The following is a 72,089-nucleotide window of genomic DNA, read 5'->3' as shown; positions in this document are numbered from 1 at the left end:
GCTGTGCAGCCGGTGCCCACCCGGCATCTGCCCGGCTGATTGTGCCGATTTGCGGCATTAGCGAGTGCCACCTCGCTTTATTCTTAATTTAAGCGCCGGTGCCCACCCGGCATTGCCCCGTACTTGGATGTTTTAAATTACCACGAGGGAGCCCACTCCTCGGGTACTGAGAGCCCGCCTGCCTGCCTGGTACGAGCCGCTGCGCTGCCCGCGGTGACCCGGAAGTCTTTGGCCGACCGGCCAATCGCTGCGCGGCCCCCTCGAGGCCGACCGGAAGTCCCGCCCCCGGAGCCGAGCAGCGAGGAGCGAGGAGAGAAGCAGCCGGCCGTCCCCGAGGCTCCCGAGCGAAGGGAGAGCCCCGGCAGAGGAAGAGCTGGCCAGGAGCAGTGTCGGAGCGTCCCCGCCGTCCCGGTGAGTGAGAGGCATCTGCATTGTGTGCAGAGCGGCCCCGGTTGGCAGCGGGCCGCTCCGCAGGAGAGAAGGGGCCATTCTTAGGTGATTGGAGCCCGAGGCTCCGTGGGGCATTTTCCTTAATCCTGAGTCCCCCGTGAGGGACTCCAACGCGCCCATTTGTGCTGTGGAGCCCCGAGGCTCCTGGGGGCCATTTGTTCCACGAGCCCAGCGAGGCTCATTGCTCACAAGTGTGCTTTAGAGCCCCAGAAAGGCTCAGGGGCATTGCGTGTTTCGAGCCCAGCGAGGCTCCAACGATGGCCAGTCTTGTGTAGAGCCCTGAGAGGGCTCAGGGGGCATTTCTTCAGTGCGAGAGCCGCGAAGGCTCCCAGAGGGGACAACCAGCTGTCCAGAGCCTGCGAGGCTCCCCCATTGCCTTTGGTCCCGTTGTTGTTCCTGAGCCTGCGAGGCTCCAACGTTGGCATCCTTGGTATCTACAACTGTCCAGCACTTAGTGGACAGTTGCTACGTTTAGGCTGGGTGTACTTTTTGGCTTATTACAGCCTGCCCTGACTTTGGGACACAGGGACTGCCACAGGTTGTGGCTCATGGGAAGGTTTGCGCAATTGCTTGTGCTCGCACCGCTGAATGTGTTCTGAAGCATCATGTGTCTTTCCTTGCAGACACCGCTGAATGTAGGTTCTGCATCATGTGTTTTCTTGTGCTCGCACCTCTGAATGTGTTTGGATACATCATGTGTTCTCTTTCCCTACACCGCTGAATGTGTTCTGAAGCATCATGTGTCTTTCCTTGCATACACCGCTGAATGTAGGTTCTGCATCATGTGTTTTCTTGTGCTCGCACCTCTGAATGTGTTTGGATACATCATGTGTCTTCCTTCCCTACACCGCTGAATGTTAATGCATCATGTGTAATGTTCCTATGCTTATACCCCTAGATGTTGGTGATTCCTAGGTGGTTGCTTTTCTCCTAGTACAGGTGTTGCTAGTTGAGGTCTTTTGTTTCCTGCGCAATAGTTGCCTAAGGTGGTTAGGGTTGCGTAGGAGGTTCTTAAGCTTTACCAGTAATTACTGGTTGTGTGCTAATTTGTGATACACGTTCAATTTGATTCTAAAAGTATTCTATGTACTAATTACTATTCCTAAAAAGTGATGATTCCTGACAGTGGTCCAGGTGGCCCTGTCTTGTAAATATCCCCCTTGTAAATTCTGTCCGTGCCTGTTGGCACAGTGTAACCAAATGTGTGTTTTATCTAATGTGTTTTTGATATAATACAAAGGCTATTTTTATATAACCTTGTGTGGAGTTTCCTTTGTGGTGGGCCTTGGGTGTTGTTGCTGGGTGCGCGCGCAAACACTTAACCTACATAGCCTCCAAGTTTAGCCTTGACTGCTCGCGCCACGTTACCTAGAGGGCGAGAGAGGGGTTATCTTGGTGTGTGACTCCCTTGCCCTGACACTTAGAAATGGCGATCCCTGACTGACCTCGACGCGAGTCTTGGCCGGCCAGGGTCCCGTTTCTAACATTGGTGGCAGCGGTGGGATCCGGATTTGTATTTGCGTTGTACTGCAGTGGCAACAGGCCACACTTCAAAGCTCTGCATTTTAGATAATTACATGTTGGGGATTATTGTCCTTTGAAGTTCTAGTATTTCTTTTTCCAAAGAGTGTCCAGTACATTTGTCCCCTGCCCTGCTCCCAGAGTTTGGTACCTGTGTCACGTGTGGTCAGGTTGAGAAATCAGGGGTGGTAAAAACTGCCTTACCGGTCCGAGGGGAGGGTGTGCGTGGATGAATGGTGTGTTGCCTGGACAGATTAGTGTGAGTTCTCTTTAGTAGGGAGCTTGCTGAAATACTTTGAACCGTGTGCTCTTGCTTCAGCTCTGGCAGTTAAGTCCCCTGTGTTGCACGTGTCTGTGAGCATCCTGTCAAGATGGAATCTCCTTTTAACCTCTGTGGTCTGTTTAAGTACAGTTTGCATGAGTTGGTGCATTTTTGTAAGGAGAGAGACATCCCAGTGAGTGAGTCAGACACCCAGTCCAAGCTTAGGGATAACATGATCCTGTGGCAGAAGAGTGACTGGGAGCGTGAGCACAGTGAGAGGGATAGGGCCCGGGCCGCACACCATGAGGGTGGTGGGTCTGAGGGGAGCCCTGAAGAGTCTGATGTGGAGAGTGAGGATGACAGTGGATGGGCGCCAGCAGAGAGCGAGTACCCCCTAGATAGGGAGTCCCTTGCAGGGTCCAGTGTCAGATGTAGCACCCCATCCCTTTCCCTGTCCCCAGAGGAGTGGGTGGATAGGAGAGAAGAGAGGGAGCACCAGTTGGCCATGGAGAAGCTCAGGTTAGAGCATGCCAGAGAGATGGCGCAGCTGGGTGTGAATGAGAGGACTGCAGAGGCTGAGAGGGCCTTGGCCAGGGAGAAGATAGCCCTAGAAGGTAGGTTATCCCCTGACCGCAGTCATAGTTTTCTGGATTCCCCAGGGAGGGTTGGATCCAGTGGTGGCAGCAAGAGAGAGTTTGGTGCGGGAAGTGCCATGCCCCGTTTCCAAAGAGTGGTACCTTGTTCCCGAGAGGACACATACAGGTTGAAGTTCAGAGGCAGTAGGAGACTGCCTCACCAGGATTGGGGAGATTATGTGGATGATTGTCATGATACCCTGATTGATTGGTTAGAGGTTCATGGGGAACCTGATTTTGATGGACTACTCAACCTTGTTATCAGAGAGCAGTTGCTCAATTGTTTTGTGCCAGAGTTGCGCAAACACCTGTCAAGAGGTGACTACGTGAGTCCTTGGGACATCGCAAAGGAAGCAGACCGCTGGGAAGGCGCCAGTGGTTCTGACACGTCATGGGTGAGTGAACCCGAGAGTAGTGGGTTAGGTATCTTCCAGACCAGTGTGGTGGAAGAGGCTCAGAGTAGCCCAGCTAGGTCCCAGTGTAGCGAGAGGGGTGAAGGGGCTCACGTCTTGTCTCCGTGGAGTAAGAGTGAGTGGGGGACTGAGTGTTCCCAGGTGCCCGAAACCCAGTCTCAGAACCTGGATGGTTTCTTGAGGGAACACCAGGTTAGGGATCTAGGCTGTCCTGTTAGACCCCTTGAGGGGGATCCCCTAGTGTCTAGAGAACCTGGAGTATCTTTAAATAGTGTTCCAGTGGTTCTAGTGCCCGGCAGTGCCACTCCAGTTGGGGGGGCACGGAAGTCCGAAGTGAGGAGTGATTGGGGGAGTTCCCCAGTGGGAGAACCAGTGGGTCAGGGACTACCCAGTTGGGCGAAGTTCCCGTTTAGTGACCATGGTGACACCACTTCTGTTCTGGGGGATCTTCCCGCACTGTCAGGTGGACAGGAGACGGGAGATCTGCGCCAGACAGACAGTCACACAGCACATGAGTCATGTGTTAGCCTCAGGGGGATGGTGAGTGAGTCCCCAGAAGTCCTAGAGTGCCAGGCAATTATCCCACCTAGAGGTTTAGACCGAAGGTTGGGAGGCCAGGTTCAGGATCGGCCTGACCTGAAGGGTGGGACTTCTGTAACCAGAGTCCTAGCCAGTGCTTCTTCCAGGAGTACCTCTCCAGTTGGGAGGGTGCAGAACTCTGGAAGGGGGTGCAGAGGGTGGGAGAGCCCGCCTCTGACCCCGGTGCAACCTGAGGGGTTAAACCCTGGGTTGGAATGGCGTTCTAAGTGTACACCTCGCAGGAGGTGGAGGAACCCTAGAAGAAGAGGTAAGGGGAGGAGAGTCTTCCCTGAGACTCCTGGTCCACCTAAGGTTGTAGACCCTAGGCTGGAGAACCAGTGGCAGTCTAGCCCTGTCTTGCAGGCAGGAAGAGTGGAGAGTGGCTACTATGTGCCAGGGGTTACTACCCCCCACTCGGTGAGTAGGCAGGAACCAGTGGTACCTGGGTGGCCCAGGGCCTGGTCCTGGCCGCGGACAACTGAGGAGTACCAGTGGGGTAGCCCAGTTGTTCCAGATGGTGGTTTGAGAAGGAATCCCAGGGGTTCACAGTGGCGTGGAACAGGACGGTGTCCCGGCAGTGGCGGGCCCGTGTCCGTGTTCTTTCGCCCAAAGCAGGGAGGCCCATCACGGTGGTGATCGGTCTACCCTGCGTTTTGGCTGGAAGGGGGTTGTGTTGGACCCGGGCCTTTAAGGCTGGTTCACCCCTAAACTTTTTGCTTTTGATGGCGACCTGGTGTTCATGATTTCTGGCTTGGCGCACTTTTTCCCTGGGTCCCAGAGTGAAAGTGCGTGCGTGTAGTATGGCTGGCCTGCCCTCCCATAGGAATGCATGGGGAATGTGTGTGTCCCTAGTAGTTCCTGATGCGTGGGGAGTACAGGCTCGAGTTTAGTATGTGTAAACTCGTGAGAGTGAATGCTGCAAGATGGTGTCTGCGGCATGTGTGTGTCTAGTTGGGAAGTGCTACTTCTGGACTTTAAGATATGTGTGCAGTGAGGGTGCTGGAGCGTGATTGGCTGGAGCTGGCTGGCATGCCAGGCTCCAGGAAGTCTGAATGGGTCTGCCCGGTGGTGAGTGGGAGATTAGCATGAGTGAGGTGTGGGAGGAGTGTACCTGTGTCCTGGATGGGCTGGGTTTTCCCCACACAATGCTGGCTCCGCCCCCCTGTGGTGTGTCTAACGACCCTAGCCTCCCCAGTGAATGAAATGGGTGGTTGGGCCATCAAGAGTGCTCCAGAACCAGCTGCGACTGGTTTTCCCCCCACCCTGCACATTGTGACAAAGGATTTCAGTGTATAAAAATGGGGCTGTGTCCCCACTGAAATTGTTCTCTTCCAGGATTCTGAGGGGGGCTGATGCTGCTGCTGGGGCCAGGAGGAACCGCCACTTGGACTGCCTCCCTGCCTGGAGGGCCAGTGAGCTGGCCCCTGGCCCAGCTTTGCCCCCTACCTACCTAAGGACCTTGCTGAAGGACTTTGCCTGGACTTTGCAGGAACTCTGCCCTGCTGAGGGCACTTGGGAGCGCTGTGCTGGTGATCCCAGCACCTAGGAGCGCTTTGATTGCCATTAGCGCTTGAGAGCGCTGTGCCTTGTCCCCGAGCGCTGGGGAGCGCTCGCTGTGCAGCCGGTGCCCACCCGGCATCTGCCCGGCTGATTGTGCCGATTTGCGGCATTAGCGAGTGCCACCTCGCTTTATTCTTAATTTAAGCGCCGGTGCCCACCCGGCATTGCCCCGTACTTGGATGTTTTAAATTACCACGAGGGAGCCCACTCCTCGGGTACTGAGAGCCCGCCTGCCTGCCTGGTACGAGCCGCCGCGCTGCCCGCGGCGACCCGGAAGTCTTTGGCCGACCGGCCAATTGCTGCGCGGCCCCCTCGAGGCCGACCGGAAGTCCCGCCCCCGGAGCCGAGCAGCGAGGAGCGAGGAGAGAAGCAGCCGGCCGTCCCCGAGGCTCCCGAGCGAAGGGAGAGCCCCGGCAGAGGAAGAGCTGGCCAGGAGCAGTGTCGGAGCGTCCCCGCCGTCCCGGTGAGTGAGAGGCATCTGCATTGTGTGCAGAGCGGCCCCGGTTGGCAGCGGGCCGCTCCGCAGGAGAGAAGGGGCCATTCTTAGGTGATTGGAGCCACGAGGCTCCGTGGGGCATTTTCCTTAATCCTGAGTCCCCCGTGAGGGACTCCAACGCGCCCATTTGTGCTGTGGAGCCCCGAGGCTCCTGGGGGCCATTTGTTCCACGAGCCCAGCGAGGCTCATTGCTCACAAGTGTGCTTTAGAGCCCCAGAAAGGCTCAGGGGCATTGCGTGTTTCGAGCCCAGCGAGGCTCCAACGACGGCCAGTCTTGTGTAGAGCCCTGAGAGGGCTCAGGGGGCATTTCTTCAGTGCGAGAGCCGCAAAGGCTCCCAGAGGGGACAACAAGCTGTCCAGAGCCTGCGAGGCTCCCCCATTGCCTTTGGTCCCGTTGTTGTTCCTGAGCCTGCGAGGCTCCAACGTTGGCATCCTTGGTATCTACAACTGTCCAGCACTTAGTGGACAGTTGCTACGTTTAGGCTGGGTGTACTTTTTGGCTTATTACAGCCTGCCCTGACTTTGGGACACAGGGACTGCCACAGGTTGTGGCTCATGGGAAGGTTTGCGCAATTGCTTGTGCTCGCACCGCTGAATGTGTTCTGAAGCATCATGTGTCTTTCCTTGCAGACACCGCTGAATGTAGGTTCTGCATCATGTGTTTTCTTGTGCTCGCACCTCTGAATGTGTTTGGATACATCATGTGTTCTCTTTCCCTACACCGCTGAATGTGTTCTGAAGCATCATGTGTCTTTCCTTGCATACACCGCTGAATGTAGGTTCTGCATCATGTGTTTTCTTGTGCTCGCACCTCTGAATGTGTTTGGATACATCATGTGTCTTCCTTCCCTACACCGCTGAATGTTAATGCATCATGTGTAATGTTCCTATGCTTATACCCCTAGATGTTGGTGATTCCTAGGTGGTTGCTTTTCTCCTAGTACAGGTGTTGCTAGTTGAGGTCTTTTGTTTCCTGCGCAATAGTTGCCTAAGGTGGTTAGGGTTGCGTAGGAGGTTCTTAAGCTTTACCAGTAATTACTGGTTGTGTGCTAATTTGTGATACACGTTCAATTTGATTCTAAAAGTATTCTATGTACTAATTACTATTCCTAAAAAGTGATGATTCCTGACAGTGGTCCAGGTGGCCCTGTCTTGTAAATATCCCCCTTGTAAATTCTGTCCGTGCCTGTTGGCGCAGTGTAACCAAATGTGTGTTTTATCTAATGTGTTTTTGATATAATACAAAGGCTATTTTTATATAACCTTGTGTGGAGTTTCCTTTGTGGTGGGCCTTGGGTGTTGTTGCTGGGTGCGCGCGCAAACACTTAACCTACATAGCCTCCAAGTTTAGCCTTGACTGCTCGCGCCACGTTACCTAGAGGGCGAGAGAGGGGTTATCTTGGTGTGTGACTCCCTTGCCCTGACACTTAGAAATGGCGATCCCTGACTGACCTCGACGCGAGTCTTGGCCGGCCAGGGTCCCGTTTCTAACAGCAGCTATGCTGTAAAAACGGCCCCCAGGGGCCCCAAACCGGCCCCCCACCCATGTGGCACACTGGGGGATGGCCCGGTGCCCGCAACAGACAGTCCGGGCCTGTAGGTGTTGCCTGTCAAGACACCGCTGGCAATGACGCGGGTAAGGTGAGGCTGATAGCAGGTAACAGAAAGCCAGCAATGGGCATGTCCCCTTTTAAAAAACTCTGCAGCACCATCACAGAGGATGATGAGGGCGAGGGCGCAGGTGAGCACGCAATTAATTAATTAATTAATTAATTTTTTAGCTTGTAAAGCGCACTGCTACCCGTAGGTTTCCTGGCGCTGTATAACGCTGGGGAACCCATCCTGGCTTTCCCTGTGAGATGGTCCCTATTGGGCACCCCCAGGGTGAAACCAGGCATCCCAGGCGTTGATGGGGCCGTTTGTGGAGATTAAGCAAGCTATTGCCCAGAGTTGCTGAGTGGAACCCATGGTTAGAGTGGCACGAAGGCGAGATTTATCGAGCCCGCTGACATTGGCCCAACACCCTGCCGCGTCAGGAATTGAACCCTGGTCCCGGGCTGACCTCTGCTTCTGGGTCTGCCGCCTCTAACCAGTGAGCCACATTACTCCACGTAGCAAGAGACTGATTGTCCACGCATGCCCCTTTCATGCTTTACCCGGTGCATGCAGCCCCTGAAGAATTATAATAGTAAAAAATGGCACCAAATGCATGCCTGCTGTTGTTTTCCATGGGGGACGCATGGTAAGGACTGGCAGGCCCTACTTTGAGTACGTCGGTATAAAGCATAAAGTACCCCCTACTGTACATTATGAATATATTTCAAGTCACTGAGGAATGACCATATAGGGGAATGAGGCAGAGGGTCATGGATCTTCGAGATATCTTGCAATATCCTTATAATTTAGGGCAGGGAGTACTTTATTCCTTCTAATACATGGCCTCACCATCACACCTTCACAAATTGCTTATATCCTTGTTGTGTTGCTCTATCATGTACAGGAGATAGTATGTTAGTAAATATGAAAATGAGTATCTCTAGTGCAAAACTAAACTCACCAAAAAGCACTTAGATGTTTGTTGCAAAAAGATATTAGAATAAGCTCAGTACAGGTCAGATTTGTTTTCAACACGTTGTAAGCCAGAATACATAGAAATATGCATAAAGCGTGGGTAAAATACCATGTTGCCATACAAATTTATTTCTGCTTATTCATCTAGAAAAACAGAGCCGAAGAAGAAATACACAGTTAGTAACACGTTTTTCACAATTCCGAGCTGCGAAAATTGGTATGGTTCTTTGTCTCCGCTGGTAAATATCATGAAGTTTTACCTGGTGAAATTTGAGCGAAACAAAATAGCTGTAATATCGCACTACTTTTAACGACGATTTGGCACAAACTCCTGTTTGCAAATTAATGTGGAATACTAGATAGGGAATGTAGAACGAGGCCTTTAGATCTGATCTTGAAATCAGGGTTTATCTAATCGGGATACCTAGGTGCAGGAATGAATATTTCATCTGTCTCTCCCATTAGGATTTTCTGTGGATCCCTACCATGGAATTAACACAATCTTTGAACTAACAAGTATGCTTATTGTTTTATTTTTAGATTATCGACTTTTATGTTTATTATTATCAACGTAACTTTTTCTTTCATGCTATATCAGCTGCGTAACGATGACCTTGCTCAGTTATATTTTAGGCTGTGTCAAAGTGTCTTTTCTGGCGTAAAAAAACAAATAAATCTATTATTTAGTTAGTGCCTCCATTTCATAAAGGTGATCGATCGACAAGGACGTCTCAGAGGAAATCAAAATGTCTTTATTAATACTGTCAGTCTTTCTTCTATTGCCGTCATAGAACTAAGACCCCCAGGCAACAGCGTGCGCAGAGGCACCTTTGGGGGTTTATTTTAGGGCCTTAATGAAAAATAATATACGCCCATCTGTGGTCTGAAGAGACACTAGACGACATGTTTAGCACAGTGAAAAACACATCAGTGCATAAACATATTAATAAAACAAACAAAACCTGCATTATTAATTGAGGGGCATATTATCAACAAATGGCGATGAATATCGCAAAGCGCGCGTAGCGCATTTCCATTCATCGCCGGCTATCTCTGGATGTTATCACCCAGTTAGCGCGTTATTAACAACGCTAATCTCCGAGGCGATAATTAATCCAGTAATAGCGGAAAAATGCGGGTCTATCACTGGAAATCCAGCAATAACACTGCAATGATAGGGAATTCCTTGTTGATAGGCCATGGTGGGCTTAGCCTGACGATCCACCTCCCTTTATACATGTAGCTAAGTCTGAAGTTTAGCAGACGTTAGCTTACAGCGATAACAGCGGTTAGCGCTGCTTTTAATATCGCTATGGATGTCCTGGGCCGGCTTGTTAATACCGCGAAGTACATTTAGCGATCTTTTCAATGCTGTTTTGCAAAGGAACGCCTACTTTGCATCTCATCAGCGATGCAAGGCGAGGCGTGGGTAAAACCGCTGCTAATATGCGCTAATGCATGTTTGCGCCACCTTGTTAATAGGGCGATAATACTATCTTTGCTTTTTTGGCTTTTAAAGCCAAAAAAGCGGAGATATGGCCCTTGATAATATGCCCCCGAGTGTCCTCTACGGTGTGATCCCACCTGCTCCTGCGCTAGTATTGCTCCCAGTAATCTTCATTACACTGAGGCCTACTCTTCCTCACCCAAGTCCTTACATCTTGAGGCGGCCCAGCCCTCACAACATGTTCCTTTTAATAGCAGTAAACTTGATCAGACCTTTATTATTCCTACTTCTTGTAGGCATACCCTCACCCGACAGAGATAGGAAGTCCTGTAAAATATAACAAACATTTAAAAGTCAGTGCCACTACACCTGCTTGAAGCAGGCGTAAGGACTGACGCACCACGTTAAGTATGGGGGGCCCCTGTGCATTGCAGGTGTTGTGTCGCGCTTGCGACGTGACTCCAGCAATGCGCCGCCTGTACGCCACAAGATGCATCATGCATCTGCCCCTCCTTGCACCATGGTGCGCTGCATTGTAAATGCGATGCATCCGTGGTGGCGCAAGGGGGGGATTGCATTACGCATCTGTTCTGGTACATCCATGCTGATTTGCAGAGATGCGCCAGAAGTTGTAGTCAGTCAGTCATAAGCTTTTATTCGATATGCAAGATATCTTATAAGCACATTTATAATACAATCAATATAATGTATAAAAAATCATTGCCACAAGAAGTCAGTATAAGATATTAAAAGAGATAAAAGGACGTAGAAGCCCGTTGATAAATTAACTAAAATGAGAATTAAACAGCTACTGACAATCTCTTACATCGAATAAGCCAACACTGCTTTAAAAATTTAGCTGTTCCACACACAATAGGGGGGGAAGTGTCCGTGCTTAGGATACGCAAGGCTACTAAATGACTACGTGTGCCCATATTTCGGCAGAGTGGTTTCAGCCAGAAACTCCTAGGCCTTGCGTAATCCGGGCATTCAAATAAGACATGCGCAATGGTCTCAACCTTACTCGGGCAACATGCACAGTTGGGAGAAGTACGGGCCGCTAGTGACCATTTCGATACCAGAGCACCTAGCGGGAGGGAACCAACTCTAAATTTAAAATAAAGAGCTCGGTCAAAGGGGAGTGTGATCAAGTCCAGGTAGGGTTCAAAGGCCACAGTGTCTTTAATTTGTAGGAAGGCGGCAGTGGACCTGCAGTGGTTAGAGTTTGAAATTAGACGCTCCGCAGTCCATTTCCAATAAAGCGCCTTGACAACTTCTTTTGGGGGGGCTGAACGGGATGACCAGCAGTCTCCTAGTCCGATATCCTCCAAAAGCTTTTTGGTGTCACTTAACCATCTTATCTTAGCCCAACCCCCCTGGCTCATTATATCTCCCAGGGCGTCAGCATAGGATTTTAATTCTTCGCTCCTCCAAATCCGTGTCCACAACAGGAGCGGGCGTAGCTGGGCCTGGTCTTTGATGTTTTTACATCCCGTGTCCATCCACACTGGTACTGATGGTGTGCTCAGCGGAACAGAGATGAAAGATTTTAAAAGTTTGCTCTCCGCTGTCACTAGGGCATCCAATCGGCAGTGGCCCCACAGTTCTGCCCCATACAAGGCTGATGTCGCTACTTTGGCCTTGTAGATGTCGAGTATTGGGGTAAGTGATCTCCTAGTTGAGGCCCTGTATTCCCTCATGAGAGCTCCTCCTACTCTCCTATGATTAAGGACCATTTTATCAATATGGTTTGCCCAAGTCATCCTATCCGTAATCCGAATACCAAGGTAGTCGAATGCGGCTACTTTCTCTAGGGGGATAGAATTAAGTGTAGGTGGGCGGCCCAATTTTTTCGGTGGATTTACAACTAAGTATTTCGTTTTGTCCACATTTATTATTAACCCTTTTGCAGCACAGAACTCCTGGAATCGTGTTAATAATTTCTGCAGGCCTTGAGGGGTCTTCGAAATCAGGAGCGTGTCATCCGCAAAAAGCAGGGTTGGGATGCGGACACCTCCAAGACAGGGGGCGTCGGCTAGTTCTTGTTGGAGATGTTTTACCACCCCATTCAGATATAGTGAGAATAGGGTGGGCACCAAGACGCAGCCCTGTCTTACACCTCTGGACACTGGTATCTTCTCAGTGAGCTCTCCATTTTTACCCCAACGGACCTGTGCAAAGGTGTGGGCATGAAGGCTTATGAGAAGGGACAAGATGTAAGGTGGTAATCCCAACTCATGAAGCACCCTCCAAAGCTCTTCCCGGGGGACTAGGTCAAAGGCAGTCTTCAGGTCTATAAAGGCCAAGTAAAGACTACCCTTGCCTAGTTCCACCACCTTCCACCCCAAAAGGGACAGCCTAAACACCTGCTCTATTGTCCCCATACCAGCCCGGAAACCTGCCTGAAAGTCTGATAGGATTTTATTCTCCTCCACCCAATGGAGAATCCTACCAAGGATAGCTTTACCAGCTATCTTTTGGGTGGAGTCTATCAGACTTATGGGACGATAGTTGCCCGGGGTTTCCCTACACCCTTTTTTGTAAATAGGGACCACCACCGCCCCTTTCCAGGATTCTAGCACTACTCCTCCCCTCATAATATCATTTAGGAGGGCTGCTATGATCCTTCCCCATTCCGCTGGGTATGCCCTCATGAGGTCACCCGGAAGGCCGTCCGGGCCCGGTGCCTTGCGAGGTGCTACCCAGCCTATAACCCCCTCGATCTCTAAGGGAGTGAAGAGGTCATAGGCATGAGGTTCAATTGCTAGTGTGAGGTCCCTCCCCACGGACAGTTCCCCATCTGGAGGGAGGTATAGGGACCCAAAGTGTTTTACCCAGCTTTGTGGCGGGATGTTGCAGGGTCTCATGGCTGCGTCGGATTTACTCCGTTTACTTATAAGATTCCAAAAGGCCCCTAAATCCCTGATTTTACTAGCCTGGAGTAGGTCTTCCCAATATTTATCTTCCCACTCCCTCTTAGCCAATTTAAGGGACTTTTTATAGGCCTTCCTTGCTTCCTGGATCACACTTTGGGATTTGGATTTAACCGCCTCAACTAACTTTGCCTTGTGGCCCCTACATGCTTGGGTGTACCAACCATCAGCTGGTTTTTTAGTTTCTTTATTGCCCGACTTTTTAGGATACAAGGTAAACACCTTGGTTAAGGCTTCAATCAGGGCGACAAAGAACCCACTCGCTTTACCCACCCCTTCTAGGGAGGTTCCGAGGGATGTTACCGCACTGTTTAGATGAGATTGAATTTCCCCAACCTTTGCCTCAGATAAAACCAGTTTCGCCCATTTTATTCGTCTACCACAAGGGGAGACTTCCGATTCATCTGGTGGTACGGGTGTCAGGTTAATGTTGGCCCTCCTTAAGGGTTGCCACCACTGTTCCATTTTTAGGGAGAGTGAGTTGTGATCACTTTCTGTCGAAGGGACCACCTGCATGTCCCTTACATAAGACCATAAGCACACATCTATTAGAATATAATCTAGTCTAGAGGTGTGCCCTGGCTATTGTAGGTGTGGGCACCCCCCCTATCCGAGGAAGTCCTCCCATTCGCTGACCTTAGGTTAAATTCAAGACTCAGGGAGTATATCTGGAGCGCCACTTCTGTCCACCTTTTAATCGGTGGGATGTCCAGTGCCGGGATCCCCCGCCTAGCATCCTCCTCATCTTGGTCGAGGGAAACGTCCGAGCCCAAGGGCTCGAACGTGCAGTTCATATCACCTGCAACCAAAGTGCGTGTCTTATATGGGGTGTTGTTTAGCAGGGTCTCGAGGAGAGATATTACTGGAGACTTTCTCCCACCCTTTGTACCCCGGGCATACACATTATAGACGTTTAAAACAATTCTTCCCCTTTGATCTATAAGGGTGATATTTTGTATGTCCGGGGAACCTGTGGGAAAGTCCACTACTCTGCAGTTTAGAGAAGCCGCGACCCAGATGAGAAGGCCGCCCGAAGGTCGCCCTCTCCCAGATTCCGAGACTCGCGCAGGGGAGGAATAGGAGGAAAATCCCACCCTATGGACCGGCACCAAGCTCCATGTTTCCTGGAAAAGGCACAAGGAGTGCTCATCAACCCATGCAGTAAAATCCGGAAGAGCCAGTTTTCCTGCAATCCCTGCGACATTCCAGCTGAAAACCTTAAAGACTAGGTCCGTCACAGCTGGAGGGTCGCTGGGCGCCTGAATGCCCCTATCCATAGAGCTCCTCCTAAATATCCGAGGAGAACGGGGATCTTGTGGAGTGGCTATAGAGTGTCCCATCCCGCTTGCAAGGTTTGCTTGGGTAGGTGGTGCTCCTACTGGGGTCTTCTCTGCTCACTGTTTCCAGTCAGCAGGGGCCTATTGCCCACATTTGGTTCTCCCTATTGACCCCTACAACCCCAGCCCAGTTTTGACCAAAATTAGGGGAACTTCCGCTTCCTCCATTTGGGCTAACAAGGTGCCTAGGGTAAAAATACGAAAGATCTACCAGTTTAACCCCCGGGGCCCCCATATTTTTGATAGGAGTACAAATGGATGGTACTACTCTGGGGTCTTGGAAGTTTATGATTATACAATCCCCCTCCTGCATTTTTTTCCCTTGCCCTACCCATCCCACTCTGCGGACACTTAGGATAATGCCGTCCACACCCAGGGGGATTGGCTTGTTTGCCTTCAGCCAGTGGATACACTTGTTCTTGAGTGATTGATGGTTTACCAACTGGCCTTCCTTTAGGGGGGGCACATTAACCATGACAGCAACAAAAGGTTGGCAGTCTGGTGGGAGGTTAACCGGGGGGATCCGTCGTGCTGGATAACTGGGGGCCGGTGGGGAGGTAGATGGGGCAGAAGGTTGGGTTACAGGCCTAGGGGCTTTCCCTGTCGTTAACCCGTTGGATTTGCTACTCCCCTCTGGTTTTTGTTGGACTTCCTTTTTACCACTAGTTATAAGTTGCTGCTTTTGTGGAAGAGGCTTGGGCTTATTTTTGTCAGGCTCTATATATGTTGATGGTCCCTTGTGACTTGGGCCTGCTTTGGGATGGGGAGGAGATTTAGGAGTTGGGATTACTGGACTATTAGGAACAGCTTTGTTTTGAGATATTAGGGGCTTAGGGCCTCTCTGAGCTGGTTGTTCATTCCCCTTTGCACCCAAGTCCTTATTTTTAGTCACTCTAGTTATTTGTTTAATTGTTGTTTTGAGTGAGTGAAACCCGTCCAGGGTTGACTGCTCTAGTTTGTCAATCCTCTTCCCTAAACCCTTGACTTGTGCTAGTAACAGTTTCAAGAGGGCATATACCTTCTCCAAAATATTTTCAGCTGTTACTAAGTCAGGTGGCTTTGAGACCTTGGCTGGGTATACCCCCTTGGGAGAGATCAGAAGATCCCCTTCTATGTCGGTTTCGTTCAGCATAGGGGCGCCCCTTGTAGTTCTCGTACTAGATACGGGAGACTTCCTTACTCTTTGGTAAAGGGCGGCCTGTCTCACTAGCCTACCCTTTTTGCGTTTACGCGGCTTTTTACCTAAGGGCAAAAACTCCTGCCTAATATCAGGAGTTTCGGTGTTAGGTGAAGCCCCAACTAACTTCCCATCTGATATAACTGTGGGGGGAGCAAGCGATTTTGGGGACTCAGGATCTCTGATGACATCACTTGTGGGAATATGGTAATGATGTGGATAGGTTACTAGGGCTACCGTCTTCCACTGTAACTATAGGTAGAAGAGCGGCCAGATTTTCCAGCCTATCTATATTTTGCTCTATACCAATCAACTGGGGGGGGGTCTGAGGGAACCCCGACCACACTAGGAGGGGTACCTGCTTGGCCCCGGACGATGGCAGGTGTGAGCGACTGGGCGACTGCCCCCAAGGATGAGCGTCTTGAGGGGAGGTAAACTTCAGATAGACGCCGCTCAGACATAGCGATCTCCTTTTCAATTACCGCCGCTACCCTGGTGATAAAACGGTCCATTGATCCTATGACAGGGCTCGCGGCATTTGATCCCCTTTCGACATCGCTCCTGAGAGGCTTTCCTGAACGGGTAGACATGGTTTGGGCAACAGAGCGGGGACAGGCACCGGGCGTAAGTCCTCACGGCTGGTAGCAAAGAAAGGGACGTGGCCCAGCCCAGCCTCTGACAGCCCCTGACTGCCACAGACTGCCCGCCCTTTGCTCGGGCTTCGCTCGGCGTCCCGCTCGCGTCCCGCTGAGCGTCAGGCTGTTTGCTAAGTAGTGGGCGTTGCAGGCGGGGGCGTGTCTGAAGGTGGGCGCATCTGCTCAACGGGCCTGGGGAAGCAGGGACTCCTGGTCTTCTGAGTCCCTGCTTAGCGCCGGCGAGTTTGTCCTTCCTGGCGCCTCCCAGACACAGCGTGCAGCCTTCACCTTTCCCTCGAGGAAGCCGCGAAGCGGCACCCGCGGAGCGGGTGCGGCGAGGAGCAGCGGCAAGGAGCACAGCCCAGCAGCAGGTCGGTGTGGAGAGCGCGGGTCCAGCAACAACCCTCAACAGCTTTCAGGTGGGTCCTAGCAAAAGGATCACAAACACGCCTTTTACTCCTGGTCAGGCGGGGGCGTGTCTGAAGATGGGCGCGTCCGCTCAACGGGCCTGGGGAAGCAGGGACTCCTGGTCTTCTGAGTCCCTGCTTAGCGCCGGCGAGTTTGTCCTTCCTGGCGCCTCCCAGACACAGCGTGCAGCCTTCACCTTTCCCTCGAGGAAGCCGCGAAGCGGCACCCGCGGAGCGGGTGCGGCGAGGAGCAGCGGCAAGGAGCACAGCCCAGCAGCAGGTCGGTGTGGAGAGCGCGGGTCCAGCAACAACCCTCAACAGCTTTCAGGTGGGTCCTAGCAAAAGGATCACAAACACGCCTTTTACTCCTGGTCAGGCGGGGGCGTGTCTGAAGATGGGCGCGTCCGCTCAACGGGCCTGGGGAAGCAGGGACTCCTGGTCTTCTGAGTCCCTGCTTAGCGCCGGCGAGTTTGTCCTTCCTGGCGCCTCCCAGACACAGCGCGCAGCCTTCACCTTTCCCTCGAGGAAGCCGCGAAGCGGCACCCGCGGAGCGGGTGCGGCGAGGAGCAGCGGCAAGGAGCACAGCCCAGCAGCAGGTCGGTGTGGAGAGCGCGGGTCCAGCAACAACCCTCAACAGCTTTCAGTATTGCTCCCAGTAATCTTCATTACACTGATGCCTACTCTTCCTCACCCAAGTCCTTACATCTTGAGGCGGCCCAGCCCTCACAACATGTTCCTTTTAATAGCAGTAAACTTGATCTGACCTTTATTATTCCTACTTCTTGTAGGCATACACTCACCCGACAGAGATAGGAAGTCCTGTAAAATATAACAAACATTTAAAAGTCAGTGCCACTACACCTGCTTGAAGCAGGCGTAAGGACTGACGCACCACGTTAAGTATGGGGGGCCCCTGTGCATTGCAGGTGTTGTGTCACGCTTGCGACGTGACTCCAGCAATGCGCCGCCTGTACGCCACAAGATGCATCATGCATCTGCCCCTCCTTGCACCATGGTGCGCTGCATTGTAAATGCGATGCATCCGTGGTGGCGCAAGGGGGGGATTGCATTACGCATCTGTTCTGGTACATCCATGCTGATTTGCAGAGATGCGCCAGAAGTTGTCTATCTGCCGCTATGAGAAAACACCCAAGCGCCAGGAGCTGCTCTTGTGCAATGGCCTTTGATACTAGACGGTGTAGACATGTTTGAAGATTCATAAACCAGAAATATAGCTAAACATAACCTTCAACTAAGAGTTGTCATTGGTCGCTTAAGGTCCTGATGGTTACAAACAAAAGAAACAAAAAAAGAAAATTAGACTTGCAAAAATTGGATGAACGCATTTATACAGCTCTAAGGTGTGTAATGATTGTTCTTTGTCAGATATTCGAGAAGAAAATAAATAAATCAGAAATATGTCCCTCTTGATATGAAAGTCAGATACAGAATTAGGTTTAATCAAAGTGAAAAATTGTAAAGCAAAACCTTCAGGTAAAAAATAGAAGCATGGGTCTGAAGAAAGAAGAGCGCCAATTTCACCCAGTCTGTGTGCTACTGTTATTGTAACTAAAATACTGCTCTGGTGGATAGGTATTAGATAGCTGCTTTCCTCTAGATGCTTGAAAGGGACTGACTGTAAAGATTTCAGAGCTAAAGGAAGATCCCATGGTGGAATAGGATCTAGAACTGGACGAGGTTTTGCAAATGTTTCTAAGGGACGGAGGCTAACTCAAAAAAACAACAAAAGCTCTTCAAGGGGTATTTGAACTCTGTAAATGCCACCATTTGACATCTCATAGTAGGTACAGTTAGACCTATCGAAAGCCTTCCCTGAGAAATTCAAGGAAAGATATGGTTTCACAAGGAAACAGAGTTAAGTCTACAAATGTACACCTGTGTCTGAAAGAGACCCAAAGCGTATCACACGACTTTAATGTAAATGTAAATGTACATGTATTTATATAGCGCAAATCGCCCACATCGCAGGCATCTATGCGCTTGCTTAGGGAACCCGTCCTGGTATTCCCCTGTGAGATACCCCGGCAGGGTATCCACAAGGTGAAAGCCAGGCATCTCGCCGCGAGGGGCCGTTGTGGAGATTAAGCAAGCTATTGCCCAGAGTCGCAGAGTGTGAACCCCTGAGTCGAGTAGGCACCGGAGTGAGAATTATCGAGTCCGTGGAAGTATTGAGCCCAACCCCCGTCGGGGCGGGGAATTGAACCCTGGTCCAGGGCCGATCTCAGCTACCGGGTCTGCCGCCTCTAACCCCTGAGCCACACTTCTCCATGTGGAGGGGGACAAGCCTGATGAATTGCTTCTGCCACCTCATGAGTGATATCTTACTTGCAAAGTCCTAACCTTTCAGAAGCCAGGTCGTCAATTTGATTCTGTTCATGGTTGATAGAGATAGGTTTGGCCACCTTAAGGGTGTATGGGGAAGTGGGAATGTCCACTTCAGATGGATCCTTAAATGTTTGAGGAGGAATAATCATGACTTCCATGGCCAATAAGGAGCCATCAAATGACCTGAGCCCCTCATTTTCTTCTTATTACTTTATTACTTTATTTGTTAAGGCAAAAGGAGGGAAGGCATACAGGTGAGTGGAAGACAATGGTGAAATCAGAGCCGATGGATGCCTCTCCCTGGGAAATAAATTTGGAGTGTCCGTCGAGTTGCTAAATAGATCCACTAAGGGGTAGATGACATACACTATGAAAGATTTCTACTTTTAATGAGCAAATCCTTGGGGTTGGGAATACTGCTCAAGAGATCTGGAACTACATTCTCCTTCCCCAGAATGCGTGCTGCAGTTAGGGAGTGTATGTGAGTTTCAGCCTAACTGTAAATCTTATAGGTTACCGTCATTAAAGTGTGCGAATTAACTCCTCCTAAACTAACAGTGTGAGACTTCACTGGCATAGTGTCCACTCTGATTAGAATTGCCTTGCCTGATAGGTGAAGTGGGCAAAAACTATTATGGCTTCGTAAATTGCAGTCAGCTCTTTCAGGTCATAGTGAAGTCCTTCTCTCTATTAGACCAGTGTTCCTGATGGTACATATGATTCGTGGTTGTTTGCTACCTCTCCAGACTGGCATCTGTTGAAGCTATTATTGGTGATGGAGGGGAGTAGTTTGTTCTTCTCGAAATATTCATTGGTGTTTCTAGATTTTAGACGATTTGATCCCAATGGTGAAGAATATGCTAAAATCTCAGTGTAAGCGCCTCGAACGCCGACGGAGGAGGAACTATCTTAATGAGAATAGGGTGCTATACTTGGCTGCTCTCAAGCTGCATCATCAACACATTAGGAGAGTACGGAGGGAATTTTATATTGAGCACATTGAAGCAGACAAAAATTCTACTAAGAATATCTTCAATGTAGTGAAACAACTGTCCGCTTTAGATGGTGTGACAGCTACAATGCCAGCCTCTACTGATTATTGCAATAAGGTTGCAGACATTTTTATGAGCAAGATTGATAAAATCTATGCTTCCTTCTCTGAAATTAGCAGGAATCACATACTGGCTCCTCTAACAGATGATTTAGGAAGTGAGAACAGTTTTGTTTTTCACCTGCCTGGAGTAAGCGAGGTTCTTAAACTCATGAAAGCAGTTAAATCTGGGTCGCCCTTGGACCCGATCCCCCCAAAATATTTGAGGCTAGGGAAAGAAGTAATTGCTCCGGTTCTCACCAAGCTCCTGCTCCTGTCTCTTAGTTCAGGTGAGGTTCCCAGTAATTGGAAGCATGCCATGGTGGTACCACTGTTAAGGAAACCCTCCCAAGACCCTGATCTCCCAGAAAACTTAACACCTATATCTCTACTACCTTATGTGGCTAAAATCACGTAGAAGCATCTTAACAGTCAGCTATCCTTATTCCTGGAGGAGAGACAAGAACTCCATGAAACACAGTCAGTGTTTAGACCTCGACACAGTACTGAGTTGGCCCTTCTTCTTACTTCAGAGGCCGTGAATACTGCTGTTGATGAGGGAAGAACCACTCTCTGATTCTTCTGGACCTGAGTGGTGCTTTTGATACGGTCTCCCACTGCCTTCTTCTGGAACGGTTGCGGGAGGCAGTGGTAGGTGGAATGCTATGGAGATGGATTAAACATTTTTGGAGAATAGATCCTTTAAGGTGTTACAGCATCCTTTTAAATCCAGAGTCTGTCCTCAGTTGCAAGGGGTTCCGCAGGGTTCGGCTCTTAGCCCTACCCTATTTAGTACCTATATGCGCCCCTTGGGAGATATTTTGTTGAGACATGGGGTAAAACTGGTGTCATATGCTGATGACACAGTTGATTGTTACCGTGGAGCAAAAGGATGCAGGAGCGGCTGCCAAGTTCAAGGTTTGCCTGGGAGAGCTTGCTAATTGGATGAAGCTTAGTTGTTTGCAGCTGAATGCAGGAAAAGTTTAGGTGATTATAGTCGGTTAGCAGCCTTCTCTTTGGTCACACCTTTGGTGGCCGGAGGAGCTGGGACCATCTCTGACCCCTAAGACCAAGGTCAAGAATTTGGGAGTATGGTTCAACGACTCCCTTTTATACTCGGAACAGATATCAGCGCTGGCTGGTGCCTGTTTTGGCATTCTTAGGATGCTGTGAAAAATCCTGGATCTTCTCCCATTAGATGCGAGACGTACTATTATAGAGGCCCTTGTTAAGTCCCATCTAGACTACTGCCACATCTTGTACTAAGGGGTGACCCAAAAAAATCTGAACATCCTGCAGAAGGTTCAGAATGCTGCAGCTCGCCTAATTCTGAACATTCCCAGACAGGCTTCGGTGGGGGGAGGCCTTGTGGAATTTACATTGGCTTCCCATACAGGCCAGAGTCACCTTTAAGGCCTTGTGTTTCAGCCACAGGATCTTCAATAAGAAAGGTCCTAGCTTTGTGCACCCCCTTCTTACCTCCTATAGACCTGTACATTGACTAAGGTCCTTGGCCACGGCAAAGTTGATTGTGCCTAAGGTTTGGAAGGTACGGGCTGGTGGGAGGTCCTTTGGCTTTCTTGCAGCAAAGGGCCTGGAATGACCTCCCTGCTGACTTAAGAATGTGCCCGTCGGAAACTCTGTTTCGGAAAAAATGTAAGATGTGGTTATTCCACTATCCCCCTGGTGGCTGGAAATAAGTCTTCTGTAGCTGTTCCTTGGGGGCTCTGGGTGTAGGGTGGGAGGGGGTTGGTTCTGGTCCAGCTGTTGGGGACTAACTGGTGTACTAGCACGGGGACTCTTTGTTGGAGTACCCTGGAGCTCTATAAGTTATATTATAATAATAATAATAATAATAATAATAATAATAATAATAATAATAATAATAATAATAATAATAACTAGTGGTTTCATGTGAAACCTGCTCCAAGGGTTTACAAAGACTGTGGCTGCTAGGCTACCCTGTACTTAGAGCCACAACCTTGCAAGTGCTGTTCAAGTCCTCAAAAGAGTCTGGTGGTGGGTCTGTCGTTTGTGAACCCGAGGGTGAGGGAGGAAAACCCTTCCAAGCGAGTGGTCTTTCTATGTATGCTCACTGTTGAAAAGGTATGCAGTAGGATTTATCTCAATTTATTAAGCAATAATGACTTGATAAGCAGCATACAGACTCTTTTGGTGTGATTTTCTGTTAGTTCTGAAGATGAGATACGAGTAAGCCAGGTGTGCCAGTACAGAAGGATCTGTATGACTTCTTGATGTAAAGTAGTCACCACTCTTTGTAAAGAGACTTGGAGAGGAATTTGGGCCAAATGGTCAAACAACAAACTGAAGGTGATCGTCTCAACTACAAACCTGAGGTATTTTTGAGGAGTGCATCCTACTTTAGAGCAGAAACAGGAATCGAAAAACCCTTTATTAAAAAATGTGTTGCTTAAATTGCTTAGGACTAAACTCCAAAGGAAAAACAAGTAGCTGCATTTGGATGTTTCAGAACTTAACACTCTTATCAATATTATCTAAAGGGTTGGAGTCTTCTTAAGCAATACATGAACGACCTGATAAACAAAGTTTGAGACACTCAATGTTAAGTGAATCTTGAAACAAATGGTCACATTCCAGTGAGAGAAATAAATTATTCCAGTACTTGGGAACTGAGGCCTTCTTAGAATCATTCCAATCCTGTTGAATACCTTATGTATGTTTGGGTGCAATGGATGATTTTGAGACTTAGTAGACAATTACCTTGAAGATTCATTAGCTTCCTGGGACAAAGAAGGCTCAGAACGTTCATCAAAATCCAAATTAACATGGAGGGGATCTACTATCTCCTGAAGTATCTCTCTCTTTATAAATCGTCCCTATGCCTCCAAATCAGGAGGGTCTCCAGAATCCGGATTTATATTCAGAGGTTCCTGCATTGTATCTCTTTGGAGATCAGAACGCAAAGTTATCCATAGGCTGTGTAGATGAAAGGCTTTTATCCAGAGAAGATACAGTCTCATCAATCATAGTTCTTTTTTTATCAAGGCTATATCAAAATTAGTTTTAATATGAAAAGCATGACACATGCGTTGTTGAGGTGTCTCCAATGGCATTTCCAGGAGTGTTTCCAGGACTGCAGTGTCTTCTTTTATGAGTGTTCTTTCGCGCTAACGTGGAGCTTTTTGTGTCAGACACTGTTAAAAGTAACCACGCTTTTCCCGAACCCCTTAACCAAACATAGGTGTGAGTGCAATATATCAGTCACCACCGTGGTATTGTTGTTTGGGCGGCATCATCATTGGGTTTCACACCTAGGTATTCACTGCCCTAGGTGAGTACCGACTCTACACAAGTGAAAGTACTGGTGGGATCCATCTAATAATGTCTAAAATGACCTCCTGTATCTTCAAAAATTCCTTTAATATGAGGGGAAGACACTGGTGTAAGATTAAAAGGGAGGTGATGTTCTAGGAAGTTTGAATTAACTTTAGCATCATTCAAGAGTAGTCCTTGTGACATCAATTAAAAAAGGTCAACATGTTTTGGGTTTTCAAGCCCTACTGGGTCTATGGCTCCGTCAGGACCGTGTGTTGGTTATACGAGTCCCATTACTACTTCTAGACCATTGTCCTTGGTCTCCTTTCGGTCGGCACATAAGCCTTTTAATCACATGTCCGTGGTCCATGGTGTATACATTGGACCAAATATCCCTGGCTTCTTTTATCCTATAACTTTTCAGGAGACAAAAAATATTTTTTTTATGTTTATTCAGGAACATCTTTCTAGTGCGTCGTAGGTTTGAGTCAAAATCCATGGGTGGATGCGTAGGAACATCTTCTTGATGCAAAATAATGTGCTATGTTGCATTACTCTGGATTACATAGCAACACACATTGCCATTTGCGTTAGTTTGTTAATATAAAACCACTCTTTCTGTCAGGTTGGCTTTGAGAAACAAATGCAAACCTGACACAAAATCTTTGTTAATCTGGGCCTAGATGTATAAAAGAGCTGGTTGCAAAAAAAGGCTCAAATTGCACACTTACTTTTTGCGACGTCTTCAATTTTTCAATATGATGTATGAACTAACAGATCGTTTCACAAAATGTGTAGCTGCAGGGGACTGCAGATGGGCCTGCCTAATTAATCTTAGATGATTGATTGAAAACAGACACAGGGATGTTGGCCTGCAAGGAGCAGAGGACCATCACCCCTATGTTTGCATTTTTAAACAGGAAACTTTTTTCTTAAAGCAGGGTGTGTTAGTTAAGGAACCAGCGCTGCTTAATCTTTTTTTTATAATAAACAAATTCCCACTGAAAGAACATTTGGGAGAGCAGGCAGTGTTCCCCTTGACTTATCATGACAGAGATTCTGAAAGACAGGACTGATGGTAAGCTGTAACCTGCCGCAACTGAAGTCCCAGGCGGTGAGACTGAAAGAGTTTGCCTGTTCCCTCGTGTATCTTTTTAATATGTCCTCTTACATTACGTTACATGGGACATGGGGTACTCGTACATGGTGTTCGGTGCTATATATGTGAAAGTGGTACTTGTCACCATTAGATGTTTACCCGGAGCATCTGGGAGGGAAACAGTAGACAGAAGATGGAAGAGAAAGATTGAATAATAGTGACAATGGGAGGCAAAGGAACCTTCGCGAGGAAGAGTGCCCAGTGCCTAAGACTGGGCATCCTTGGCATTTGGCAACCATGGTGTTCAGCCTTGCCGGCTGTGAGCTCCTAGGATAGACCAGCAATTAAGTATTTATTTTTTACAAATTATCACAAAAACTTTTGTGTTGACGAAAATCAATGAGCGATATATATAATGAATAAACTTTAAAAATAATTTAAAAGTGTTAGTTGATAGTAGCTGTGCTGCTGAACTAAGAAATGTCTACTGCGCGCTATAGGGCATTCAAGAAGAAAAGGCGTGTGCTTGAATATTTCACAAAGCCCACAAGCGCCAAGAGGCCACAGCACAGCAGTAGTTTACGTGCGCTATACAAAATGCCAGTACCATGATTAGCCATTGAAGACTTGCCCGTCACTGTCTTGCTCTTCTTGAGTTGCCAATCCATATCTTTAATAGAGAGGGAAGGACGGACGAATTGAAGGGTATTGACGAGTGCCCGTGGATCCCGGCCTGATCAATCAGCACTCTTTGTGTTTTGATGATTAAACGCTCAGCCGATCCCGTGGCGAGTTCTGAGCAGTGTATCGGAAACCTGCTACCGCGGATCACCCGAAGGCTGCGACATGCCCGGCTTGACTCCTTCCCCAGTACACGTGATTCGGCTGCAGAGGGAAGGTGTTGGGGGCCGGTGAGAGGCCTGGAGTGGCTTCTCAGAGTTTACTGCAAGCACAGGCAATGAAATGAGGTGTCTCCTTATAAAACGGAGGGAGGTGCATTCATTTTCCTTGTACATTCAATCCGTGACCTCAGCTGGGGCACCGCTGTAAAAGTGTTGCCTCTATCACCACTCAAATCTTGGCCTCTCTTTGGAGGGTCAAGGGCACAGTTTGCTGCTGCAAGAGAATACTATTACAGAGTACTGGCGTAGAACCTAAAGTAAAATATTATAGTTCTCAGCGCTATTTTTTTCAAACTTACATGGGAAGGGGACCTCAGCCCAAATCAACTCTGCAGACTTGCCCACTGCACTTGCTTGAGACAATGTTAGGGTGAAATTTCAAATTACAACATTTCCAGTCCTGGTTGATCCTTTCTAGAGATCAGAAGAGAATGCAACTCTACTGGCCCTTTCATTACAGTCTTCTTTCTCGACATGGCCACCTTGAAGGGTGAGTGAAAAGGACAGCTTCTATGTTCTCTTGTGGTGAGAGGAGAATGTATCCCAACTTCACACTTAGTCTTTGGTCTCTTTTAAGAGTGAGTTGTGAGTTCAGCCTCCATGTGAGTTCAGTTCATGAACTTTCTAGGAAGGACCCACCCTGGGAACAGAAGGAGAATAAAACCCCCAATTTCGATTCTATTTTGGGTTTCCTACTCGGTATTATTCACTGCTAGTAGCAGGCGCCCATTTGAGGCTTCAAGATCATTCGATTCTTCCCCTCCCTTCTCTCCCAGGGGCACCAGCTGATGAGAAGGAAACAGGGGAGTGCACTTTCATGCTAGTTCGGTCCATGGTCTCCCTGTGGACTGATCAACTTTAGCGGAGGGAGGAGAGTTGAAGTATTTTACTCATTCAGTTATTGATTCCTTTATCTATCTGATCCCAAGTAGGGCTTTAGGGGGTCTGTACATCATTGGACGTTTTATTCCTTTTCATCAGTGTTTAGAACAAAACTATTAACTTTTAGATTAATTCCTCTGCTTTGCAGTCACCCACTGTGCCCCACATATTGGCCATAGGATTTCCATCAGTGACCCCTTTCAAAATGTTGAATCACTTCTACTGACATGATTGTTTTCCAGTCTCTGGACTTCTGATTTGCTTTTGTAGACACTGGTCGTTTCTTAGCAATATCAGATGCATGCTGGTTTAGCACAAGTGACTCAACGATTTTTGCAACTTCTCGCAAGTCTCACAGAGTGTTTGTTGTGTAGACTCTCACGGACTCTTGGGTTACTTTTTAAAAAGCCCTGGGACATCATCTCACCCATGCTGAATTCATTTTTCTCTCTCTACATCAATGTTTGGGGGCTTTCAAAGCCCTCAACCTCACCCCCAAGTGCACCCTAAAAACATTCCTGCATAGATCAGCACTCAAATGACGCACTAGATCCGTGAACATTATCACATTTCTTGAGTCTGTACTTTGTGTACACATTGCAGCTCCTAGGGAAGTAGATGTTTCGTAATACTAGGTCCCTGGCTATGCATGACACTCCCCGGGTATATTCAAATAACCAACACTCAGTAAAAAAAAAAACTCATGAATGTGCCTTTCCAGCCTTCTGTGGCTTACCGCTTCTACTATATTCAAGAGGACGTTCCTTGAAGCAATTGACTTAACTGAGCTGCACCATGCAAGGTTCCTCATCAGTCCAATTTGCGGAACAATACTATATAAATATACCCATTTGTCTAACTGTTTATCCATCCATCCATCAACCCACATCTCGTCTGTTCATCTATCTTTACTCTCATCTGTTCACCCTCCTGTCCAGACACTGACTCCCCTGGAAGCAATCCAACCACCAGTACTCAAGAACAGCTGCGGCCCATAGAGGGAGTTCTATGGGGCAGAAAGGCTGGGCGGGGGAGGGGAAGAGAAGTGGAGAAGTGTGGCTCAATGGTGGAGAAGTGTGGCTCAATGGTTAGAGGTGGCAGACCCAAAAGCTGAGATCGGCCCGGGACCAGGGTTCGATTCCCAACGCGGCAGGGTCTTGGGTCAAAAATGTCCGCAGGCCTGATAATTCTCGCCTCGGTGCCTACTCTAACCTTGGGTTCCACTCTGCAACTCTGGGCAATAGCTTGCCTAATCCTCACAACGGCCCCTTCAACGCAGGGGATGCCTGGTCTCACCTTGGAGGTGCCCAGCAGGGACCATCTCACAGGGATAGCCAGGACGGGTTCCCCAGCGGTATACTGCGCCGGGACGCCTGCGATGTGGGCAGCTGTGCGCTTTACAAGTATACAACATTTACATTTACATTTACAAGAGTGGGGGGTGCTAAACACCGGAATATGGATAATGTGAGGTAAGTAAACAATTTAACCCATCCCCTGCTGATGACGGAACCTCTGTCATCAGCTATGGTGGCGCTGTGCTGATGACGGAGTGATTCCGTCATGGCCCTGCCGCCGCGCCTGCGCGACGCTGATTTCGCGCCTGCACGGCACGTTCTATTGAGCGGGCGGGCCGTGACGGAACCGCTCCATCATGAGCACAGCGCAACCGACGCTGGTGACGGAGCGGTTCCGTCACCAGCATGCTCCTGCCGCTCTGCCGCCCTCACCACTTAGCACTGCGGCGGAAAAGCCGCCGCAGTGAAGCGGTTAATAAATAAAACGAATTTCGTGGAGCACCCTGCATCGCATTTTGAGATGCAGGGCGCGCTACGAAATTCGTTATATTTATTGTATTATTTACTTACCTCACATTATCCATATTCCGGTGTTTAGCCCGCCCCGCCTTTCTGCCCCACGGAACACCCTCCACAGGCCACGGCTGCTCAAGAACTCATCTGTGCAAATATGTACATGCCACCATTTAGGAGAGGAATATGGGAGATTTTTTTTAAATACTCGGGAGAATGCATTTCACCCCATATCTGTTCCGTCTGGCATCCCTCAACCTCATTAGTACCAAGAAACCAACCGGTGAACGAGCGCTCTACAAAAGCCTTCTAACATAACATAACATGTCAGGGTGGAGACAGGCAAAACCATTTTTGCATTAACAAATCGGGAGTACCCCGCCTGATTCGGATCTATTGCCATGTATACCCTTGAAGCGAAGAGACCCATTTCCAGCCAGAACAGCAGCTTCTGCATTCTTATAGGGTAGAAGCCGTCGAGAAGTAAGTAGCCGCCGTCACCTCTAAGCTACTGTATTTGTGATTGAGTTAGCAAGGCATGAAGGACGTGGCCACCGTTCAGCAGCGATTAGTTGTTGTCGATGGGAGTTCCTGTCAGTCCAACGCTGCCGCACAACAGGCCTCGCGCGGGGACGTCGGCTTGGAGCTCGCGAGCGGACTGCCTCTGGGTCTATTAGCGATTGTGCTGAAGGTGGCATTCCTCGTCCACCGAGTGGAAGTTCATCAGTCCTGGGCGCATCCTTCGCCTCGGAGCTCAGTGCTAATCAGCTGCCGTGCCCGAGCAGCCCACTCCGGATGCCAGTGTGTCCCACACCAGGGGCCGGAGCTGTCGGGTCCTGTTCTTCATACGTGAGCCCCAGGCCACTGATTAACCAGCGAGCAGACACAGCCCCAATTAGATGGAAGAGCTGTCCTGGAAAAAGTGCATGTACAGCGCTTTTCAGGCGGCCTGCTGAGGTCGGCAAGGTCGGGAATGGCTGACACGACATCACCCTGCCGTGGGGACCCCCGCAAGCCCGCTGTGATCAGAATGACGCTTTGCCTCCATCTGGAAACACCACACACCCTTCCTGGCAGTATATCGGGCGGGTGCCTGCAAGGCCTACTAGGCACGAGTACAACCCTAAAGTAAGACAGTCCCAAACATTGCAACCCTGTATAATCATGACACAGACGCACTCGAAATTCCTCAAGTGAGTGCAACTGCATAATGTGTTGTCAGTGCAGGGACACTCCATATTCCCAGGGCTTCATGTAGGATGGAAAACGCGTATGAGGGTCTCCAAAGGGGGCATGGACTATGTAATCAAGGGCCTGGCTTAAATATTTAAACTATTTTTCTGTGATTCCCATAGTGTGCCACTCGACTTATATTTTGGTGTCACTCTTAGCTTTTTGTTTTTGCATCCAGATATACAACACAACTAAATTACACCTAAAACCAGACAGGACTATTGGCTTTGTCAACAATTGTTCACTGTTTTTGCTAAATGAGTAAGAACAATGATGTTGTTGTAAATAATTAATATCGAAAATATTTCAATTATGAGTTTGTGACTTTAACATTACCAAGGCCGATGGAAAGGGTGGTGGTGTTCAGAGTGTCTCAATCACTCATTTTATGTTTACGATAGTTTAGACATGTATGCCATTTTTTCTCTGTATCACGTCCATTTTCATACCAAACATCTCATCTCTTTCCTCTTCTGCACCCTTTTACTATCTCCTAAATGCACTCACATCTCCTTCACCACCACCTTTAACCCCTCCCCTGCTGATGACGGAACCGCTCCGTCATCAGCCGCGGTCGCGCTGTGCTGATGACGGAGCGGTTCTGTCATGGCTCGGCCGCCGCGCCTGCGCCGCGCTGATTTCGCGCCTGCGCAGCGCTGATTTCACGCCTGCGCGGCGCGTTCTATTGAGTGGGCGGGCCGTGATGGAACCGCTCCGTCATGAGCACAGCGCTACCGACGCTGGTGACGGAGCGGTTCCGTCACCAGCATGCGCCCGCCGCTCGGCCGCCCTCCCCCCTCAGCACTGCGGCAGAATAGCCGCCTCAGTGAAGGAGTTAAACACACAAAACACCCACTCACCTGTAAGCACTGCATGTTCTTTTACTTTCGCCTTGTCAATATTTTGACAACTGTGTAACTCCAACAGACATATTTGCACAGAATCACAATTGCAACTGGAATACATGACCATGGCTCTATGCACTAAGCTAGAATGCCAATCATACTGAACACCTTTCTGACCCACTGACATCCGCTGTGTGAATCTCGCACTGCCTTCATACTGCTTTCCAGAGCTCTCAATCATGACCAGCAGTAAACATCTTGAACTCAGATTAAAGTGTGCACTCCATAAAAGTAATATAGTAGATGAAAAAATACACACATCCTCCCAAATATAGTCACCACTCATAGTCAAGTCAAGTCAAGTCAACTTTATTGTATAAAATTATTAAAAATCATTACAAAAATGCATATTGACCATCATAAAACATAAAACACTTTTTAAAGATTTTTTTGGCAATTAAAACTGTTTGTCAAGTGGCAAAGTAAGTGTCAAACATTTCAGTTTGGAGGTATAATTCCAAGGTCAGCTTGCTGTAAGAGAGATTCGGCTTTCATCATAAATTTGACCCCCCTGCAGGCCAACATAGGACTTGATCCATCTAGCCATCGAATTACGGCTTGCCTGCAAGTCCGAATGTTCAGTTTATTAAAAATGTTCTTTAAAAGACGTCTCCTCAGGTCCTTTAGTGCCGGACACACACATAGTAAGTGCGTTAGAGTTTCATTTCGATATCCACATAGACGACAATGGGGGTCAGTATGACAATTTTTCCAGGCTGGTAGCAAGTCCTTTGAGAACTGTAGACCTAGTCGATGTTTTATATATCTTTGTTTTAACAAACTGTTAAAGTGGCTTTCTAAGTAGGTCTGCGGTTTTATCCAGGAATATGAATTAATCACAGTCCACCCGTGTCGTCTTTTTGCGATATTTATCTTGTCTTCGAGGTAGGATTCCCATTTTACCGCATTGTTTACAATTTTATCAAAGGTGGATCTATCTGGCTTCATGTCCCAAGTTTCTTCAATTCCTATGCAATTTAGGGATTGAGACAGGTAACCTCCCCAACTGTTTAAAACTTGCTGTTTCTGCTGGGTTTCGATTTCTTTCCAGCACAGATTGTCCAATGAGTTGGCTTCCGACAAACGTATTTTATGGCAGAGTTTCACAAAAGTTCCCATACTGCGAAACTTCTGATTTAGAAGACCAAATTCTAGACGGACCTGCGCCGGAGCCGACGAATTTGGTAGGTTTAAGACTGCCTTGTATACTTTTGTTTGTAGGCTGTTTAGCAGCCCTGCTTCTTTGCCACACCAGGTGGCCAATGCGTATGACAAGGTTGGTAAGGTTTGAGCTTTTATTACTTTCAGCAGGTGTGAATAATTTGGGCAACTTAGTTTCTTTTGTAATTGCCGGTATGCATAGATCAAAGACTGTGTTTTTGCTTTTAGCTCGGTTTTATGTTCTTTGTTCGTCGGACCTCGCCCCAGTTTCAGACCTAAGTATTTGTATGATGTTTCCTCCTTTATTGGAGAACTATTTGCATACCATTTAAATACTTGCTTTTTTGGATCCACAATGCGAACAACTTTAGTTTTATCTTTATTCAGTTCCAGGCTTTCGTGCTCCAAATAAGTTGTCAAGTTGTTGATCGATCTTTGCAGCCCTATCGGTGTTTGGCTCAGAACAACAATGTCATCTGCATACTGCAGGAAAGGGATAGGGATTTTTGACATGTGGGGTGGATGGCATTCCCCGATCTCCATGTGGTTGACTATATCTGCCATGTATAGGTTGAATAGACTTGGGGCCAGTACGCAGCCTTGTTTTAGGCCCTGTTGTGTTCTTATTTCGGCCGTTACGCTGCTACCATCTCCCAGTTTTACTCGAGCCCAGGTGTTGCTGTGCAGGACTATAATAGCCTCCAATAACTTCTTCGGGATACCCCATGATCTTAATTTTTCCCATAGCCGGGCTCTGTTCACTTTATCAAAGGCTGCTCGCAGGTCTATAAAGCAAGCATACAGTCTTGTTCCCCTTTTTGCTGCTTTTTCTTTCAAGAGCGCCAGGGTTGTCAAGTTTGTCAGAGTACCCGTCCTTGGCCGGAAACCAGTTTGGAACATTGGTATTATGTTCGTATCTTCCATCCAGTCCTGAAGGAGTGATAATAGGCATGATCCATATAGTTTTGCCTCGACATCCATTAGCGATATCAACCTGTAATTCCCTGGCTCGTTGTGGTCACCTTGTTTAAAAATGGGGTGAATTATGCTCCCGGTCCAGGATCTTGGTGGTTTGTTCTGATTGTAGATTGCATTAAAGAGTGGAGTTAAGTATTCTGCCCAAAATTCTGGTAAATATTTAAAGATAGCATTTGGAAGCCCGTTTGGACCCGCCGCACCCTCTTTTTTCAGGCGAATTATCTTATCTTTGAGCTGGGCTGTTGTTACTAGGGTGTCGGTCACAGCGTTCGGTAGTTTTTCTGATTTGCTGAGCTGTGAGTGTTCAGGATTGTTCTCGTTTCCACTACCCATCGATTGCTTCAGCTTGTCTCCTAGTGCATTAACTTGTTTTCCTATCAAGTTTTCTGCATGTTCGCTGTTTCTAATGCATACTTTGCACTCCAATTTACAGTAACTTTTCTTACCTCCCGACCTGTCACTGAACATCTTTTCGACATGCTGGGTCCATACACTTTCTCCGATACCTGCCTCCTGTTTTAGGGTGTTCCCCCTTGTCAGTTTATTGATAATACCCCAAAATGTTCTGGCATTTTTGTGTTTGCTAGCGATTAGCAGGTTAGTCCACATTTCCTCTTGGTACAGTTTTTTTGCGCTACTCAGCATGATCTTATATTTCTTCCGCATAGCTTTCAATTCCGATTTGTTTGTTTTTTTACCACTTTTTATCAATAGTGCCTGCTTGCGGACTTCTCTTGCTATTTTTCTTTTTTCTTCCCTTAGGGTAGTTGTGTACCAAGGCTTTTTGCCAGTTTTAAGTCTTATTGAATTTTGATCTGATCGTGGTGGATTTCTTGTTACTGCTTCACATAGGTGTTCCCATGTTTTTACCAGGTTTTCTTTTACTTCCGGTGTTAAACTAAGCAGTTTATTTTTGAGTTTATCCATTGTTGGTTTTAGATCCTTTCCTCTCCATTTTAGTTTACGTAGATTGAATTTTTCAGTATACTGGATGACGGTGTTTTGTTTTTCCGTCTTAGTAACCGTCATTAACATTTTGGTAATTAGAGGGAAGTGGTCACTTTCCACACGTTGCTCCACTGAAAATGCACTCACCGTTGATAACAGGTTGTAACTCAGTATTGTAAAGTCTATTGATGACTTTCGGTTACCGCTTAAGAAGGTTATAGGTATGCCACTATCCCCACTGACTTTCTTATTTAGGATGAAAAGGCCCAGTTCTTCAAGAGCTTGCATTGTTTTCTCCTCTTTTGTTAGATTGCTATTGAAATCACCTGATATAATCATGGAGTACGCCTCATGAGTGGTTTGCAAAGCCCTGATCAAAGTTAGTAAAGTAATCAGTTTTTCATTTTTCTCCTTCTTTTCCGGATGAACATAAACATTAAGCAATAGAAGATTACAGGGACATGAACCGGAGACCAACTTTCCCGTGAGTTTTACTACTTGTATCCAGTTTACCATAGAGTCTACTTTTTCCGTATGCCATCTGTGTTGTTGGGAGATGTACGTCGATAGGCCTCCTCTAGGGTGACCAAAGTTAGAAGGTTTTTCGGCGAGGACGTGAAATTCGATATATCCCGGGATGGAGATTTGGCGCAGGTTCCAGGTTTCTTGTAGCAGTATTAAGTCATGTTGATCCAAGAAATTTGCAGTTTCGTGGTCGTGACACAAGCTGTTGAAACCGTGGACGTTCCAGGAACAGAGGCTGATCGTATGCGGTTTCGCTGTAATGGATTCCACTTGATTATCAACTATTATCCGTTGGTTTAACGTGGTGTCTTTTTCTAAGTGACTCATCGTGTTAGGAGCATTTTTTGCTCAAGGCCGAAGCCACCCAGGTCCAGTCAATTGCCTGTTCATGGGCGCCTCCTTGGGCCACTGCAATTTCGTGTCTACTTTGTGGTGTATTTTTTTGCGGAGATACCGCACACGCTCCTTTTAAACATGATTTTTGGCTATTCCCCTCTGTCTTTGACTTTTTACATATAGTTAGATTTTTTAAAAGTGGAAATGGATATTTTTCCCGATCGTCTCGCCTCAGTTTAATGCCCCAGGCTTCAAATGACAAACTCCTTTCACATATTCTATCCACTATTTCTTTGGTTGACCAGGTGGTTAATGACTCTTCCACCTCTGACGTGTTTTTGGTGCATCTAAATTCTACTGACAAAAGATCTTGAGATTCTATGTCATTTAATTCTGGGATTTCTCTTAATAGCCTCATTATATTGCCTCTGTTAAGAAAATCTTGGGGTCCTGATGTCTGGTATTCCGGTATAAATGTCAGTTTGTTTTTTGTTTCTGCTTGTAATTGTGAACTCATTTTAACTTGTGTCTCTTGTTCTAGGTTTATATTTTTTATCGGTTCCTGTATTGTGATTATTCTTTTCCCTTGGCTTAGTGATTTTATTATTAGGTCTTCGTGTGAACCGTCCATTCTTTTCAGATAGGTGGTCGGTTCATTAGTCCTGTCCGTATTTTTATCGATGTTCGAATTTTGTGATATGTGTGTGGACCTTGTTTGTTTGTTTGTTTGATAAATACTGCAGGTTCGTCCATCTTCGTTTAAGTTTATTTTTATTGGTGATCTTTTATGTACCATTTCGTCTACTCTTTTTATGGATTGACTTTGGTTATGTATATCTGTTATGTTTTGTTCAGTATCTACGAGGATTGGGCCATTTTGGTGCATTGGTTCCTGGTTTGTTGATTTGACCCGAAGTGATTGCGTTTCGTCTGTCTGGTGGATCATTACTATCTGATTTACATTGACTTCTTTATTTAAGACCCTTTCATCAGACTCATCTTGCGTCTTGTCTTTCTCCTGTGTTCCTGGAGGTTTTTTTTGTTTCTTTATCTGATTTTTCAGTTGTGTGATCCCTTGTATCTGGCTTGGTTTTGGGGAGGTTTGAAGGGGTGAGGATTCTGTACTCAGGCTGGACCCTTTCACTGCATTTGACTGGTTTGTATGAACCGGGGGCGTGTTGATATGTTTTGAGACAGTTACTTCAGGTGTTGGTTTAATTTTCCTATTAGCGGTGTGATGGAAGATGGGATAGGTGTGAGTATCTGTTGAAGGTTGGAATTTAAGTTGAACCCTCCCTTTTCTTGCGCGCTTCCTTTGTCTTTTTGTTAACTTGATTTTAGACTGGGTTGTTGCGTGTTGTGCTTCCTCTATTTGACCTTGTTCGTTGTCAGATTTTTCTTTACACTGATTGCTTGTTTCTTCCTCTACATAGCTGTTTTGAGTAGAATCTATTGCTATGTGTTGGCTTCCAAGTTCCACATTTGATTTTGTTATCTCAATATTGCTCGTAGTTTTGGTGATATGTTTTGTGTCCATTGATGCCTGGACCGCCCTTAATATGTCATTTAGTATTAATGGTAAGTTTGACATATTATCCACTAATTTCCCACAAACACAGCTTGGTTGGATAGTCTCTGTACAGGGACCCTTATCAGCCCTCCCTTGGAGCAAGGTTGCCATATGGTCCAGCCTGATGTTAATGCCAGAGATATGGCTTGCTATGAGATTTATTAGGTCAATTTGAACGTCCATTTTGTCCGACTGGAAATTCAGAGCTTTAATTGCCTGGTCTAAGGTGTTTAATAGTGTTTTGCTCCATGGAGACCTGGCTTCTTCTTTGGGCGATGTTTCCTGGACATTTATATCTTCATCTGACCTGCTCATTGAAGATATCGTAATTGGAGATTCCTGGTTTAGAATGTTATTAGTCCATCCAATATTTTTATTTCGATCTTTGTCCCGTTCGTGGGAGTCGACACTTGGGTGCAAGGGTGTCGATTCCAGTCTTCCATTACACCCTGGTCCATTTTTCACATGTTCTTGTGATCTGTAGGTGTCATGTGAACCTTGGCTGGGCTTTATATGTACTTGTAACTGGGGTTCGGTGTTTTTTCCCATTCCCGTTTGAATGTCCAAGCTTATGTCATCAGGTAGGGAGAAGGAAGTAGGCCATGAGTCTTCCTGTACGGCAATTTGACCCGCCACCAATTTGTTCCTTGGTGTTACTTCTTCCTTCTTGTCCTTGTCCATGGACTTTATTTCCTTGTCACTTTCCTGAGGTTGAGAGGCGTTCTTGTTTATTTGGGCTATTGCCACGATGAGATTACCGCAGACAGTGTTACTTTTTTGCTTGTCTGGAGAATGAGGAGTTTGTTTTTTATCAGGTGAATTGTTAATTGGACAGCTCTCACTGTGGGTGTCCTGTGAATCCTTATTCTTCTCCTTTATACTATTTGGTTGGAGTTGCACGTTCTCTTTTACGCATGGTGCCGGTGTGATTGGGCTTGATTGGAGGGCTTGTTCCTGCGTTCGCCCGTAGGTTGACGTCATGTGGTCCTTTGGCGAAAAGAAATTTTGAATCCCTTTATTACGTTGTTTTGAGCAAGGAGTTGAAAGCTCAGGCGCCGACACTAGTCTCTCTCTTTGTTGTGCCATCCTCTTCCTTTTTTTACTTGACTTATTTGAGCCCTGGTTCCGGTTTTCTTCGTCTTCTCTTGTACTAGCACTTATATTGAGACGCAGTTTCCCAGATCTCATTCTCTAGGTCTATTAAATGGTAAGCCTGGCAGACTGGTACCTTGGTGACTTGGTACCTGGTATCCTGGTGTCCGTTGTGCCACTACACCTCCAGTCCCACTCCACCTGCACACCCCCACCTCCCAAGCCTATCTACCCCTCTAATAGGAATAGCTGCCGTCAGGGAGGATAGCGAGGTGCAATTACGATTTTGCGGGCTGTATCGAGTGACTTGCAAGGTATAGAGACTTCTGTCTTTAGCTGACACTTCTGAAAGACAGTTTTACCAGGTATAAAAAAATAAAAATAAAAAAACAAGAGTGATCCAATGGTGTGTGATCGTCCCTTTTCATATATAACGTTTTCTAATCCAACTTCTAATCCAACTTCAGCTCAAGAGCTCCCTCCTGTGACTGGCCACGGAACTTACAAGTAATAACAACAATTAGCTCCCGTTGTGGTTGTGGCCGGAAAAATGGAACGGAGGGGCAAGTGGGTTGAATGCTGCCACTGGGGGGGCCTGGGAGAGGACAGGAGTGCTGCAGGCAAGTAGAAAAACCGGGCTAATACCTGCTGATCACTTTACAAAAAAATGGCCCACTTCCAGCCACTCTTAGTCCTCTCCCCCCACTGCTTCTTGCTGTTTGCTTGCGGTGAGGGGACGTGATCACAACGTTCTCCTCCTCCTCCTCCTCCCCAAACTCACCGCCGCCGCCGCCGCCGGCTTACCGCTTACTGCTGCAGTAATCCAGCCAGTAATCCAGCCTCTATCTCACCGGCTGCAGCTGCGGTCGATATGCGGTGGTTACCGTCTCTGCAGGCTGGCGGGTGGGTGGGAGGGCAGGCTCCAGAAGACAGCTACAACACAGCGTCTCAGCCCGTCGGCTCAGCAAGGTATTCAATAGCGGCAGAGTATTCAGAAATTCTTCAGCAGCCGACTAGCTGCCTGGCCGCCGCACCTCGAACTCAGCTTCTCCTAGCTAGCGCTCTGCTCTGCTCTCCGTAAAACACGGACCGGATTCCCAACCCAAAGATCCTATTCATGCCACTGTGTGCAGTAGGATTATTTCCAACATTAACAACCACACCACTCATAGGAAATGCAAGATTAAGTAAAATGTGAAATATATACAGAAAATGTGGCATAGCGGTCAGAACTTCCGACTTTGGAACTGGGGAACCGAGTTTGAGTTTCAGCATTGGCTCAAAATCCTGTGATTCTGGGCAAATCACTTTATCTCCCTGTGCCTCAAAAAATGAACATTACCTTGTGTAATGTTACTGATGCTCATGCAAAACCCTCAAAATACCTTTTGGTTGAGTTTGTGCAATATAAAACTGAAAAACCCTCCTAAATCACATGTATTACCTAAATGATCTTTTACAATCATTGTGCAGAAATCGATCAGTGCTTTTTGCAAGTGAAGTTAAGGAAATGAATAGAGGACCAGAAAGGGACCTATTTCAATGTTTTAATAACTAGCAAGTCTGAAACCCGAAGGGACCTGGCCCACTTAAAGCCCTGCATATTTCCTTATTGATTTAGCCGTGCTTCATGTTTGAGCAAGTGGAGCACCTCTGCGATCCTCTTGCATTCCACCTGGACCAGTTCTAACACACACACACACGCACGCATTCACACACACGCGAACACTCTCTCATCACAACCTCCATCTGATTCAGAGATGCATGCACCTGCAAGCTTTCTAAGGGCCACACCAATGCCAGAAAGTGCCATGCGAAAAGCATCAAGCCTCTAACATTTTGAAGGTCACCTCTGCCCAATCCACATCTCTCAACTCTGTGGTGCCACCTCCAGTGCTTTGCTATTGCCTCACTGAGATAAACTCTCAAATATCATCAGCAGCTCCTGGTTAACTGTATATTGACTTTATCTAAAGCCACTAGTTTAGAATGAATACTAATAGTCGTGAGCATCATATTTCTTTTTATATAGCATTTGCAGAGACTGAAATTAGACATCTGAGCGCCTCAGAGATCAGAGCATTTAGATGAATCAGAATAGCAATGTTCTAATCTGCTTCCTAAATTGAAAGATATTTTTAGCCTTATGCGTGGAGACAGTTTCAGTCCTGCAGCATGAAAAGATTGATTCCTGCGAACACTTTTCTTAAACAACAGGTACTTTTACCGATCGGCCCTGTATCTATGTATATTTGTAGAATACAAACCTAGAAAAAGAGCGACAGATGATTGAACATAGACGAGAGATATAGGCTTGAAACATGTACACATTTGTAGATGATTAATCCAATTTTTTTAGAGGTATTTAGGCACATGCATCATTGTCAATTGCATTCGCAAACGGTGCGAATCGCAATTTTCGGCCGTTTGCGAATGCAATTGACAAAATTGGGATACGTCATGTTTTTCGCAATTTTAGAAATCGCAATCATGTTGCGATTTCTAAAATTGCGATTGCATTTAAGAAATCGCAATTTGAGATTTCTTAAATGCAATGCATGAACATTTTAAATTTGCGAATTTGCAAATAGGGATTGGTAAATTACCATGAAGTTGACCTTCATGGTAATTTGCGAAAACTTTCAAAAATGCACAAAAGTGAATTTTTGAATGTTTCATTTTACACACACACATGCCCTTGGGGCATGTGTGTGTGAAAAATGCACTTAAAGTTATATTTCAGGGGTGCAGGGGGGGTCCTTTGGACCCCCCCTGCACCCTTGAAATTGCATTCTCAATTTGCGATTCGCAAATTGCTAATCGCAAATTGAGAATGACTTCCCATTGATTCCTATGGGCCTCTTGGCCCGTAGGAATCAATGGGAAGGGATTCCTTATTTGTGATTCGCAAATTGTGAATCGCAATTAAGGAATTTTTAGAAATCGCAAACAAAATTTCGATTTCTTGCATAGCCTTTTGCGATTTCTGAATTGCGATTCCTTAATTTTCGCAATTAAGAAATTGCAAACGGCAACAATGATGCATGTGGCCGTTAGTGTGCTTTGAAGAAGTGAACTTTTAAATCGTTTCTGAATAACAGGAGAGTTGAGGCCATTTTCAAGTTGACAGCAATGTTCAAGATCCGCGGAAATAGTTCGAGACTCGTCTTCTCGCCTTTTTTTGCAAGTTTTATTCCGGCCTGGCGATGTTCTTGCTTCGTGTATGATGATGTTTCCTGGGGTTGATTTTTTTCTTGGCCAGCTATGCAGGCATGCCTTTTCTATTGGTCATCTATATAGTGCATCTGGTCTTGAAAAGATGATGGGCTGGAAGGTGAGCCCGTGTAGTTCGTCCAGCCTTGGGTGATATGGTAGAACCTCTTCATGATTTTTATGAGACATGGGGCTGTATGCAGGATGCCTTTCATTTGCTCTGGAAACCCTCTCTGTACAAAGAAAAACTATACTTCAAAAACCCAAAGGAAACGTACTTTAGTTTATGCAATTTGTCACCCTGTGCAACGTTCATGCTCTAGCCCATACAGATTAGAAAGAGAGGAAGCAAGCAGAGTTGATTAGACTAGTGAAAGGGGAGATCTTGGTACCAGAAATGTCCATTCAGGATCCTCTGTTCGACTTGGAGCAGGCGTAAGCTCACCCCAACGAGAGAGGAATATCGGTGACGCACGACATATGCAGCCAGGATCCAATATATAGACACAAAACAAAGGTTGTATAAGTTTGATGACAAAATTTGGAAATTGATTGCCTGGCTGAAAAAGAGCGCTGTGGAGTTTAATTGGTTGGGGTTGGTGTGGATGCCTCCAGGTCTGTGGTCCAAGGCAGTGCAGTGTTCGCTAGGCCAATCACAGGCTAGAAATACAGTGCAGGGCATAGGTAGACACCTGGGAGACTGCAATGGCACATATTTAATGAGCTCAAACTTGCTAGACAGGCTCCTATTGCAAAGGAAACTAAAACCTTACAGCCATGTGGTTTATTCGCAACCGTCTCTTGAAAGCAGAACTTGCTTTTCATACAACCTAGTTTTATCATTAATCCTTGTATCGTAATGTGATGATGAATTGACAAATGTGTAACTGTGTATTTTATATGAATGCTCTTTTATGATTTCACTATCTGTATATCTTTGATGATCGCTAGATCGAAATAAAGATTGGAATGGAAATGGCAAAGGAATCTAAAACCATATGAGAGGTCCTCAGACAATAGGCCCAGTTAAAATCTTGGGATTCAAGAGGTGGCGCAAGATTTCTGAAAATGTTTAATGAAGTGAGGGGAGTGGGGAATCTCTATCATCCCGCCCTAATACTCATATATAGGAGGGCAAGCCCCCTGATGATTGCTCCTCATAGCAACACGTCACTGCTAAGCACTGAAGTTTAAATGATGGCCCGATCTTGGCTAGCAGAGTAAGTCCTGATCCTGTCCATTGAGTGGAATGAAGAGCTGGTCCATGACTAATTATTTAGAAAGTAGAGTTCACGTCTTTAAACAGTCTGTATTGTGTCCAGTACTACAATACTGATATTAGATATCTCAATGAACTATACAATTATACTCAATTCTAATTTAAGAGTACATGTATTGAGAAACCACACAAGTAGCAATACAAGCGCCAAAACCCAAAATCATCCATAAAACATTTATTAATTCTCTGGGTAAACTGATTGTTCAATCACAATTGGTTGCGCGCGGAAAAGGGAAAAAAGTTGGGGAGTGGTAGTGGTGGGTGATAGAAGTGCAAATCGAAGGAATAAGGAGAATTATAATTCAATACTTTTGAACCACTGGTGGTCCAAACCAGTTACACAAGACATGTTCGATGTACAACATTAATTTACATGTAATCTGTAAATGTACACCGAGCACCAAATGCATCTTCAAGGGATATCAAGAGGGGAGCAGATACAGGTCTTTTACAGTGGAAGGCGTCAACGTTTCGACTTGACTGATGCAAGGAGGGAAATTTGGGCCTCAGCTGCGAGTCCTCATCAGGACGGGATATGGCAACCTACGGGTGAAAGTGCTAAATTAGAGGAGGCGCTATGTGTGTGGTCACAAAAGTAAGGTCAAGTGGTAAAACACTGACCTAATCCTGGTGCCAGGACTGGCTACTCAGGTTAGAAGTCCAAAAGTGAAGGCCAGTGGCCCATTTGCACCAGAGGCACTGATTTCGATGTTGTCTTGTCACTCAAACACCATGATTTACTTCATCCGTTAATGATGAGTGTGATCAGAATCACTGTCCTAAGGGGCAGATAGATACAAAAGAGTCATCCTATACATATATACAAGGATATCGTGCAACTTGATGCGTGAGCTAATAGGTGTGGAAGGAGTAATACTAATATGCCCCCTCAACGTGTAGCGTGACTGGAGGTGCAGTATGGTGGCAGATTATAGATGGAAAACTACAAACTATAGTGGGCATAAACAATATGTACAATTAGCGAAGTCTAGGCCAAGTAGCATGCGTAATCCAATGGATAATGTGGCGCATGCGGGTAGTTGAGTGGCACTGGGGTCTATGTATGACATGACTGTGGGTTAATCAAGGGTGGCCCCGGAGGTAAAACAACAGAATGTCAAGTCGGGAACCACTCCCCAACTTTTTTCTCTTTTCCGCACGCAACCTATTGTGATTGAACAATCAGTTTACCCAGAGAATTAATAAATGTTTTATGAATGATTTTGGGTTTTGGCGCTTCTATTGCTACTTGTATGGTTTCTCAATACATGTACTCTTAAATTAGAATTGAGTATAATTGTATATTTCATTGAGATATCTAATATCAGTATTGAAGTACTGTACACAATACAGACTGTTTAACCCCTCCCCTGCTGATGACGGAACCGCTCCGTCATCAGCCGCCGTGGCGCTGTGCTGATGACGGAGCGGTTCCGTCATGGCCCGCGCGACGCGCCTGCGTGGTGCGAATTCCGCGCCTGCGCTGGGCGTTCTAATGAGCGGGCGGGGCCATGACGAAACCGCTCTATCATAAGCACAGCGCAACCGACGCTGGTGACGGAGCGGTTCCGTCACCAGCATGCGCCCGCCGCTCTTCTGCCCCGCCCCCTTAGCACTGCGGCGGAATAGCCGCCGCAGTAAAGGGGTTAAAGACTTGAACTCTACTTTCTAAATAATTGGTCACGGACCACCTCTACATTCCTGTCTATACCCAGGTCCATCTTGACTTATTGGGTTACCCCATTATTTATAATGCCTGTCCATTGAGTGTCCGATTTCCCAACTAATCAGGCTTCATGCCCCGGAGCTCTACCAGACTGAATGTTGGGATGAGAATGTGTCCTCTGGTATATGGATGCATTGTGTGCTCTAAGTGCCCAACTGTGTGAGTGTCCGTTTTTCGGACTTTTATTTTGGGTCTAGTGTTGTAATATAAGTCTGTGAATAGACTTGTTCCTCACTATGTGCTGTGGAACTGTTCTGTAACCTGGAGGGGCAAAACAGGCAAGTCCTCATAGTTGACAGATAGATACTGTCCCTGTCTTGGGTGTATCACATGAAGTGATAGTGGTAGCATACCTAGCTTTCGAGTCTGAGTACTGAAGCCAATGGCAGCCACTGTGGATGCCCCTGGTTTGGCATCGCACAGCTTCCTCTCCTATCACTCATTGACTTTTTGCTTGTCTTACAACCTATTCAGCGCTTTGCTGCCTTTTGATTAGGTTTGCTCTATAGAAGGTGTTGGCAGGGGTCTGCTGATTCTGTCTTCCTGAGCACTGGTATTTAATTGATGGTAGGTATGAGGGTTGGGACTGCAGTTTCTGTTGTGTTAGGCAAGGCCACTTCTAGGTCAGACCTGCCTGTTTGTATATTCCTGATTAGCGCTACATAGAGGCTGCTGACGGTCCAGGTCTGATACCTCACACTACCTTGTGCATGTGCTGTGAGTGCTCTTGTTTGGATGCAACCGAGTGCTAACTGCTGTGAGAAACAGCACTCTGCACACAGGATATTTCTGGAAAGCAGCCTGATAAGGACACTAGGAACAAGACCCACCTCAACACAGTTCTTGTTGAAGATAGTGTATCCGAATTCTCTGTCTAGAAAATGTGTATACATTGGGGAAAATGTGTATACATGTGGATCCAAACCACCCTTCTTTGTCACAGTTTGAAGTCCTTCATGGCCAAAGAAGGGAGTGTTCTGCAGAGTACACAAAGGACTTCTGTGGGACCAGGGTTGTTGTCTGCCTGACAGCCAGTCTGCCAGAGGTGAAGGCAAATCACCTGAAGTCAATAGATTCTGCTGGAGGAGCATTTCTAGTGCCTAGAAGACTTCCTGCTTTCTGAGAGAGAAAATGTCTGCCTGGTCCTACAAGAATAGAGACTGTCCAGGAGGAGAAAAACAGTTTGTACCTGGGACTGACGGAACCCAGGAGAAAGTGGCCTTCCCGAGTATGAAGCTAGGAGCAACCTATGCTGCACATGGTCCCCCCCAGTCACACAAGAAGGGTCCTGACTGGAATCACTACAAGCTTTTGAGGTTTCGAAGGCTTGATCAGGGTTTTAACTGCTGTGATGACTACCTTGGTTGATCCGGACAGCACTTGCTGGGGTGACTGTGAGGATCTGAACCTGTTTAGGTGAAAGCCAGGTAGCCCAGTCAGCCTTAGCATCATGTCTGTTGCCAGATGGGCTGTTAACACTTTTTAAAAAAAGTCTTGAAGATTGCTTACTAGAAAATAAATCTGTCCGGCTGGACAAAGAATATAGTGTCTATTTAGCCTATATTTATTTACTCAATAATCTTCCTTTGTCTAGGGACCACTGTCCTGTTTTAAAAAAAAAAAATGCCAGATGGGCTACAGCAACCAGCCGGCACCTGTGCATAAGCGCCGGAGCCGCCACTGATCTATGAACTGAGCCAAGGTGGATGTGTGCACATACACGCTGGCTGCATCTTGCTTCCTCAGCAGTCCTTAAGGCTCCCTTCAATCATCGCTTTTATCCACCTGTGGGAGGATGGCAAGGCCATGGGATCTGCCCTGAAGGAATGTAAGAGACAAATTCGTTATCTGCAAAACCACCACCTGCAAGAATTCCTGAAACATGAACTGAGTGCACATTTGACTTGTGGTGTGCGACAACACTGCACCTGAGCCTGGTAGGTGCTTTCCCCCTAATTTGCATGGAAGGGCAAGACTACTGATGGTCTCTCTGGAGAGATTAGCAAGAGGGGACTCAATGGGTGTAGCACCTCAAGGGAGAATTGTGACCAGGAACACTGCTCTGCATGGGATTGAATTGTTGAGTGTTTAGTGCTGCTGTGAGATTAAAACTTAATTTCTTTCCTTAAAAAGACTATCAGTGGGCATTGAAGCTATTGTGTCTGCTGATTGATTGTTGAGTTCTGAGCTCGTGCACTCCACACTACCTCCCTAAGAAACCTGTGACTGCTCATCCTCGCTACCCTGCAAGTCAAGTATACAGAAAGCCTTGTACTTAGTCCAGTTTGGTGTGCCGTTTGTGGGGTTCTAAGTGATGTAAGTGCTTGGAACTGTAACACACAACTTTGGAGAAATGCGTGGGGTGGAATGTTGAGGGTGACAGTTGGTAAGGAGTAGGAGGACGGTGTATTATTGGTCGCAGCGTCAGATACGTGGATTAATAAACTTCCTCACCAGAGACATCCTTTTTGTTTGATTATACTACGTTTCACTGGCAACGAGGTTTTGAGGCATGTTTAGTTGCTTTCTATGGTGATACATTTACCAATATGAAAAAAAGCTTTATTGATTAATAATGTTGGTCCTGAAAGCATTTTCAGTTTGAAAACACTACCTTTAATTGAAATATATACACAATTAGTTGAAGTGGGTGCATCGGGCGGAGTGGTGGCATCTGTAGTGGTGGATGAATATTTTTCAGTCATCAAAACATTCGACAAAATATTTTCAATGAAAAATAACTTTTCAGTAGAGAGGCATACCCATTTCAAAGGTCTCAGCAGCATGGGGAATCTATTAATGGTTTTGTATCTGCATTGAGGACATTGGCAGTCAATTGTAATTATTGTGAAACTAAAGATGAGAGTATTCGTGACTGGTTAATCAAGAACATTTGTAACAGCAAAATTCAGGAACATCTACTCTCCATGGAGGATCCAGGTCCTGAGTCTGCAATATAACTGCATGGCCAATCTAGAATTCAGATTCCTACTTCAAGGAGATATCAAAGCCCTGCGAACTAGGGAACAATATAGAAGTGTATATAGTGAAAGCAAAGGAGGAGCACAATACTGTTGAGAAGGGACACAACTCCAAAAGTAAGTATTATGTAGACAGCAAGACAGATTAAATGAAAACCAGTGAAGGCAGTTTATGGATTAAGTGTGATAGCCTTACACATGTTGCCTCGGCAAACAATTGCCCAGCCAAGTGTGTTTTAAATGTAATTGTAAGGCACACATTGCAAGCGTATGTGTCTCTGTTGGAAGAATACAGTTTGGAGCATGAGAGTGAGGATAGTTGTGATGTGGTATTAACTGTTGAAGTTAGTGATGACACATTGGACGAGTTTGCTGGTAGTTCGAATAATATGGACGCTGAGGGCAGTGTTGTATTGTTGAAACCTCTTAGGAGGAAAACTCCTTATTGAAATGTCGCAATTAATGGTGTGAGTGTGTGCTTAATGGCTGATTCTGGATCACCTTTTGTGTTGATTAATCCACAAGTTTTTAAGAAGTTTATGCCAAGTACTTAAAGGTTTAAATTTGAAGAGTCGAATGGAAATAAAAAGATTGAGATTGAAGGTCAGTTTGATGGGTTGATTTATTTGAAGGGAAAAAAAGCATTGTGTGTTGATGTTTGTGTATTAAAAGAAGGGTCTGACCTTTACGGTTGGCATGTTCAAGGGGAATTGTACAATATTCTAAATCCCAACCATCCTTAATCTGTCATTTCCAAGACCAGGTTGATGTGTTTGATTATTTCAGGTGAAAACCAGTGGGTGAAGACATTTCCTGATGTTAGGTTGAACAGCTAGACAAATTGAGAGGTTTCCAACACAAGGCAGTGTTAAAAACTGAATCCACACCTGTTGCACACAATGGCCCTAATTACGATGTCGAACGAACTTGGGTTAGCTGAACAGCATTTCGTTTTGGGAACTGACCGACCTTAGGTCGGCGGTTCTGAACACCCTATTACAATGCAACAGCACATGGTGCGGGCAAAAACTCCCATTTTTTTATGGGAGCTTGAGCAACGGTCGGAAATCGTCTACAGCACAAGCTCCCAAAGAGAAATTGGAGTTCCTGTAAATCCCGCACCTGAAGGTGCCTGCCACACGGTGCAGGGATTTACAGGGAGTGGTACCATAAGTGACACCCTGGCCCCCTAACTGGATGCACCAGAGACATGGGGGCCCTACCAAGGGCTCCGAAAGTCACTTTCCGACAGGGTTTTCATGTCAAAATTCCCGACATGAAAAGCCTGTCTTAAAACCAACATAATAATCCCAACGGCGGAAACGCAGTCCATAGGGGATTATGTTTGGCCTTCGACTGGTCAACAGGATCCTTGAGCCTGGAGTAGCCTGGAGTACCAGTGGATTTGTAAGGGTTTTGTTCAAGTGGATTGCGGAATTGAAGTTTCACACTTTCAAGGACCCTCTTGGAGATTCCAGAACCCTGGATTGTGTGTTGGATACTTGGGACCTGCAAGCAGAACGCCAGGAAGGTGTTCTAACTGGACCCCGCTTGCTGAAGAAGGCGGCCCACTACAGTGGTGAGAAATCTTCAGAACACTTTATAAAGGTGTATCCCTGACAGAGAAAACAAAATGACTTAAAGGGGCACTGTTGGTTTCTAAGTTCTAGAAAGTGACTAATCTTTAAAAATTCATATCTCTGGTTCCCTACAGTGGATTATTTTCGTTTTGGTGTCATTTAAAAGATAAAAATATTACCTATTGTTAAAAATTGGTGTTGGATTTTTATTTTTGTGTGGTGTCTTAGTTATTTACTGAAATGGTGTTTTTAAATTCTTTACATACCTGTCTTTGAAGTTAAGCCTGTCTGCTCGCAGCCACGTTACCAAGGGTTGAGCAAAGGACTACTTTTCTAAGACCTATGCTGAGTCCTATCATGAGTTAGTGGCCTTATTGCCAGTGGCAGACCTACATTTGCCCCTACCAATAACCCACTTTCCAACATTCGGTGTTCAGCGGTGTGGATGAGGACTTGTGTTTAAAAAGTACACCTTTCAGTGAATAATTAAGATTATAAAAATCCTCTAAATTGCCTTAGAACAAAACTTTTGAGTTTGATTTTTCGAATTTGGACTAAACTGTTTTTAATCCATTGTTTTGATTTTTCAAATTGTTTTAAGTCTATTGTGCCTAGTTTTTGTGACCCAAAACTAGGGAACCATGGAGCTGGATCTGGCTAAACTGTTCCAGTTTAAGATGGCGGAGCTTAGGGAACAGTGTAGGCTTAGGGGGCTGCGTCCTGCAAAGAAGACGAGGAAGGCAGGGTTTGTTGAGTCCCTAACGGCCTGGGCCAGGGCAGCGGAGGAGAACCCAAGGGGGTGGGAAGATGTTCCCCCAAACCTCACCCGAGAGGGGGGTGAGGATGAGACCTTTCCCATTGTGACTAGTGTTAGCCAGGTGAATCAAGGTGGTGGTGGGAGTGGGGAAGGGTCCCTTACTCATGTACCACTACTGTCCATTGCAGAGAGACAGCTTCAGGCTCAATTAGAGTTGATTGCCTTGGAGAAAGGGAAATTCGAATTGGCTAAGAAAAAATAGGAGAGGGAGGAGAAAAGGAATGGTGGCAGCGAAAGTGAAGAAGATGCTCAAATGTCTAGAGGTGGTAGATTTGAACCAAAACTTCCCAAAGGCATAGTACCCAAGTACACTGAGGGAGATGACATTGACAAGTGGCTAGCAGCTTTTGAGAGGGCCCTTAAAATGAGTAGGGTTCACTCTAGGTATTGGGACGCACTCCTGTGGGAGTTGATTCCAGTAGCTGGGAGGGATAGGCTCCTGACCCTGAAGGGAGAGGATGCAGAATCATACCAGCAGATGACGGCATGCTTAGTCAAGAGATTTGGTCTGACTCCAGAATAGTACAGGGTGAAGTTTAGAGGCACGCAGAAATTGAGTTCAAAGTCTTGGGTAGACTTTGTGGATGTTTCAGTAAAGGCACTGGAAGGCTGGATTGTTGGTAACAAAGTTGACACATATGAGGGATTGTATAATTTGTTTTTGAAAGAACACATTTTGACTCATTGTGCAGAAGAGAAGTTACGCCAGTATCTAGTGGACTCTAAGCTGACTGACCCCAGACAGCTGATGAGTGGGTGAGAACCCGGGTTTCCATTCATCATCAGTGGGGTGACCAGAAGAAAGGTGGACAGGTCCCTCCCCAGGGGAAAGCCCAGGGAAATGAAGGTCAAAATCCTAAGGAGTCCTCCAAAGACCCACAAAATCCTGCACAAGGAGGGGGGCCCGAGCCAACCCAAATTCAAAGGGAGGGGGTTTCAGGGAAAGCCTGGTAGGTTCTTTGATCCCTCAAAGGTGGGTAAGTGCTTTGACTGTAACCAGCCAGGGCATAAGCAGGGAGATGCTGTCTGCGCCAAGAAGCTTCCCCTTAAGGGGCCATCTACAGGGATTGCCAGTGTCAGTGTAGGGGTGGAGGGTGGTGTACAGAACAGGCAGGTGGTGGAAGCAACCTTAGTGTCCCTGGGTGGGGTGAGTATTGTAGGAGGGTGGATACCTGACTATGGTTGCCCCCAACTTTTTGCCTGGTGTTTTGCTGGTTTTCCGGCTTAGTTGACCTGGGACCCTGCTATTCAGGGCCCCAGGCCTACTGCTCTCTCTGTAAAATGGATTCCATGTACCTTAGGTACATATCTAATTGGATACTGAGTCACCTTATCAGTCCCTGTACAGTGTACCTTAGGTACCCAGGGCATAGGTGTACCCAGGGCCTACCAGGGGCTGCAGCATGTATTATGCCACCCCTGGCTGGCCATCCAAATCTGACACAACTGGCTGCATGACAGCTGGGGCAAGGTGGTGTAATCACCCTTTGCTTTAGATATAGTATCTCTATATCTAACCCTAAAATGGACACATGTATTCCTATCAGTCACTCCTATGGCAGGCCTTATCAATCCTGAAGGCAGAGTGCTTGGAATTATATGAGATGGTGCTTTGGCATGAGCTGAGCCCGTCTGCAGCTTGCAGAACCAAGTCCTAATAGCTGTTCCATGATAACGCGTACCATATACTCTTAAGTGCATTATAATCCTCGCGGTTATTTGCCAACTCTGGTATCGCTGTATCAAAACATGTCGAGTAAGGTGTCATACGCATTGGAATACTAACACCTCGCCAATTCTGGTGGCAGGGTTAGCATTCCACCCTTCTAGAGGGACCCAACATGTATGTTACTGTGAACCCCGGTTAAAGTTAACTCGAGCCTCAGAATCACAAAATGGATGCTGCCACCACAGACACAAGTCTGACCTCCTGCTGCTGGGAGTCCTTCCAGCGAGGAGAGCTTGGACAAAGGGTTTCCTGTCAGGGGCGGTGCTAGCACCATCCCAGACAGGGTTTTGTGTATCCCAGGTAGGCAGGGCTGAGAGGAAGGTGACTGCAAGTGACACCCCGGTGCTCACTGTGCATATGCCGGCTTGAACCAGTTCCAGAGGCACACCAGCCCCTGAGCTGGGGAAAGTCCGGACAGGGGAGAGGGGTATAACCACCCCCCTTCCTGGTCCCACCCATGGGCAGGACCTAGTCGCGTGCCAGCCCCTTTCTTTAGAATAAAGGTAGGAGCGGGGACCCTTCCAAATTAGATCATCTTTGAATCCTGAAACTACTTTCTACGAAAGGAACTCAAGACTTCTTCCTAAGATTTCTCCCTTGTGACTAAGGAGTAGTCACCCTGCATCTGCGGGCACCAACTAAGAACACTGCAGTTTGCTGCACGTCCTTCCTCCGGAACCAGACCGACCAGCACGACGAGACCCGGCTTCCCTGGCACCTCTGACCTCTACCTACATCATCAGCCCGATTCAGAAAAGGGGGTGGTGATGAACAGAGTGTCTGAATTAAGCAGACCACTCTCACCCAGTCCAAAGATCAGGGCTTGATCCATCACCGTTATTTATCTCACTGCACCATCCCAGCTCAGAACCTGGCTATATGCAAATCAGTCTGTCCCTGGTCCAGTGCATCATGGGAACAGGGCAGACTAAACTACCAAGCCAATTCTTCACCAGAAAGGAGACAAGCTACCGGGGACCGGTTTCTGGCATTTCAGCCGTCTTCGGCCCGGCTTGCTTGAATCCTGATGGTGCAGTGAGAAAGGGACTCATGTCTGAGTATACCCTGCCACACCTATAGTGGCCAAAAACGATTCAGAAAAGGGGGTGGTGATGAACAGAGTGTCTGAATTAAGCAGACCACTCTTACCCAGTCCAAAGATCAGGGCTTGATCCATCACCGTTATTTATCTCACTGCACCATCCCAGCTCAGAACCTGGCTATATGCAAATCAGTCTGTCCCTGGTCCAGTGCATCATGGGAACAGGGCAGACTAAACTACCAAGCCAATTCTTCACCAGAAAGGAGACAAGCTACCGGGGACCGGTTTCTGGCATTTCAGCCATCTTCGGCCCGGCTTGCTTGAATCCTGATGGTGCAGTGAGAAAGGGACTCATGTCTGAGTATACCCTGCCACACCTATAGTGGCCAAAAACGATTCAGAAAAGGGGGTGGTGATGAACAGAGTGTCTGAATTAAGCAGACCACTCTTACCCAGTCCAAAGATCAGGGCTTGATCCATCACCGTTATTTATCTCACTGCACCATCCCAGCTAAGAACCTGGCTATATGCAAATCAGTCTGTCCCTGGTCCAGTGCATCATGGGAACAGGGCAGACTAAACTACCAAGCCAATTCTTCACCAGAAAGGAGACAAGCTACCGGGCTGAAATGCCAGAAACCGGTCCCCGGTAGCTTGTTTCCTTCCCAGTATAACAATTGGCTTGGTAGTTTGGTCTGCCCTGTTCCCATGATGCACTGGGCCAGGGTCAGACTAATTTGCATATAGCCAATTTCTGAGCTGGGATGGTGCAGTGAGCTGAAAAACGGTGATGGATAAAGCCCTGATCTTTGGACTGGGTAAGAGTGGTCTGCTTAATTCAGATACTCTGTTCATCACCACCCCCTTTTCTGAATCATTTTTGTCCACCATAAGCGTGGAAGGGTATACTCAGATGTGAGTCCCTAGCTCATTGCACCATCAGGATTCAAGCAAGCCGGGCCGAAGACGGCTGAAATGCCAGAAACCGGTCCCCGGTAGCTTGTTTCCTTCCCAGTATAAGAATTCGCTTGGTAGCTTGGTCTGCCCTGTTCCCATGATGCACTGGGCCAGGGTCAGACTAATTTGCATATAGCCAAGTTCTGAGCTGGGATGGTGCAGTGAGCTGAAAAACGGTGATGGATAAAGCCCTGATCTTTGGACTGGGTAAGAATGGTCTGCCTAATTCTGACACTCTGTTCATCACCACCCCCTTTTCTGAATCATTTTTGTCCACCATAAGCGTGGAAGGGTATACTCAGATGTGAGTCCCTAGCTCATTGCACCATCAGGATTCAAGCAAGCCGGGCCGAAGACGGCTGAAATGCCAGAAACCGGTCCCCGGTAGCTTGTTTCCTTCCCAGTATAAGAATTGGCTTGGTAGTTTGGTCTGCCCTGTTCCCATGATGCACTGGGCCAGGGTCAGACTAATTTGCATATAGCCAAGTTCTGAGCTGGGATGGTGCAGTGAGCTGAAAAACGGTGATGGATAAAGCCCTGATCTTTGGACTGGGTAAGAGTGGTCTGCTTAATTCAGACACTCTGTTCATCACCACCCCCTTTTCTGAATCGTTTTTGTCCACCATAAGCGTGGAAGGGTATACTCAGATGTGAGTCCCTAGCTCATTGCACCATCAGGATTCAAGCAAGCCGGGCCGAAGACGGCTGAAATGCAGAAACCGGTCCCCGGTAGCTTGTTTCCTTCCCAGTATAAGAATTGGCTTGGTAGTTTGGTCTGCCCTGTTCCCATGATGCACTGGGCCAGGGTCAGACTAATTTGCATATAGCCAAGTTCTGAGCTGGGATGGTGCAGTGAGCTGAAAAACGGTGATGGATAAAGCCCTGATCTTTGGACTGGGTAAGAGTGGTCTGCTTAATTCAGACACTCTGTTCATCACCACCCCCTTTTCTGAATCATTTTTGTCCACCATAAGCGTGGAAGGGTATACTCAGATGTGAGTCCCTAGCTCATTGCACCATCAGGATTCAAGCAAGCCGGGCCGAAGACGGCTGAAATGCCAGAAACCGGTCCCCGGTAGCTTGTTCCCTTCCCAGTATAAGAATTGGCTTGGTAGTTTGGTCTGCCCTGTTCCCATGATGCACTGGGCCAGGGTCAGACTAATTTGCATATAGCCAAGTTCTGAGCTGGGATGGTGTAGTGAGCTGAAAAACGGTGATGGATAAAGCCCTGATCTTTGGACTGGGTAAGAGTGGTCTGCTTAATTCAGACACTCTGTTCATCACCACCCCCTTTTCTGAATCATTTTTGAGGGTATACTCAGATGTGAGTCCCTAGCTCATTGCACCATCAGGATTCAAGCAAGCCGGGCCGAAGACGCCTGAAATGCCAGAAACCGGTCCCCGGTAGCTTGTTTCCTTCCCAGTATAAGAATTGGCTTGGTAGTTTGGTTTACCCTGTTCCCATGATGCACTGGGCCAGGGTCAGACTAATTTGCATATAGCCAAGTTCTGAGCTGGGATGGTGCAGTGAGCTGAAAAACGGTGATGGATAAAGCCCTTATCTTTGGACTGGGTAAGAGTGGTCTGCTTAATTCAGACACTCTGTTCATCACCACCCCCTTTTCTGAATCATTTTTGTCCACCAGAAGCGTGGAAGGGTATACTCAGATGTGAGTCCCTAGCTCATTGCACCATCAGGATTCAAGCAAGCCGGGCCGAAGACGGCTGAAATGTCAGAAACCGGTCCCCGGTAGCTTGTTTCCTTCCCAGTATAAGAATTGGCTTGGTAGTTTGGTCTGCCCTGTTCCCATGATGCACTGGGCCAGGGTCAGACTAATTTGCATATAGCCAAGTTCTGAGCTGGGATGGTGCAGTGAGCTGAAAAACGGTGATGGATAAAGCCCTGATCTTTGGACTGGGTAAGAGTGGTCTGCTTAATTCAGACACTCTGTTCATCACCACCCCCTTTTCTGAATCATTTTTGTCCACCATAAGCGTGGAAGGGTATACTCAGATGTGAGTCCCTAGCTCATTGCACCATCAGGATTCAAGCAAGCCGGGCCGAAGACGGCTGAAATGCCAGAAACCGGTCCCCGGTAGCTTATTTCCTTCCCAGTATAAGAATTGGCTTGGTAGTTTGGTCTGCCCTGTTCCCATGATGCACTGGGCCAGGGTCAGACTAATTTGCATATAGCCAAGTTCTGAGCTGGGATGGTGCAGTGAGCTGAAAAACGGTGATGGATAAAGCCCTTATCTTTGGACTGGGTAAGAGTGGTCTGCTTAATTCAGACACTCTGTTCATCACCACCCCCTTTTCTGAATCATTTTTGTCCACCATAAGCGTGGAAGGGTATACTCAGATGTGAGTCCCTAGCTCATTGCACCATCAGGATTCAAGCAAGCCGGGCCGAAGACGGCTGAAATGTCAGAAACCGGTCCCCGGTAGCTTGTTTCCTTCCCAGTATAAGAATTGGCTTGGTAGTTTGGTCTGCCCTGTTCCCATGATGCACTGGGCCAGGGTCAGACTAATTTGCATATAGCCAAGTTCTGAGCTGGGATGGTGCAGTGAGCTGAAAAACGGTGATGGATAAAGCCCTGATCTTTGGACTGGGTAAGAGTGGTCTGCTTAATTCAGACACTCTGTTCATCACCACCCCCTTTTCTGAATCATTTTTGTCCACCATAAGCGTGGAAGGGTATACTCAGATGTGAGTCCCTAGCTCATTGCACCATCAGGATTCAAGCAAGCCGGGCCGAAGACGGCTGAAATGCCAGAAACCGGTCCCCGGTAGCTTGTTTCCTTCCCAGTATAAGAATTGGCTTGGTAGTTTGGTCTGCCCTGTTCCCATGATGCACTGGGCCAGGGTCAGACTAATTTGCATATAGCCAAGTTCTGAGCTGGGATGGTGCAGTGAGCTGAAAAACGGTGATGGATAAAGCCCTGATCTTTGGACTGGGTAAGAGTGGTCTGCTTAATTCAGACACTCTGTTCATCACCACCCCCTTTTCTGAATCATTTTTGTCCACCATAAGCGTGGAAGGGTATACTCAGATGTGAGTCCCTAGCTCATTGCACCATCAGGATTCAAGCAGGCCGGGCCGAAGACGGCTGAAATGCCAGAAACCGGTCCCCGGTAGCTTGTTTCCTTCCCAGTATAAGAATTGGCTTGGTAGTTTGGTCTGCCCTGTTCCCATGATGCACTGGGCCAGGGTCAGACTAATTTGCATATAGCCAAGTTCTGAGCTGGGATGGTGCAGTGAGCTGAAAAACGGTGATGGATAAAGCCCTGATCTTTGGACTGGGTAAGAGTGGTCTGCTTAATTCAGACACTCTGTTCATCACCACCCCCTTTTCTGAATCATACATCATCAGCCCAGCTGAGATTCGTGGGTGTGACGAGACCTCGAGGGACCGGCCATCTTCAGAACTGCACGATGCTTATCCAGCACGACCACCGAGGGATCCTGGGGTGAGTGCTTTGGGGTTTGAGAAGCCCTAACCCTGAGCAGCTCCAGCACCGAAGTCCAGCCCCCCAGCATCCACGAGATCTGCGTGGGGCCCTTCTGCTCTTTGCTGCTCACCGCGTTGTCCGGCCACTTGCCTGCTGGCTTGTAGTCCTCTTGACGACGAACAACAACACTTCCATCGCTGGTCTGGTTGCTCCAGGCTGGCCCTTGCTCCCCTCCAACAGAGGAGCACCACGGACCCTCCTGGTCCACTCCAGACGTCATTTTGAGTCCACCGCGTGGGCTTGCATTTGCCAAGAGTTGTTGCCCCAATCCTGGGTCCAGCATCGCCGACAGCAGATACCTTCGTGGGACAGCTCGCACCTCTATCCTGGTCGCCGACAACGCCTCCTGGTCCGAGAGACTGCAGAGCCCAGCGTCGCCCAGCGTCGCCCACTCACCTGGTCGAGGTGACTCCATCTGGTGCCATCCTGGTGCCCATCTAATCACTGGCTATTGATTCAGAACTTGGTCCCCTCTGCTTACAGGTACCCTCTTCAGCTGATCCAGTCCTTGGATCGGCCCGGAACATCTTCACTGGTCGCATGCCAGCAACTTCCACTTCAGGCTCCTGGTTCATCAACGAAGAAACCCGACGACACTTGAACCCTATGCAGCCGCAGCCCCTGGGCTAGGTAAACCGAGTACCATGGTGCTCCAGCGTAGACCAACTCTCTAAGTGTCTAGATCCACTTTCGTTTTTGACCTACCTAGTCGGGTTCGCCCGAGAACACTAACTTTGTAATTTATAGCAACCATAGACTTTGTCCCGCATTACGCGTGAGAGTTTCCACTCTGCACACGACGTCCCTAGGCCTCCTGCTTCTAATCCAAGGGTTCAGCATTGTAGGCCTAGCGTTTCTAAAGTCTTTGAGAGTAGTACTTACCTGCTAGTAATTTCGCATTCCACTTGTAGAGTATATGGTTTTTCGTGCCCCTCGGGCATTTGTGTAAATTGTGCGACTTTCAGAATTTCTTTAAGAGCTTTGTATTGTGCTTAGCGCCCTGTCCTCATAAAGAGTCCAGGGCTGTTGTGTTCTAAATAAATATCCTTTTATTTTCATAACAACTTGTGTGGTGTCCTTTCACTTGGTGTTCAAGGGGTATATGTGATGGTATAACAGCTGGCTTAACACGCCCTCTAGAGTTTAGCCTAAAGACTGCTCTTGTCCATGCTACCAGGATAGCTGGTCTAAAAGGTTGACTTACAACCAATCATCAATAAGGGTCGTTTGGAATGATACACAGTGATCACTAGAATAGTGAGCACTACATATCAGGCCAACTTCTCACATTGGTGAGCAGCGGTTGGGATTTGAGCTTGCTGTTGTTTTACCACACGTATCCTAAGAATATCATTTGAAAGATCACATAATTACAAAGGTACATATAACTTAGCTTAGAATACTCTGAGTTCTACTGAACTAGCTGTTGTAGTTCAACAGGGGCTAGCACATCCTGACTACAACTCTTAGCAAGGGATCAGTAGGCAAACAAATAGTGTAGGTAGGTGCATCACTTACACCACACTAGAAGCATGTCAGACAAAGGAGGGAACTCAGAGGCCCCCCTTGTGTCAGTTGACACTCCACAGGTCATATCAAGATATGCAGCTCTTAGCTTCCAGGAGATGAGACAAGTGTGTACCTCCAGGAAGCTAAAACAGGGTTCTAACCCTACAAACCCATTCCTGATTGGTCTGTTAGAGACTTATGATGCCAGGAGGGCTTCTAACACAGGCCCTTCTAATCCAGATGGGAACATGCCCCCTTAGAGGGAACCCTTGGGGACCCTGACCTCCATCTCAATGGAACAGTTAGTGAAGGAGAGGAGGAGGATCAGGAAGTCTCAGGGGATGAGGCAGACAAGGGTCAGGTAGAAGTCAGTAGACTCACCAGGACCAACTTAAGCAGGCATGAAAATGGATTTGGGGGACCCCCAGGGCCACTCTCAGGCAGGCTTAACATTGGGAGTGGATGAGTTAGGTCTCTATCCAGAGGCTCTAACAGATCCATTCGAACCAATGGCTCTCAGACCTCTTCTCACAGAGGGATGACATCCCCTCAGAGAAGAGAGCATGAAGCTAAGATAAGGGAAGTCAATCTGAGGATTGAAAGGGAAGAACTTGCCCTGGCCAAAGAGAGACTTGCCTTTGCTAGAGAGCAGAAATTGAGTGGGGCAGACCCCACTGGTGGCAGCATTTTACCTAGAGAAAAGGACAGGAGTTTAGACACTAGACACCTGAGTAAGATAGTGCCCCCCTTTAAACAAGGGGATGACATCCACAAATGGATGACTGCTTTGGAGAGGGCCTGCACTGTACAGTGTGTCCCCCAGAGTCAGTGGGCAGCTATCTTGTGGCTCTCCTTTGAAGGCAAAGGTAGAGATAAGCTCCTCACTACTAGAGCCGAGGATGCTAACAATTACCAAGTCCTGAAGAATACACTGGTTGATGGGTTTGGCTTAACAACTGAACAGTACAGGTTGATGTTCAGAGACACCCAGAAAACGTTGTTGATTGTGCCACTAAGGCGTTTGAAGGCTGGCTACTGGGAAGTAAGGTTACTGATTTCAAAGGATTGTACAATCTAATTATGAGAGAGCAAATCTTAAGTAATTGTCAGAACCAGTTATTACACCAGCACCTGGTAGACTCTGATCTGACCTCCCCACAAGAATTGGGTAAGAGGGCAGACAAATGGGTCAGAACCAGGATTAGGCCTAAGAACCAGGGTGGTGGCCAAAAGAAGGAATCAACCAAGCCTCAAGAGAAGGGTGGGAATAAATCTTCAGATCAAACCACAGGGCCCCAAAAATCCTCTGAAAAGGGTGGGTCCCAAACTTCTCCCAATACCCAAAAGAAACCTTATTGTCATACCTGCAAACAGGTAGGCCACTACAAAACTGACAGCAGTTGCCCAAAGGCCAACAACAATAAGGAGAACATACCCCCAAATAAAACTTCCCAGCCTCCTGTTACTTCTAGTAGTAATCCCCCAGGTGCTGGGAGTGCCCCCAAGAATCTTGGTGCATTTTCTTTGGGAGTTCCTGGGGACTCTGGCCTAACCAGGTCCCCTGACTTAGATACTCTTGTCTGTGAGACTGGCATGGGGGTTGCCAACTTCACAGCTTGTCCCAAAACTTTGGGCAAGTACAGACAGGAGCCCCTCATCAATGGTACAAAAGTTGAGGCCTATAGAGATACATGGGCAAGCATCACCATGGTGACTGAGAGCCTAGTCCCCTCAAGGCAACTTATACCTGGAGCCACATACCAGGTAATGAACATTGATGGAGTGCAGAGAGATCATCCCATAGCAGTGGTAAATCTCAGCTGGGGAGGTGTCACTGGTCACAAGAGAGTGGCAGTGTCACCAAACTTGCCTGTAGATTGCCTACTGGGGAATGATTTGGAGATCTCAGCCTGGGCTGAGGTAGAGCAAGAAACCCATTTTAAAATGGTAAACCTCCATGGTAAGGTTAGTGGGGCAGTGATAGCCACAGCCCCAGTCCAAGATGTCCTCCCTGAACAGGTCAGGAGGGCTGTGCCAGTCATAGCCTTATCCCAGAAAGGTGCCTTTCCTGAACAGGTTGGCAAGGCTGTGATGGTCACAGCCCATACCCAAACTGAGTCCCTTCCTGAAAAGGTTGGTGGAGTTGTGATGGCCACAGCTCAAACTCAGACAGATAATAGTGTTGTGAAGCCTGAAACTATGGATCACTCCACTCAGACAGAGAGCATTGAGGAGGAAGAGAAATCTCCCTCCCACCAGACTCTAGGAAAGGATCAGCCTCCCCAGGGAACTGATCTGACCCCTTCTGAAGGAACTGCCCCAGAGGTAGTCAGGCCTAGCCTGGCAGAGCCCCTGATGTCAGTGGACCCTTCCAAGGTGGGACCCATTCTGGAGCAGGTAACCTGCCCCTATCTACCCTGCCTCAGTCAGCCCAGGGCTGTGGAGGTCAGGGAGGCCAGGGGTGGACCCCAAAGGGCCCCCTGTCCAAAAGAACTTCCCAGTCAGCAGATTAAGGGCACTGAAGCTAGTAATCCTAGCCCAGTGAAAATAAAACAAACTCCTGAGGGATCCCCCTTAAAATTAGCTAGGGACCTCCCACAGGTGGACACTGTTGGGCACAGCCAAACCTGGGGCCTAAAAACCCCAAACCTGACCTGTCCCTCCAGTAAGCCAAACAGAGGGACTCAGCCTCCAGCTTTAGGTAGCCAGAGGTTGACCCTGAGAGCTCACAGCAACTCAGTCCTGGAAAGAAAGGCACATATGGTGGATAGTGATTGGAGGAAGTTGAGCCCAACAGTAGTGGAGTCTCACTTCAGTACTCCATTCCCACACCAGCCTTTTACTTTGCCAAAACACACCACAGGTAGAGATTCCCTATGGTGGAGACCCTCAGATACCCTTAGGGTGAGGGATTGCTTAGTGGACCATGAGATAGGGGGTAACCATGCCAGTGCATGTACCACCTTGTATGGCCACTCAGGCAATATAGGCTTACCTGGTCAAGGATAGCCTTATCTCCTTTCATTTGGGGGGTTGTGTAGGAGGGTGGATACCTGACTATGGTTGCCCCCAACTTTTTGCCTGGTGTTTTGCTGGTTTTCCGACTTAGTTGATCTGGGACCCTGCTATCAGGCCAACTTCTCACAAGTATTGCCACCCTTGCTGCCTTACCTCCAAACATGGACAAGTACAGGCATAGGCCTAAAGTAAATGGGACTGAGATTGAGGCTTTCAGATTCTTTTTAGGTTTGGCAGAATTATATTAAAAATGTAACTACATTTTGCCAGTAAAACAGAACTATTAAGACAGTTACTAAAAAATGGTATCACATTTGTATGGAGTGAAGAGTTTTATAATGCTTTTGATGATATACGTGTGAACATAATATCTGCTAAACCTTTGAAGTTATTCAACATTAAGAATGCTACTGTTATCATAACTGATCTAGCAACTATGGATTTGGAGCTGTATTGTTGCAATGCAGAAGGACTGGTATGGGGGATATGGTAGCCTTTGCATTGAGAGCACTTAGGGAAGAAGAACATACTTACTCCACTATTGAAAACGAAGCGTTGGCTTTGTGGTGGGGTTCACATCATTTTTGGACATACAAGTGGGGAGTACCATTCACTCTCTGCACCAATCATAAACCTTTAATTGATTTGTATAGTACCGAAGGCATTGCGAAGGCCACACCCCGGATTCCTAAATGGCAATATTGACTGCAAGAGTTTCATTATAGAATTGAGTACGCACCAGGAAAATGAATGTACTGCTTATTCAGAATGCCTTTACAGTCAGATGCCAGTTTTATTGCGGTGGATGAGGAAAATATGTGCAAGACATCTCAAATTAGTACTGTGAAGTGCGTTGAGTTGCAGGAAGATGAATGGAGGTCTGAGTTGTAAAATGATGTTGTGCAAAGAAAGTCATGATCTGTGTGACACAAGGATGGCCCAATGCCAAAATCGTAGGTCGTGAAGCCATACCATATTTTCATGTGGCCTTGGAACTCACTTGTGTCATTGGCTTATTGTGTAGAGTTTGACATTGCTTGTTCCTTCTTCGATGATGATGAAGTTTTTGGAGTTGGCTCACGAAGCGCACATTGAGATCCGTGCAATGAAATGTAGGGTGTAGGAGGATTTCTGGTGGTCAGTGTGGACAAAGCTATTGAAGGTTTTGTAAGGGATTGCGGTCCTTGTATTGTAAGTAACGAAACTCAGGTGACACAACCATCTCCAGCTTACTCCGTGGAGGTAACAACTGAACCGTGGTCTAATTTAGCAACAGACATTACAGGGCATATCAAAGTTTTAGGTGAACATTCCCAATTTGCTACTATACTGATTGACAATATGTTTAAGTGGCCTGAGGTCAAATTTGTTAGCATCGTGAACACTGAATTTGTAATTCAATTTCTACAAAGGGTGTTTATGAGGGAAGGGTAGCCTGAAGAGTTTGTGATGAACAATGACACCCCAGTTGATGCCAATGGAAATGAAGGAGTTCATGGGTACTAATGCGATCAAACATGCCAGGTCATCTCTTCACCACCCAAGAAGTAATAATTTAGTAGAACGTTTCCATGACATGTTGAAGGAACAGTTATAATTTGCTTTGGTCAACAAGTTAGCTTGGAGACCAGTGGTGGGGAATATGTTTTCGGCTTAAAGAACTACGCTTAATGTTTCCAATGGGTGACCCCATGTGTGCAGTTGAGGGAACATGTTCCAGGATCCAACTTAAACAGGGAATGGATGAACAGACGTTTGGTGGATTCTTTATGGATGTCACTTGTGTTTGACATGATGAAACAGGTTCGTAAAAAGTGGTTCCTAAAAAGATGGGTGAGCGAAATTTGGTTGCAGGTAAACAGGTAAGAGTTAAGTAACCAGGGGGCATATTATCAAGGGGGTTTATCTCCACCTTTTTGGCTTTAAAAAACAAGAAAGCGGAGATAAAATTATCTCCCTATTACATAGCTGTCGCTAACACCAGTTAGCGACAGCTAGTAGGAGATAGCGACCATCTTGGGCCCCACTTTGCATGTCAGTGATATTTATCGCTAATGACATGCAAAGTGGGCGTGCCAAGATGTTAACGACTGGAAACAGTCGCTAACATCGCTATCTCCTATTACCAACCTTTGGAGATATTCGCGCTAAGCGCGAATATCTCCAAAAGCTAACACCTGCCCTGAGCAGTTCTTAGCCATGTTATCCAATGGGAGGTGGATAACATGGCTAAGAGCATTCGCTCGGTAATGCATGAATATCGCGGACTTTTCAGCAATATTCATGCATTGCGGCCGATTTTTATCGCATTTGCGATAAACCTTGGTAATACCAAGGTTTATCTGCGATAAAAATCGCCGCAGCTCAGCGGTAAATTTTTGTCTCTAACCAAGCAATAGCGATAATTATCGCTATTGCTTGGTAATATGCCCCCTGGTTATGTTATCAAAGGTGAATCTAAATTCTCTGATCCTGTACAGATTGCTCGAGTGTTACCTAGTGTTGTGCAAACCAGCGTCAGCCAGATATGGAATAAAAGATGATTTCCTTGTGATTCCCCCTGAAAAACTTGATTTTTGTACAAGCACGTTTAGAATCGATGCTGGTGTGGTTCAGGATAGCATCAAAGGAAAACCCTTATTGTATACACTCAGGGGTAGTCAGGTGCATGACAACATTTATCACAGATTATGGTGTAGACTGAAGTGGGGCGTGATAACTGTGATTTGTTTCCCTTTTTTGCTCTAGTACTGTAATATAAGATTGGTTTTGATAATTTTTAGGTTTTCTTTTGCCTCACCCTTTTTGTTATTTAATTATGTTTTGTCTTTCATTTTATCAGCATCCATATATATGGTTCTCCTCTCTTTAGTTGTTTAATGCATTAGCTAAATTTATATTGTATTTATTCATTTATTCTTTGTTTATTTAAGGGGTAGGATATGTGTTCTATGTGATGTCAGTGCTTGGAACTGTAACATGGAACATTGGGGTAAGGCATGAGTTGGATTGTTGCGGATGGCAGTTGGTGAGGAGTGGGATGACGATGCACTAATTGTCGAGCTCCAGATACTTGAATTTATAAACTTCCTGGCTGCAGGCGTGCAAAGAACCACCAATTTATGGATTGAGATTTACAGAAAGCACCTCAGATGGCATCTTGCATTATGTCTAAACCTGGCAAAACCTGTTTCCTGAGGAGGGCGGCTCTTTTAAAGATGATGTTTCTTCCTAGGTTCATCTGTGTAATGCAGAATACCCCATTACAAATTTCCAATATCTACTTTCAAGCAGTGGAAAGGCAGCTGAGTTCCCTGCTTTGGAAAGGCAGGGCACCGCAAACCTTTGCATATTTATTTCCTTCCGTTTGATGGGGGGCGATTTCACTTCCTAAAATAAAACATCATTAACATCATTACTGAGCATATAAACTAGTGGTGATGAGTGACCAGTCTAAAGCTATTTTTCATTCCTCTCAAAATAAATGTACAGACTATGGGCATACAGAATGTAGGATATGAGGAATTTCCCACTCAGACACCTAGCTGGATAAACTCCATAAAATATTTAGTGCAATTTAGATCTGAGTTTCGTATACACAACAGGGGGTTGTTCGGACACTTGGAGGTCCAAGATGCGCTTACACTGCTGAGGGGTGGGTTCCTAATAGTTTCTTCCTCTAGACTAGACCAAAGTCCTGCAGTAAAACCTGATAGGGGGCGACGTGCCTAATACACACCATGCAAGCAGCCAATGCTCCTGAATGTTCCTGCAGCTGTTAGAGAAAGAAGACGCTGACCTTGGATTCTAGGAGGCCCTAGGCTAGGAGGAGGCGCCCATGCACCATTCAAAGGTGTCTGCGCAGGATATTCACCAGCTTATCTCACTGAGAATTCTCCATGGGGTCTATGAAAGTAGGAACTACAGACTGCATGCAATCGATCAGGTGCTTGATCGAGTTTGCCACAAATGTTCCACAGATGAGCTTCTACACTGTGCAATGGTGTGAGCGGAGATGCATGCAGGTCTGTAGAGATACATCCCCTTGATAGGAGTAAAAGGTGACACGGAGCTCCCCAGTCTCATACTGCTCTGAGTATAACAGTTGTGAGGCAAGACATGTCGAGGGAGTAGGGGGGCACGGTTGTTCTGCATGGAGGTGGTGGTGACGGTGGGGGGGAGGCGGTGGATCTGGTGATTTGTATCAGAGAGGGTGAACTTTGGGACTTGGGTGACTTGGAAAAAGTTTTGGCGACCTTAACAATAATACTATGGGTTGTTATGAATGCACACTGGAGAGTGGGATGGTCAATGTATGTATTACAATCACAGGTTCATACTACATGGCATCTTTGTTGCTGGCCCTGGGGGCCCCTGAAGGAGGTAACTGAAAGAGGGGAGGAGTACAGGCATTAGCTCCACACCAGTTAGCAGCGATCCCGAGCTTTCAGGTCCAAAAAGGAGAATAACATGTGAGACCCAGAATTACTGGTTCTATATTGTGTGCAATTTCCCGATTTCAAGCACTTTTACGTGCACGTCCCGCCTCGAGCCGAAACAAAATGTGTGTGGAAGGGTATTGGGTTTTACGGTAACATAGATGCTAAAACTCAGAACCAAGGAGACCCTCCTGTGTGAACTGCTTGGCCACTATGACGAAAGCCTGATTTCACTTTTTGTCTGCTTTGCCTTCTTGTTATTCTGAATAAAAGTGATTAACAATAAAAAAAAAAAAAAAGATTACCTAAAAGAAATGAGGCTGCGGCACTGAGTGGAGAAGCAGGGAAGACATACAAGGTATGGGAGTGGCCCTAGCACATATGCAAATATATATACCACCCAAACTTTAGCACAACACAGCGCATTCTATTACCTTTAGCAGCAACTAAGTACCCGTGCTTGCTGCCTTCGCCCTCCTTATTATCACAGAAGTACAAAGTCCCTTGGCATTATTGTAGCGAAATTGAAAAATCTTGCTCTTTAGCAAAACAATCTTTAATCAAAGATGATTGCGCACCTATGACAAATAGATGGAAAGTAATTGAGAAAACTTGATGGATGGAGGTAGATAACACAAGGCCGCCTCAGTGAAATTAATGGGTCTCAAACAAGCGTGTAATCTCTGCCCAAAAAACGAATGTCTGCTGCACAAGTCTAACATAAGTCAAGTTCTGAGACTAGAGCATGCCGTGGCAGCGGGCCAAAATGGCTGTAGAGCTAGAGAACAGGACATCGACTCAAATATACTGTTGCTGCTAGAGAACAGCTCAAGGCTTTCTGCCAGGAAACAGTGCATCAGGTGCAGTGGCACCGGGTGCTGAGTTATGAGGGCATACCTTCTCCTGAATTAGGGATGTTTTGCTACCAAACAAGACGACGCTTTGCCTGCTCTGGCGCCCAGTATATCCTTGCCACCCCACTGTCAGTGGCCTGTAGCAAGGGAGTGGCCGAGAAAATAAAATGCCCCCAATTTGAACTATGTCCCGAATAGCTCTGAGTGAGAGAGACTGCTACCACTCAAAGTTATTATATTTCCTTCCTTCCTTTCCGCCATAGTTGTTCCAGCTTTATATCCTACCTTTTCTCCTTCCTTTCTTTAATTTTCCCATCCATTCAGCTACACTTTTTGCTTTTTCCAGTCATCCATTCTTCCTTCTCTCCATTCCTTCTTTGTCTTTTTCCTTCCGTCCATTTTTATCCATCATCCATCCTTCCTTCTGCATCTTACCATCCTTCGTTCCTTCCACTCATCACTCTTTCTTGTCTGTCCTTCCATTCATCTTTCTCTCCGTTCATACTTTTTCCGTCTACCCATCATCTATCCATCCATTATCTAGCCTTCTCTCCATCCATAACTTCATTTGCCTTCCCATCCACCTCTGCACCCAATCATCCCTCTCCATCCACCCTCTCTCTGGTTTTCTTTGTAACCATCCTTCTCTGCATTCAATCTTCTCTGCATTCACCCTTCTATCCTTTTTCCAAACTTCCCACCATCTCTCATTCTCTTCATCCTCCCCTTACTCTGCAAGAGACGTATTTGTAAACTTCTTGCAGGCCAGAGTCTCCGATCAATGTCAAAGGAGCCATGAACAATAACTTACATATTTCATATTACACAGACCTGTCCAGTGACTTCCATTTCCGCTCAAGCTGCTAAAGTGGGGGGTTAATAACGTCCTTGGCCTGTAGTGTGCTGGTAGCAAGAGCATAGGGCCTGGATCTTGTTTGCAAGGGCCAGAGAAGGCCAAAAAGGCACAGGATACAAGTTGGCATGCTTCACTACTCGAGAAGAGAAACATTTGAGACCAGTGCTTAATTTGTGAGAAAATAAGTGCCAGGGCCGTAGTCAGGAAAATACTGGAGCTTGCACCATCCATTTCCTCTGGCAGCTTTGCCAGTGACAGCACCAACACAACTACTGACCCTCACACTCTAACAAGTGTGACAATTCACGTTATTCCAGGCCCCCAACGCTTCAGGAATGGCTTTAATGGCAGATATCATTCATTATTACTATATATTGAATTAATAAACAGCAGTTGTGCTCTTATCTAATTTAGGCAGGAAGCGCCACCATGTGGCAAGCTGTCATAAGCGCCTGCTCCGAACACCGGAAGTTACCGGCTCAAATTAAGTAGTGTTTGGAACTCTGACTCACAGGATATCCTATACTGCATGCTAAGGAACCAGCTAACAGCAGAGCATCAGCTTGAGTCTTATGAAAATGTACAGGAATTGATTTTACCCAGCTTTGCATCATAATATTCCTTGCATGAGATTCCTTTGGTTCCCAAAGCTGGATTGGGAACCCTTCCTCACATTAGGTTGACAAGCTACAGTGCACGGATGTTAGCATGGTTGCTCTGCTGTCCTCGAACGCCCGAATTAGAAAGACCTCAAAGGCCAGTACATGAAATCCAACATCTACAGAGAGTTTGATTCAAGTGAGTCCCCCAAATGAACTAGCCTTCCCTGGGAGCTTGTGGCACAGTGAGATGAACACTTAAAGTGTACACAATACAAATGAAAAGTGAGCCTAAATTATAGCATTTCCGGATTGATAGCTTCAGTTACAAACAATACGTCACTAAAACATAAAATGTGTATTTGTAAAGCACACCTTGACCCGGAGGTATCGAGGCGCTGAATAACAGATGTTTCCTGTTACCCAACTCAATGGTACTCATTTTATTGACCTCAGATGGATGAAAGGCTGAGTAGACCCGCCATGATTTAAACCTGTGACCTTGAGGTCGGACACAGGCCCCTGCAGGGGAGGGATTATTAGTCCACGGAGCCACCAGTACCCTTAAAAGAAAGGGTGATTTGTTGATGTCCAGGAGACAGAGAAAACTCCTTATAAATACAAACCATCTTTTCCAGCACTGATCCGAAAATCAAATCTCTACTGCCTTTCAGCTCTAAAGTTACAGTGCCCAGAACACATTGTTCTCCGTGTGAAGCTGGGAGCTAGGACAGTTGATATGCCCGCAAACCAAAGCACTTACAGTGCAGTGTCTGCAAACTGAGAACAATGAGGCCATGGAAAGCATTTTTGGAAAACTTTGACGGTGTGATGAAGTGGTTGTGCCAACATTGATGGAAAAAGAGATGTTTATAATTTTAGATGCAATTTGAGCTGGATACTTTTTTCTATATTATCAATGCATTTGATGCCAAAGAGATGAAAAAAACGAGAATCTCAAAATTCGTTGTAAATGGGTCCTATTGGTTATTTTCTATTGGGCGTGGCTTCCAAAGTTAGCTTCATTATCAACGCCGTGATATCCCTTGGGATGAATGATGCGATGCGCTCTATAAACAAATAAATAAATAAATAAACATTGAGGGCCTTATTTAAGGCATTTTAGCGTAGTGCAGTGCATCAGGGCACCTTCCTGCGCCGACCTACGTCAAACTGAAAGAGCAGGATTGGATGGTATTTAAGCAATACAGTGCATGCCGTTCCTCTCTGCCTGTGCTGATGTCGTTTTGGCAGCCTAGCGCTAACTTAGGCACCGGTGCCTCTGTTGCAGGCAGGAAAACGGCCACTGCTACCAGAGATTCTGACCTATCCTGCGGATCTAGAAGTGGCCCATTAATCAAACAAAACAAAGGGGCCACATTATCAAGGGGGTTTATCTCCGCTTTTTTGGAATTAAAAGCCAAGAAAGCAAAGATAAAATTATCTCCCTATTACCTAGCTGTCGCTAACACCAGTTAGCGACAGCTAGTAGGAGATAGCGACCATCTTGGGCCCCGCTTTGCATGTCAGTGATATTTATCACTAATGACATGCAAAGTGGGCGTGCCAAGATGTTAGCGTCTGGAAACAGTCGCTAACATCGCTATCTCCTATTACCAACTTTTGGAGATATTCGGGCTAAGCGTGAATATCTCCAAAAGCTAACACCTGCCCCTGAGCAGTTCTTAGCCATGTTACCAATGGGAGGTGGATAACATCGCTAAGAGCATTAGCTCGGTAATGCATGAATATCGCGGACTTTTCAGCGATATTCATGCATTGCGGCCAATTTTTATCGCATTTGTGATAAACCTGGGTAATACCAAGGTTTATCTGCGATAAAAATCGCCGCAGGTCAGCGATACATTTTTGTCTCTAACCAAGCAATAGCGATAATTATCGCTATTGCTTGGTGATATGCCCCAAAGAGCCTAGAGTCATCCATAATGCAGATATTACTTTTCAACGGCAAAAAGTATCGGTAGAGAATTTTTCAACATATATGCTCAGAATCAGAAAGAGGAATTTCCCTGCCTACATTTCCCCACGGTATTCAAGCCACAGCCACCATTGTGCTCTCTCACTTGGGCTACCCAAATGGTATTAACTAGGAGCCCATTGCACCTCTCTTAAAAGAATTCCAATGGATGCAAAACCCAGCGTCTAGGCTACTCCTCCACACGAACAATGTGGCCATATGAAGCCTACACTTGTGACCCAGCACTGGCTTCCCATGTTACACTGGATTCTAAACAAAGCAGTGCGCATAACACTTTGAGCACTGTATATAAGAGGACCACAGTACTAGCTAACCATACTGGAGACTTTAATAATAAACCCTAGAAAAGACCTCAACAATATCAGATAAATCAAATCTGCATGAATCACAATCTATTTCTCATGTAACCTCAAAACCTAAGCATCCATATGCACCACAATACATTCACTTCAACATGACCAGACTACTTGATAGGACCTCATGCACCTCACGGAAATCTCCCCACCTAGTTCATGCTACGACTTTACACTTCTTCAATCAAAGATGCAAGCCCATCTGCAATCACTCCTGGCAGTGAAAAGTGCCACAATGCCACACTATAGTCAGGTACATGTTATGCAAGTGCCGGATAACATAACATAACATAGCATAACATATAAGAGGTGCTGGGCAACATTTTTTTGTCCATGACTGTAAAGAAAGGAAGATGATTTGCTGTGGTAGGGATTGCATGTTTGACTGAGGGGGTCAAAAGCTTATTAGAGGAGTGTAGGAAAGGACATCGTGTTATGAATATCAGAGCTACCAATAAGCCCTGAAGGAGCATTCATGGATTTTGACGAATTCGCAGGGAGTTTGGATGGCAGGCTGTTAAGCACAGACTGGATATGTAGAGTCTGAAGAGAATTATTGTCTGGCAGAGCTTTGAGAGTGGTGCTTAAGCCATTCCATTAGCAATAGGTAATGAGGACTTAGTGCACCCAGAAAAGTATAGTGATGCTGACCCTGAGTAAAAGAAAATTCAGAAAGACTAGTACACATTGTTTATGGACAGACAGGGTGTTTTGTCTTTTCTGGATTATGAAATGTTCCTTTGGATTTGTAGAGGTTATTGGGGAGACCAGTGAGGAAATGGAGAGAAAATAACCTATGTGGGGAAGTTGAAAGGATTAGTTATTGGGTACGTTAGGTATAAAGTTGGATACATTGGCAAGTTTTGAAGGATTTTTGAAGGGGTGAGGCAGTGTTTAATTTCCGGTGCCCAAAGCACTGCTCAGGAGCTGGACTGACGCTATTAGATGCCAGAGCACTGAATACCGAGGCTGGTAGTCATGAATCCACCTCAGGCCAGAAATACAAAACCTGCAGATTCAATATTAATTGAAGCAGTGAGATTCTTGAATAAAAAGCGTGTGCTGCAATTAATAATAAAACCAACAAAACATATTACTATAATTAGCAATACAACAAAAGTGGAGGGAATTTATAATTCCACCATTGTGCAAAAACAATGAATATATGCTAGCATATATGTGGTGTAATATAATATAGTGTAGTGTGATCCTAGAAAATGGTTGCTAACCTTGTATGGCCTAGGGTGGGTGATCTGCCAAAAAGGGTGATTTAACTTCGCGTTACCTGTGGTGTCATCAGGCGGTCGCATGCCACGACCTATAAGTGTCAACAGAGTGCTCCTCTGATGTAAACGAGGAAGCTAATAGGTACATATAAGAAACAGTGTCCATGTTGGCATGTCAAGGTCTTTTTCAGGCCGGGATTGTTTATGTTAGCTAGATAGCGCTGTTGCATACTGGGCAACAATAAGCCATGACATTTGTGCAGTGAACTCTATACATCATACTTAATGTTCAAGGTGTCATGATAGTGTGCTTATGAAGCTGAAATGTAAGCAAATGCAATTTCCGGGAATCCTATTCTGCAGTGACACGTAGACAAATGTATGCTAAAAGTCACTGTGTTGCAGAAAGAGACATGAGCTTCAAGATGGCTTTGTTTCTAGCTGGGCCATGTGACAGACTGACCAACTAAACATTGTACGCCATCTAATTCTAAATGTATGATAAATTTGCAGCATAATGTTGTGGTCAAAATGTTCAGATAATGCTGTGAACTTGTGCATTACATGGCACACTAAGTACATTTGACTTCTGTGCAATTAATTCTAGGTCCGGGACAATTAGGACAAAATTGTAGGGTACCAAAACATCACTACCACAAACCTCTATTTGAAAGATGGCGTACTTGAGGACCCATGGGGTTCAGATGTTGGATATCAAAAATGCTGATGACCTTTTAGGCTGAAAGTTGAAAAAGTATTGTGTTGGTGTAGTTGGTTGTCTATGGTAAAATGGTGGTGCACCCTGTAGTTGGTGATGCATAGTGTTGCATTGATTTGAAGGAAGGTAAGCCAGTATTGCTTTCGAGCTAGTAGAATGCTCTTATTTGGGAAACGGCTGGATTTCTTGAGTTACAGAAGGTAAGTTTCCACCACTGATCTTGGTTCCTGTAAAACAGATAGATTTCCCTGAAGGAAATATCAACAATTCAGATCCTGGAGAGAAACTCAGGAGACTGCTAGTGAGTACCTAGTATAAATAAATGGTAAGGTTTTTGCTTTGGGGCCTTGAATATTGACATGGTAGGCAGGGACATCTTAAGGAATTTGGGGGCCCAGGGCCAAACGGATTTTGAAGGCCCCTGTTCAGAACAGTTTTGAATTTCTGATCCTGTTTCAGCTCTTTATTATGCCATCTTAGGCCAGATGCCTGAAAATGCACATACTCACTCATCCAAATTCTAAATGTGTTTATTTCTAAAATTCAGGGACAGTGATGTGTGTTTTCCTGAAAATAATCTCTTGAGACCCCCTCCCATTTCTCATACCTGGGGTCTGGTTTTGATCAAAAAGAAAAATATTTATGGATGTTTGATGAAATCTAAACACAACATTTGCCTGCAAAATGCCCGTAATAGACTCTTACACATCACCCACATTAAAAATAAATTAAAGGTAAACTGTATTTTTTGCAAAGTCATCCTGTGCTCTGGGCACCCCCAACTTTTTTCTGACTGATGCTGGTGGTAACTGACTCTGCCTGACCCTGGGCTCTGCCTAACCAGGCTCAGGGCTGGTGCTGAGCTTGAAAAGAACTCATTAGATAACTGACTCTGCCTGACCCTGAGCTCTGCCTAACCAGGCCCAGGGCCGGTGCTGAGCTGAAAAGAACTCATTAGAATACAGTTAAAACACCCAACGTACACTAGGTACAGTATGGTATAGTGGGAGACCCCTGTCATTGGCATGACCTACCCCATGGGCCCCTAGTATAAACAGGGCAGGGGATTGAAACTACCTAGTAC

The sequence above is a fragment of the Lissotriton vulgaris genome, chromosome 2_1 (assembly GCF_964263255.1).
Source record: "Lissotriton vulgaris chromosome 2_1, aLisVul1.2, whole genome shotgun sequence".
Lineage (NCBI taxonomy): Eukaryota > Metazoa > Chordata > Amphibia > Caudata > Salamandridae > Lissotriton > Lissotriton vulgaris.
This window is presented reverse-complemented; position numbering follows the sequence as displayed.